At 32.0% G+C, this 72,089-nt stretch overlaps 4 protein-coding genes and 2 long non-coding RNA genes across 11 annotated transcripts in view; 2 read left to right on the top strand and 4 right to left on the bottom strand.

The window, feature by feature from the left end:
* Positions 1-8,809, bottom strand: part of Abl (tyrosine-protein kinase Abl) — a 140,581-nt gene extending 131,772 nt beyond the window's left edge. For all 3 annotated transcript variants that reach the window (XM_075308161.1, XM_075308163.1, XM_075308162.1), the window contains exon 1: positions 7,119-8,809. In XM_075308161.1, coding sequence (XP_075164276.1) covers positions 7,119-7,422 — 304 coding nt within the window. In that variant the 5' untranslated portion in view covers positions 7,423-8,809. The remainder of the gene's footprint in view (positions 1-7,118) is intronic.
* A 1,629-nt stretch (positions 8,810-10,438) lies between these two features.
* Positions 10,439-11,497, bottom strand: LOC142234552 (uncharacterized). Its single transcript, XR_012721646.1, has 3 exons — positions 11,381-11,497; positions 10,952-11,315; positions 10,439-10,887 (listed from the first exon to the last, which is right to left on the bottom strand). It is a non-coding gene; the product is annotated as an uncharacterized LOC142234552 (long non-coding RNA).
* Positions 11,498-12,875: 1,378 nt separating this feature from the next.
* LOC142234411 (uncharacterized) lies at positions 12,876-14,103 on the top strand. Its single transcript, XR_012721620.1, has 3 exons — positions 12,876-12,948; positions 13,014-13,470; positions 13,535-14,103. It is a non-coding gene; the product is annotated as an uncharacterized LOC142234411 (long non-coding RNA).
* A 1,331-nt stretch (positions 14,104-15,434) lies between these two features.
* On the top strand, positions 15,435-20,670 carry ERR (estrogen-related receptor). 2 transcript variants are annotated; one of them, XM_075303878.1, is made up of 3 exons: positions 15,435-15,798; positions 17,921-18,560; positions 19,170-20,670. In XM_075303878.1, the coding sequence occupies exons 2-3, from the start codon at positions 17,973-17,975 to the stop codon at positions 20,199-20,201; spliced, it is 1,620 nt and encodes a 539-aa protein (XP_075159993.1). In that variant the 5' UTR covers positions 15,435-15,798; positions 17,921-17,972; the 3' UTR covers positions 20,202-20,670. The 2 variants fall into 2 exon arrangements, with proteins under 2 accessions (XP_075159993.1, XP_075159994.1); XM_075303879.1 differs by lacking the exon at positions 15,435-15,798 and having other exon boundaries at positions 17,803-18,560.
* Positions 20,671-20,976: 306 nt separating this feature from the next.
* Uxs (UDP-xylose synthase) lies at positions 20,977-23,987 on the bottom strand. Its single transcript, XM_075303880.1, has 2 exons — positions 23,015-23,987; positions 20,977-21,971 (listed from the first exon to the last, which is right to left on the bottom strand). Exons 1-2 carry the CDS (start codon positions 23,807-23,809, stop codon positions 21,429-21,431), a joined length of 1,338 nt encoding a protein of 445 aa, XP_075159995.1. The 5' UTR covers positions 23,810-23,987; the 3' UTR covers positions 20,977-21,428.
* Positions 23,988-29,980: 5,993 nt separating this feature from the next.
* Positions 29,981-69,031, bottom strand: Msr-110. Of its 3 annotated transcripts, none has more exons than XM_075307535.1 (8): positions 68,881-69,031; positions 68,472-68,633; positions 58,974-59,003; positions 53,692-53,889; positions 31,745-32,001; positions 31,019-31,682; positions 30,439-30,946; positions 29,981-30,269 (listed from the first exon to the last, which is right to left on the bottom strand). In XM_075307535.1, coding segments are annotated over exons 2-8 (1,755 nt in total). In that variant the 5' UTR covers positions 68,568-68,633; positions 68,881-69,031; the 3' UTR covers positions 29,981-30,267. The 3 variants fall into 3 exon arrangements, with proteins under 3 accessions (XP_075163650.1, XP_075163649.1, XP_075163651.1); XM_075307534.1 differs by having other exon boundaries at positions 29,981-30,241; XM_075307536.1 differs by lacking the exon at positions 58,974-59,003 and having other exon boundaries at positions 29,981-30,241.
* Between the last annotated feature and the right edge of the window lie 3,058 nt (positions 69,032-72,089).

Here is a 72,089-nt window from a genome sequence, read left to right as displayed (position 1 = left end):
TGTAAAAATGACTCTAATTTTCCTAAACTTCTAATACATATTGGGAAGTTTCCTCAAAATTGCTTCAGATTTAAATGTTTCCCATATTTTTTTACTAAAATTGTGTTCCACCCTAGTGCATTAGCCCACTTAAATTTTGAGTCTATAGATTTTGTAAAAGTCTATCAAATTCTGTCCAAATCGAGTGATATTTAAATGTATGTATTTGGGACAAACCTTTATATATAGCACCCAACACATTTGACGGATGTGATATTGTATCGAAAATTTAGATCTACAAAGTGGTGCAGGGTATAATATAGTCGGCCCCGCCCGACTTTAGACTTTCCTTACTTGTTGTACTTTAGGCTCTAACAAACAACAAACAACAAATTATAAAATTTTTAGATTATAATTTTTTCCACAAACCATATTTAAGAACCAAAAGTAGTTGTGTTGTTGTAACATGCTGTAATGTAGTTTCATCCATTTTGTTCTATGCTTTGGTAGTTCAATTAGTAGCCAGATCAAGGAATTCTACGACAAGGATGGGGTGTGTCCAGAGAGATCTGGTGGTGAGACGGGTAGATTTAGCTGGGCAAGCGAAGAGGTGACGAGTATCATGTGGCCCTTGATTACAGATGGCACACACGTCACACACACAAAAACAGATTCAATCACGAAATTAATTGATCCAATTAATTTTTTAATTGAAATGTCTTCAATCACGAAAACTATAGTATCAATCACAGTTGTAATTGGGCATAGAAAAAATTCTTGATTAAAAGATTAGTTGATTTCATTAGCAAATTTCAATTAATTTTTTAATTGATTCAATTAAAAATTTAATTGATGTTGATTGCAAAACTCAATTAATTTATTAATTAAAAAAGTTAATTATTTTCAATTACTTACTGAATTGACTTAGAGGGTTTTTTGGTCTTAGTCTTCCAAATTTGATTAAAAAGTTTATTGTATCAATTATTTTTTATTTAAAAATTTTAAAATTATCAATCATTGACTTAATCTATCTCTATCAATTAATTTATTAATTGAAAAAATTTTCAACTTCAACTTTTTAATTGGAAATAGTTTGGTGACATTTTTTTCTGTGCAGCTACGCTGCTATCAATCACTGATAAGTAGGAATTGAGGCGGCTGCACTTGCCTGATCTTAGTTGGGCCAAAACTACCCTGGTCTGCCGTGGGAGGTCTCTCTCCTCCGGTGCAATGGGCGGTGGTCGGACTCCGAGAACAGGATTAACCTTGTAGCTTCTCACCGCTTCATCTACAGTATCCTCATGAATCCTGTTCAGACCTGTCTGGTATGCTGCCTGATCTAGACGCTCTGATTTATAACGCTGGATTTCGCGCTCTAGAAGGTGAAGATCAACCCTGGGTGGAGGTTGTCTATCCACAAGATGGTAATGTGGATGACTGCTTCGATAGCAACCCAAGAGGTACTGCTTTGACAACATGTAACTGTGTCGACGCACTGGGATGAACTTGGTCTCCGCATAAAGGTGATCCAGGGGTGTACTGCGGAGTCATCCTGTTACAGTTCTAAGGGCAGCGTTCTGACAGGTCTGTATGTTATTCCACTGCGTGTCGCTCGTTTCAGGTGTCCACACTGGCGCTGCATAGTTTACCACTGATCGGCAAATTGCCTTATATGTAGTCAACAAGATTTCTTTGTCCGGACCCCAAGTGCTGCCGGCAAGCGACTTGAGGACCTTGTTTCTACCGCGGAGCTTATCACAAATTGCAGTGGCATGGGCGGACGACTGTCGAAAGTAACCAAAAGTAGTATATTTTTGCACTGTAATATCCTTACAAGCTCCTAAATATCTGCAAAAATTTTGTTCGCTGTTATGCCTTATTCGTCTCAGCTTCTTCAAGGCTTTATAGATTCGGCAAGTTAAACACAAGTTTTAGGGCTTTATTCTGCGAAACATATCCCCTGAAGAAGATCGGTTCAAATCGAACAACACACCATATTACTTAAGGTACTCCAATAATACAAAGCGGACAATTTCACTGGGAATATTTTTAGAATTATTTATCATAATTCTTACCCTTGGCCCCCCACAAAGCATTAATTTTGGCCTGTTGACGAGCACCATCACTTTTTTTCACTACACAATTATTTGCGATTCCCTCATCTCCCGTTTGTTTAGTTCATGCTTTTGACAAAATCTACATAATTTGCATTTTTATGATTTGTTTTTTTTTTTTTTTTAGTGAATGAGTGGCTCATAGTGTATATGCCTTTTCCAGAGTTTATTCGTTCCGCTATATTTTGCTTCTGGAATTTGTTGAGTAGTATGGTATGACAAGATGGGTGTAAACAAGGGTGGGGATTGGAGAAAAACTCATGTAGTGTATATGGCGACAGCAACGAGTTGCTTGTTCAAATGTCCGTCCGGCAAAATTTCTTTATTGTAAGGAAACGAAAATAAATCGCACAGATTGTTTAGAATTCTGATTTGTGATTTTCATTTGGACGTTTTTTTCCTCTATTCATGGTAGTCGTGTAATTGTTGTGTTAAACGTTTTTAATGCTAATCTTGTTTCTCTATTTTCATTGTCGTTGAGTATTTGAGGGCTTGTGAGAAGAACTCTCATTCGCCCACCAACATCATCAGAGTTGAGGAATTATTTTCTCCCAGTTTTGTGGTCTTTGTCGGGAGTCGAAAGTGAACTGGATTCCATATTTTTATGTTTTTGTTTTTTGTTTTGTTATATGAATGACATTATTGTGGGAAATATGGAAAATGTTTACTGTTGTTCATGCTAAGCGGCTTTTCTTTTGTAAATAAGTAGCGTCATTGTTCCTGCCTTGCCCGGTTATAAGTGAAATTTATGTAAGTATAACTCGGAAAATAATTCTTCAGGCCAATAAAGTCGTTCAAATTATGAGCTACACCAGAGTTTATTTGGCGGAAATGTGTATACAGAGAGATTAGCTTTACAAAAGCTATTGTATTTTATGTAGATTATTAAATATTTTTTACCATAGTTTATCCTGGATAATGATACGATGTTTAACATACAAACGATGATTAGAATTAAAGTTTTGATTTTTTAATTCCAACTATCGATATTTTCCGTTAAACAATCTTCATGGCTAGTTTTTAAACTATCGATTTTATTGACTGAATAGCGCTTTCGGAGTTTTTTTTTTATAACACATAGGTCGCATTTATACCAATTTACGGAATATTAGGCTTGGTCTTCGATTTGGATCTTTTCTTCAATCTGTCAATGTTGCTGAAATAATCTTTGAAAATTCGCAATTTGATTTATAATTTTTAATATCAAAATCTTGTAAGAATCCTATTCGTCATAAGCCTAGCTTAAGAGATAAGTCATAAAAAGAGCTCTTACGACTGGTTTAAATTAATAGGAATCATTTCTCCGAAAAAGATCTACTCCATCTAAATCCGACTATAATGGTCATTAATCGTCGCTCAATAGCTCAATTATTTCATAAGTAGTGAGGCTATATTATGCATTTAAAGGACCTAATCAGACAATGAAGCCAGCGTTTTTTGCCAGCGGCGATGGCAAAAATGGCCTATTCGATACAAATTGAACTATTCGGCACCTGTTAACTGTAACTGTAATCTACTAAAAAAATTATAGAATTGGAACAATTGTGAGATCAGTTGTACAACCAATCTAGCAAGAAAATTTACATTTTATGCATCTCTCATTATAGAAATTTAGTCTTCAAATTTTTTTGGATTTGGGCTGTCATTCGGGATTCCGGGATTTCAAAATATTGAATACCGGGATCACGGGATTTTTTCGGGATCCCGAAATTTTCGGGATTCTATAAATATTCTGAGTAATAAGCATCAAGAAAATTTGTTTATATTCAATTTTATTAATAAAAATTTACGTTTTTTTTTTGTTAACATAAGAGTAAATTAAAAAGCAATATCAAATTGCTACTTAACAAAAAATATGAACACAAAAATAAATTAAAAAATTGCTTTCGTACTGAACAAAAGATTTTAAGGACTCAGCACATCACGTCAGTTACGAACTTAAGGTTGGTATTAAGTTCGAGTTTCTCCGCTAAAATCAAAAATAAATCTGTAAAATCAGAATAAAATATTTTTTTTTGACATTTTGGACATTTTTTTATAACTTGACAAGGGGAAACATTCAAAGCGACAATTTCTTTTATTTTCTTTAAAATGAACTATTGAAGAAAACTAAACATGAAAAAAGAAACCAACAGAAATAATATCGCCAATTTGTTGTATCATAACTGAGATTTAGAAACTAACGGATCTACACAAAAAATTATGTTAATATATATTTAAAATAGTGTCAAAATGTTAGTCGACTATAATCGTTGGTGCGACACGCCGGTTTCATTTCCTGAACGCAATCACCAAGGACCAGGGATCCGGAGCGGTCCATTTTTTTCGCTCCGCTCCGCTCCGAGAAAAAAAAAATCGCTCCGCTCCGCTCCACGCTCCGCTCCGCTCCACGCTCCGCTCCGCTCCTCTTCGAGAAAATTATAGTACAAACATTGTATTATTTGTTCAATTGAGTTTTTTTTTTATTTAGAAAAATCAGGCGGTACATATATGGGAGCTATAGCTAAATCTGAACCGATTTCTATGATTTTTTGCACATATAGTTAGTGCTATAGAAGATTACATTTCGCCAACTTTGAGTAAGATCGGTTGATAAATAAGGGTTTTATGACCTAATTTGACAAAATCGGGCGATACATATATATGGGACCTATATCTAAATCTGAACCGATTTCGATGAAATTTTCAGACTTAAAGGGTGGTAAAGAAGATTATTTTGTGCTAAATTTGACGACGATCGGTTAGTAAAAAAAGTGCAATGTGACCCCATTTGTCGAAATCGGGCAATACATATATATGGGAGCTATATCTAAATTTGATCCGATTTCTTCCAAATTCAATAACGTTCGTCCTTGTGCCCAAAAAAACTCCCTGTACCAAAGTTCATCAAAATCGGTTAATAATTGCGACCGAAATCCTGTGAACAACAAATACATGGACAGACGGACGGATGGACGGACGGACGCCAAGCGCTAGATCGAGGTGGTTCTAGATCGAGGTGATTCTGAGTCGATCGGTATATATTTTATGGGGTCTAAAACCAATATTTCTTGTAGGCACATTTTTTGACAGATCAAACTTATTATACCCTAACCACTATGTGGTTTAGGGTATAATGACTTTAAAACAATGTGTTGAAATATTTTATTAATTTTGAAGATTTTTTCAGAAATATTAAATCCATTTTGACTTCATTAAAACGAAATTTACATTCATGTTAGGATACACATTTTTATGTCGAATCACTTAGCTATAAGGACAAACAGACTTCATTGAAAAGTTTAGACTTTTAGACAAGGAAAAACTTTCTTTCAGAGAAATACGTCTTCTATTCTAAGCAAAATTCGTATTCGTTTTTTAAGCATGTGAAATATTTGGCCTCCCGACAATATTCTTGTCCATCGACATCAGTCCGTGGTATAACTACGAATATTCTTACTCAGATCTAGTGTTACCTAATTTCGCTTTTTTTCCCCTTTATTGTATAATAAATGTATATGCGCACATTTTTCAACCAAAATTGAAACTATCCATAATTTTAATTAAATTTTCGAGAACTAATATCAGAAATAAGAGAATGCTAGGTATAGTACAATAGTAAAGCAAATGTGAATGAAAAAAAGCATGCCCGGTTCCAAAGATTTTGTCTTTACTTTAACAGTTTGGGTATTAATTCCGAGCCAAAGAAGCGGAGAATACAAGTAAGGATACTTTAAAGACGTAATTCTCTTTTAAATTTGGGGGTTATGTACTTGCTTCTAGGAAGCAAATGTTAATTTTTAATTTTTTTTAGATTTTTTTTTCGTCAGTTGTTATCAAAATCCTTTAAAAACGAGTTAACGAGTTATTTTTTTTTTTTCCATATTAAGACTCGACTTCCAGTAGAAATTATGCTATGTTTCAAGTAAAAAGCGTCTTTAAAATAAAGTATTGAAAAACATGTCTTATTTTTTAACGATTTTTTGCTTTGTAGGCAAGATGCAAAAAGGAAACAAATTTAAAGACAATTTTATTAATTTTAAAGAATTTTTCTTAATTATTAAAGTCACGTTGACCTTACCTCAAAAATTGTATCTTTCATGTTATGATACACATTTTTAAGTAAAATCACTTAATTATAAGGACATTACAACTTCATTCAAAAGTTTATTGCCTTTTGGACAAGAAAAAAAAAACTTTATTTTAGAGAAATGCATCTTACATGTTAAGCAAAATTTGCATTCTTATTCTAAGGACATGGAATCTTTGACTTCACGACAATATTTTTTCAGTGTAGAAAACTAAAAAATTAAATATAAATAAGATCGTTTAATTGCATTTATTTGACGTTCATTACAAACATCTTTGTAGTAATACGGGATGAAATTGATCGAAAGTACTGTTGTTACTTTTACAACACATACTAGATATATATTTTGACATTTGCCGTTTTTGAAAACAATTACTAAAAAACACGTTGTGTTTTCCCCAATGTACGTACGTACAAAAATACATATCGTACATTTTAAACGTTTACTCACACTACGCTAAGTACTAGCCAAATTTGAAATTACCTACACAGTGTAATTTCAAAGTTACACATTTCATTCAAGTAATATTTTATTCGGAGCGGAGCGGTTTTTCATTTGGAAACCGCTCCGCTCCGGATTTTAAAAATACCGCTCCCGTTCCGCTCCCGCTCCGGCAAAAAAAGGGCTTGCTTGCTCCGCTCCGCTCCGCTCCGCTCCGCTCCGGATCTCTGCCAAGGACAAGACGTTGCAATGATCACCAGACTTGAATTCTTGTGTTAACTGGTCTTTGTAAGCTAATGAAAAGCTTCTAAAGTGACTGCTGCCGAAATACCGGGTGATTAATAATTTTTTTATGTGAATAATAAATAGCCTTTCCCAACTACCAATATAATATCTCAACTTAAATAAGTGCAAAAGTCAAATCAATGTGACGCTGCTCTACATTTGTTGTCCATCCAATTGGTTACCATTTTATACAGTTCCAATAAGAACCTAAATAAATAATTTTGCTTACCATTATGTTCTGTGAAGATATTCATTCCAATTGGAGCACAACGATTATCTTTGGGATTATGACACGATGATGATGACGCAGATACACCACCTCCTACCGAACGATGCAAACCACCAGCAACAGCTGCTGGAGGTACCGAAGATTTAATGCGCGAACCACGTAATGTGGAGCCAGCACCCAAAGCGTTCACAGGCAAACCATGAGAACCAACGGGACTGCTACTGGATACTCCAATACAGCTGGCGGTACTCCCATGGCCACCACTTGAATGTGAACCACGTTCTTTACCTTGTTGAGCACCCATAGTGGCACGCAGGAGGTGACAAATCCGAACAAGGGTCTGGTCCCTAGATAATACCAAGAATCTCAACGAATGTTTTTACTTCAATCTGCCGTACACAAAAAAATGTGTATAATTCTTCTATCTGTTGGAGTTGTGTATGGGACGTGTGACTCTGCTCCCCATTCAAGGGAAGAAAAATAAACGAAAACACTACAAACACACGCGGTGCGGCAAAACAGGGAGAGAGGATTTCACGAAGGATGAAGTACACATACAAAATCTGAGTCCGCTTGTTGTTAGTTGGACAGCCAGGCAGGCAGGCAGGCTGGCTGCTAGCTAGCTGTCAGTTGTAAAAGTAATTACGATGGTTGTGTACGCGAAGAGAGCAGCACTAAACCGAGAGAGGGCGCGTGAGAGAGAGAACCACACAATGAACAGGCGTTTAGGTGACGAGAGCAATAAAAAACGCAACAACAAATATGCTGGTGGTGGTGGGTGGGTGGTTGCAAGGTAAATGGTAGATTTTTTCCACTGATGTTAGATTTGCAAGAAAATGTTAATTATTTTTCACATATGTATATTCGATAATCCATTTCGAATTACTTTTTTTCTCTACAACTTTGGATACCATTATTGTATATTTGTGTACACATATTCTCACACACAACACAACTTGTTTTAAACTTTATTATCTCTTTTATTTTCTTTCTTAAAGAACACTGTCGTTGCCGACGTCGTCGTGTGGTCGCGTTTTTATGCTTTTCTTGAATTTCCTTTTATGTAGACACCGAATCAAGAATTTAACCACAAAAAGGAAGTTGTAATCTCGATATAGTTAAAAATTTGTTCTTGATTCTGGAGCAGTAGATGTGTTAATTTTCAAAAAAAAATGTATTTTTTTCATTTCGTCAACAATCGATAGAAATTATACTGGAATTTTTCTCCAAGATTAATTAACAAATACACGCCCAGCCAGCAGAACAGCCCCACACATTACAGCGGGGAGCAGCAACTCGTCTTTTATCAACTTGCACCTTTAAATACACACACTTCTCCTAGACCGCACTTTCCGAAGACCAGACTCGAATTTCATATCTTCTACTAATACCACAATTTTTTCTCATTGGAATTTTCATCTTTGGCAAAACATTGTAAAACTTCTTATCCAAATATCCACTAAACTTTTTCAATAATCGTTGATTTTTCACTCCGTACGTTTTTCTATTTTTTCATTAATCGTAATCTCTTCGCAACCAAGTAATTATACTTTTAACAAATTGTCTGGCGACAATTTTTTTCTCCAAAATTTATAATTTATTACATTTTTTCTTCATGCATTTGGATGTTTAATATACATATGAAATTATTTGCTTTGTAAAAGTAATCCGAACTATGTCTGTTGTCTGGAGTGAAATTGTCAACTAATAATTTTGTAGGGGCGTCTACTCTGCTTTTCTGACAATGGACTTTGATTACGAACGGCGACAATTGTAGAATTGTTGATTACGAACGGCGACAATCAATCCTTCTTCGACTCGGGGAACATAATGACAATTCAAACAGCAACTCTAATTTATAATGATAGCTCTGTTCGCGTATCTATTATATTTTATAAATGATCACAAATTTTCACTGGAAGTGGATTATTTACTCCATAACTCAAGCATGTAAAAAAGTTGAAGTAAACTTTAAATCTATTTTTGCCAACTCTAATTTTTTATGATAGCTCTGTTCGCGTACTAGGTCCGTCATTCGGGATTTATAGCGTCCCAAACCCCCGGGATTATCGGTACGGGATTTATCCAGAATCCCGGGATCTTTTTATTGTGAATCCCGGGATTTTTCTGGGAAATAATACAAAATAGTTAAATTTGTGTCTTTTTAGGTTTTTTTTTTAATAAATTGGTGCTTTCATTCAGTATAAACGGCCCTTAGATCAGTGTCGACTGTGGGAGATGTTTTCATCTGCAATAACATAAGATCGCGTACATCTGATGAAACTTTCGATGCCTTGATATTTTTAATATGTCCCTACAAACACAATGAAGAGTATTTTTCACATGTAACACCATATCAATTTGATAGTGAATCCCATCTTCAACATTAATTCAAATGACCTTGCAAATTGCTTGCCTTCAACAAATTTTCTAATAGGTTTAAAGCATTGAAATGAAATTTAGTTTGAAAAGTTGTTGCTAATATGTTGAAAAATTTTTGCTATCATGTTGAATTCTACTATTAAGGGTAATTTCTGTGTTTTGTTGAGAACGCGATTTTCTCAACAATTTTTCAAATTGAATTTTAAGCTAATTCTTGGAAAAAAATTTTGATAGCGTATTGAATATAAGCATTTCTCCAATGCTTGTGTTTATTGGGGTTACTTAAACCAATGAAGTATCCCTGCCAATATTTTTTGAATTTGACGGCAGTTCTGAGAATCCCCACTATGTCGAAAACAGTCGTATACGATATCCAAAAGTCGTCGCAAAAGTGTCGTCACTATTAAGAAGTTGTACCACGCCAAGTTACTGCAAAAAAGTATCCCATGAGTGCAATTATTAGGTGCCTTCTTGGATAAATTTAGAACGACGCCAATTTATTCTCGATGGAGGCAGCGTGTCTGGAAAAATATCTGAAAAACTACCACTTCCCATTAAACACAAACGTTTGAAAAATACTAAAATTCAATAATTTTTCAAACATTTTTTCAAAGGATTAGGGTAATATTCAAGTTGAGAAATTGTTGAGAAAATCGCGTTCTCAACAAAAAACAGACATTACCCTCAACAGTAAAATTCAACACAATAGCAATAATTTCTCAATTGGAATCCTCAAATTGAAATGCATCGCTACTCAATAATTTCTCAAACAGTTTTCAACGTGAGAAAAATAAAAAATTAGCATTGTTGGGAATACTTTCAAACCACAATTTGTATGAAAGTCAATCCTAGTTCTAACTGAAAGTCAATACTAAATTTCTATGGATTTTGTAAATTTTATTATTTTTTTCGTTAACAAATATAATAATCTGAAAAATAACATTAATAATATATAAAAATAATAATATAATACCAATCAAAATGTAATTATCTTATTAAACGTATTAATAAATAAAACTATGAATACAACTTAAAATATCTTAAACATTTTTACATGTATAATTCCATTTCCTCCATAATGTTGGTGTCAAATAACTATTAATTAATATGCTGGCAATTTGAAATAATTACTATCGAGGAACTTGCTGGCTTGTGTGTTAGAATAGATTCCAGCAAGAGGAAATCACAAAATATTAACCTGATGACGGGATGTAAATTGATGTAATGCACATTTTCATCCAGAAGTTCTTGATATAGGAATTGTTGCACTTTGTTTTAATTGGTTGCACTTTGTAAGTTTTCTGAAAACTTTTCTTTGTTGTTTCCTTCATTGGTTTTTCATCGGCCAACATCTTCCAAGAATATACCATCCAATGATTTTAGTTTTCTGCAAAACAATCGAGTTTTGTGATTTCCATTATGTTTTCATTTCACTTTTTATTTTGACTTACCAATTTGTATTTCTTCCAACTGACCACGTACTTCGTGATTTCCTCAAGAACGTTGGTGTAACAAACTTGTTGTTATTAAAATACTGGCAATTTTTAGGAACTTGATGACCAGATAATTGGAATAAATTTCCAGCAATTTCAATTCACAAAATAGTAAATTAAACCGATGATGCGATGTAAATTAAACTATCGATGTGATGCGAATTATCATCCAGTAGTTGTTGATATGGAAAAGCATAAATACCAAGTTTTTTTGGTTGCACTTTGATTTATGGAAACTTTCTCTTCTCGATAAGCCACTACCATTGTTCATCGGCCAGCCTCTTAATGTGTCCAAGAATCAGCATCCAAATATTTTAGTCTTCTGCAAAGAGATTTGAGTTTAGTGACTTCCTTAAAGTTTTCATTTCGTGTTTTAGTTTTACTTACCAATTATTATAAGCAATTTCAATTGATTATTAAAAAATTTCCACATTTTTGTATTTCTTCCACGAACTTTGTTGTCCAAAGTAGTATTGAAAACCATGTGCCCAATAAACACCGGATGAGCGTTTTTCAAATGCAACAACTTTTCAGTTTGAGGGTAAATAAAATGTTCAACATAAATTCAACTCGACTTGAAACAGCTCATCTTCAATACATCTTCAAATTGTTTGAGAATTACTTCCAATTTGGCAAAATGTCGACGAAATCTTTGAAAAGGTGTTGAAGATAATATGAGAAAACTTTGACAAAACACTACCCTAAAATGCAACGAAAAAATCATGTGGTTTTCAATACTTGTTTGTGCAACGAAGTTCGTGGTCAATTGGAAGAAATAAAAAACTTGGAAAATTTTAGACAAAAAACTGAATTTACTCCAAATAGTTTCTAATAAAGGGTGATTCTTTTGAGGTTAGGATTTTCATGCATTAGTATTTGACAGATCACGTGGGATTTCAGACATGGTGTCAAAGAGAAAGATGCTCAGTATGCTTTGACATTTCATCATGAATAGACGAACGATCTGCCACAACGTCGAATTTTCAGTGAATGGGCCCTAGAAAAGTTGGCAGAAAATCCGCTTTTTTATCGACAAATTTTGTTCAGCGATGAGGCTCATTTCTGGTTGAATGGCTACGTAAATAAGCAGAATTGCCGCATTTGGAATGAAGAGCAACCAGAAGCCGTTCAAGAACTGCCCATGCATCCCGAAAAATGCACTGTTTGGTGTGGTTTGTACGCTGGTGGAATCATTGGACCGTATTTTTTCAAAGATGCTGTTGGACGCAACGTTACGGTGAATGGCGATCGCTATCGTTCGATGCTAACAAACTTTTTGTTGCCAAAAATGGAAGAACTGAACTTGGTTGACATGTGGTTTCAACAAGATGGCGCTACATGCCACACAGCTCGCGATTCTATGGCCATTTTGAGGGAAAACTTCGGAGAACAATTCATCTCAAGAAATGGACCGGTAAGTTGGCCACCAAGATCATGCGATTTGACGCCTTTAGACTATTTTTTGTGGGGCTACGTCAAGTCTAAAGTCTACAGAAATAAGCCAGCAACTATTCCAGCTTTGGAAGACAACATTTCCGAAGAAATTCGGGCTATTCCGGCCGAAATGCTCGAAAAAGTTGCCCAAAATTGGACTTTCCGAATGGACCACCTAAGACGCAGCCGCGGTCAACATTTAAATGAAATTATCTTCAAAAAGTAAATGTCATGGACCAATCTAACGTTTCAAATAAAGAACCGATGAGATTTTGCAAATTTTATGCGTTTTTTTAAAAAAAAAGTTATCAAGCTCTTAACAAATCACCCTTTAATAGGTAAGTGAAAATAAAAAAATGAAATGAAACTTTAAGGAAGACACTAAATATATATCTCTTTGCCGAAAACTAAAATTATCGATTCTACGTTCTTGAAAACATTAAAAAGCTAGCTGACCGATGAAGAAAGTTAATTTAATTGGACAATTAACTAGAACTGCTTCAAATAGTTTATAATAATTGGTAAGTCAATATGAAAAATTAAATCAACACTTTAGAGAAGTCACTAAATTTAAATCTCATTGCAGAAAACTAAAATATTTGGATGCTGCATTCTTGGAAACATTAAGAGGTTGGCCAATGACAAAATGATGGTGGCTTATCGAAAAGAAAAAGTTTCCATAAATCAAAGTGCAACGAATTAAACTTGGTATTTATGCTTTCCCATATCAAAAACTACTGGATGATAATTCGCATGACATCGATAGTTTAATTTACATCGCATCATCGGTTTAATTTGTTATTTTGAGAATTGAAATTGATGGAAATTTATTTTAACTCTCTGGTCATCAAGTTCCTTGCAAATTGCCCGAATTTAATGAGTTTTACAACAATTTTATGACACCAACGTTATTGAGGAAATCGAATTTTGTGGTTTTCGATACATTTTGTGCCACGAAGTACTTGGTCAGTTGGAAGAAATACAAAAAATTGAAATATTTTTGACATAAGACTGAAATTAATCCAAAACGCTAACTATAATTGGTAAGTCAACATAAAAAGTGAAATGAAAACATGATGGAAATCACAAAACTCGATTGTTTTGCAGAAAACTAAAATCATTGGGTGTTATATTCTTGGAAGATGTTGACCGGTGAAAAAATGATGAAGGAAACAACAAAGAAAAGATTCCAGAATACTTGCAAAGTGCAACAATTCCCATATCAAGAACTTCTGGATGAAAATGTGCATTACATCAATTTACATCCCGTCATCAGTTTGTTATTTTGTGAATTGCTCCTGCTGGAATCTATTATAACACGCAGGCCAGCAAGTTCCTCGATAGTAAATTTTTCAAACTGCCAGCATATTAATTAATTAATAGTTATGTGACACCAACATTATGGAGGAAATCGAATTACACATGTAAAAATGTTTAAGATATTTAAAGTTGTATTGATAATTTTATTTATTAATACGTTTAATAAGGTAATTATGTTTTGATTGGTATTATATTATTATTTTTATATATTATTGTTATTTTTAATATTATTATATTTTTTACCGAAAATATTAGGTTAGGTTAGGTTAGGTTATGTGGCAGCCCGATGTATCAGGCTCACTTAGACTATTCAGTCCATTGTGATACCACAGTGGTGAACTTCTCTCTTATCACTGAGTGCTGCCCGATTCCATGTTAAGCTCAATGACAAGGGACCTCCTTTTTATAGCCGAGTCCGAACGGCGTTCCACATTCCAGTGAAACCACTTAGAGAAGCTTTGAAACCCTCAGAAATGTCACCAGCATTACTGAGGTGGGATAATCCACCGCTGAAAAACTTTTTGGTGTTCGGTCGTAGCAGGAATCGAACCCACGACCTTGTGTATGCAAGGCGGGCATGCTAACCATTGCACCACGGTGTCTCCCTACCGAAAATATTAAAAAATTATACAAAATCCCTAGAAATTTAGCGTTGACTTTCAGTTAAAACTGGGATTGAATTTCATACAAATTGTGGTTAGAAAATATACGCAACAATGTTAATTTTTAATTTGTCTCACATTGAAAACTGTTTGAGAAATTATTAAGTAGCGATGCATTGCAATTTGGGGATTACAATTGAGAAATTATTGCTGATGTGTTGAATTTTACTGTTGAGGGTAATGTCTGTTTTTTGTTGAGAACGCGATTTTCTCAACAATTTCTCAACTTGAATATTACCCTAATCCTTTGAAAAAATGTTTGAAAAATTATTGCATTTTAGTATTTTTCAAACGTTTGTGTTTATTGGGTGGTTTTTTTCGTTGCATTTCAGGGTAGTGTTTTGTCAAAGTTTTCTCCAATTATCTTCAACACATTTTCAAAGTTTTCGTCAACATTTTGCCAAATTGGTTGTAATTCGCAAACTACTTGAAGATGTATTGAAGATGAGCTTTTTCAAGTCAAGTTGAATTTATGTTGAAAATTATATTTACCCTCAAACTGAAGAGGTGTTGCATTTGAAAAACGCTCATCCTGTATTTATTGGGATGGCTCTTGTAACAATTGTGATGGCAAAATTCTTTCATGTACATTTCATACTTTTTGATACGCTTCCCCCATCACAGTTGGCGATTTTTTGTAGTGTCACTTACGAGTCTGTGGTAGCGATAAGGATGATTTGGAACTTTGAAATGCTGGCAGGCCAATTTGCACTGAATGGAGACACCAATTTATTAATAAATAATGCTAAAACCCACAAATTTAACAAATTGGAATTAGTTTTTCGGGATCCCAAAAAATCCTGAATCCCGAGATTCAGGATTAAATCCTTCAATTTCGGGGCGGGATTTATCCCGGGTGACAGCCCTTTTAGGTAGGGTTGGGGATGAAATCGAATTTTGAAATGCTAGCATGAATATCATAGAATAAAAAGTAACCGTCTATAAGAAGTGTGTGATTTTCCTGCGTTGGTTATTTGGTACCAAGAATCAATACCTCAGAAACTATCAACACTAAGTAGAATGTCAATAAAGAAAAAGGGGAAATGTTACAAAAAGTAATAGTAGAACAAGAAAGAAAATAAATCAACTATTTTTGCAAGTGAAAAAGAAGAATCTTTAAAATATGCATCTCAATTTTATGGATTGCGTTATTTAATTGGTGGGGCCAGAAGTTACAATTAATAAAAAGAACCGTACGGCGTATGAATATTCAATATTGGAACAAAATTAGTACGGGAAAAAACTCAACATTTGCATTTTCACACTGGAGAAAAATAGTTTTTCATTATGTGCACCTGCTCTTATTCAAAGTGGATAAAGGAAAAATAAATATATTTTTTATTTAGTTTTAGCCACTTTATAGGCTTGCTGTTTGTTTCTCTAATTAAGGTAAGATAATTTATAATTTTTTTCGAATCTCTGTCGCATATGGTTATCGGAGTTGTTTACGTTTTAGATGTCCCTTTATTTCCATTGCTTTTATTCTTTGAACTTGTAGAGCTATACTAATGTGTATAATACTGTGTCTAAAGAAGATCACATTGGATCACCAATGCATTCATCAGCCCTTACTGCTTTTGGGTCTACGTATCGGGGTTGATTTAGTTACACTTAAACCTCTCCGAGGGCTGCCGAAGTTCCCTATTGGGAAATGTATATCTCCCAATAAAAAGTTTAATATAACAATATCTCAAGATCAAATTTCTCAAAAGCTGCTAAGGTTTTTACCCCAATGTGTAAAATATCACCTTCTCATATATAATAAACCTCTCTGGGAGATTTCCGAATTTCTGAAATTCTGGTACTGAATTTTTTCAAGTTTACATGATATCAATGCCTCCAGTAAGCTACAACATAAAACTCGATTTATATGACTATGGTTCTATACTGGTAAATTTTTTGCTTTGGGAACCAATCTTGTGTTTGACATGGGTTATTTTCAAAAAATAAGCCTCCATGGAACATTTTTGCCGCGGATGCAAGATGGTATTTTGTAATACTTTAAGAAAACCTAAGACAATTTCCTCAAAATTCAACGAATGAAAAATCCATTCTAGACTCCAAAATAAGGGAGGTATATATGGGACAGTTATAACAGTGCGTTTCTATTCAATTTGGTTAGAGCAGTAAGGGCCTGTTAACCTGTGGCACGCATTCCCATGACATGCATTGGTCTTAATAACATCTCTGTTAAGTTGCGCTGTATGTAAATCTTTTGTGATAACAACTGGAAATTTCTCTACGAGGCCAAGTAGTAATAGTGTCACTAAAGCCTTCCGTGTAGATCCATCGGTCTGTTACGGACACACTTAGATTACCATGTCCAATGTTTGCTGTCCTATTCTAAATGTGTGCTTACTTATTCTAAAATGTGAGCTGCCCTATTCTTAAAAAGATCCTTTTTATAGACGATCGTGAAATACTAAGAAATGTTACCGGGATTACAGAAAAAGAGACCGCCAATGTTATTTTTTAGCAGACATTGGGATAGAAATCATGACCATTTGTATAAAATTCGTTTTTTTCAAAGTTTAAGAAAGGTTCACTTTCATGATTTAATGTCACCTTTTCGATTAATCAATTTTTACAATCTTCACTTTGCCAAGATCGTCTTTTAGACATTTTGAAAGAACCGACATTTCAAATTATCTACTGTTTAAAAGATTGGAAAAAAAATTTTCTACCAGGTATAAGACACTAAAACACTTTCGAAGTTGGCGTAATAAGATCGACATCACATTTTCTTTGGTAGACATGCGGAGTTAAAATTCAACTTTGACCAACATCAAACGTAAAATTTATCTAACATAACTCGATTATTCGATTTAAAAAATTTTAAAAGTGAATTAGTTTATTTTAGTCAGCATGGAATGTAATCAACAGATTATAATTTATTTTAAAAATTCAACGATAGAAATTTGAGATTACAAAGCTTCGACAATGACTGCGGGTTTTATCGTCTTTCTTAGCATAGCATTAGAAATCATTTTTTTAGTTTTTTCCATTGATCGTATTTTAAAGCTGAATGAAATAATTTCCTATTCTTAAAGCCCTACATTTTCTCATCTAATCTTAATTTACAAAAAAATGTTCTCTCTCCGAACACGATTCGATATTGTTACTCTTCGCATTCACAAAACATATTGTTGGGGTTTATTTAATTAAATGCACATACCCCTGTCACACGTTTCCAGTTTTGCACCATCATTTTTTATGACCGGTATTTGTTTGCTTTCTCCCACAAAAAGAGAAGACTTGCCTATATGTATTTCATTGATGATTACAATTACAATGGAAATGACAGCTGTATTGTTGTGAAGAACGGGTCTTGCGTATAGGTGGTAGTGTGATGCATTTAATTGAGAGCACTAGACATTTTATTTCCATTAAAACCTAACAAGAAGCTACAACAATCAAATGCAAAGATATCACCTATTGCATGCATGTGATTGTGTACTTTTTGACATTAAACCGAAGTATATTAAACATCATTTTTCAATTTTGTTTTCAGACTACTGATTATCCAAAGGACAAGTGCTTGGCTTTAACCCACGGTGAAAATAATGGCAGATAGCATGAGTGTCCTGAATATAAAAAAAGAGGTCCAAGAAACAAACTCAAGTGCAAATAGCATTGGCTGTTATAGCCCTTCAACAACTACAACGGCGGGATCAACAGTGCCAACAGCAAGCAGTACAAGTAGCACCAGACGACGGAATAGTGGAGCATCTAGCAGCAATGGTAATGGTGTAAAATCTTCACCTTCCGTTTCACCGGAACGACAAATGTGCAGTTCAACAACTACATTGAGTCTAAATAGTAATGGATCGTATACTGCTACTGATAATGATGGAAATGTATCTAACAATGGTTCTGGATCGGTGGGAAATAGTAGCCAATCGGCTGGTTCATCGGGAAATTCGATACGAGATGAGTTGAGACGTTTGTGTCTAGTCTGTGGTGATGTTGCTTCTGGATTTCATTATGGTGTGGCGAGTTGTGAAGCATGCAAAGCTTTTTTTAAACGTACCATACAGGGTAATATTGAATACACTTGTCCGGCTAACAATGAATGTGAAATCAATAAGAGAAGGCGTAAAGCATGCCAGGCATGTCGATTTCAAAAGTGTCTTCTAATGGGAATGTTGAAGGTAATTATTTCCGTTATTTTGCATTTTTTGTAAAAAAAAAACAAACTGGTTTCAAACATGGCACAAATACCTCTTATTGCAGTATGTCGCTATTGCAAATTATGCTTATCGGATCATATATAGACACAGTCCCATATAGTTCGTCCTCAGATTTGACTTCTTGAGTGTTCTTAAAAATTAGACCATATATGTTAGATATAACCACGTATTAAACTAATTCCGAAGATTTGACTTGTGATCCCCCTGAAATTCCTTATAACTCACTCACACGTAAACTGATCCATATCGGTCTACAGTTAGATATGCACCCCATATATGAACTGATTCACATATTTGTCGTTGTTCTGAAGCCTTAGTTACTATGTCCCTTTTTACCATTTCGTTTGGGAATTTGAGTTGATCTGGCAATATCCGTCGATTTATCCCTCTAGTGAATTCACTTAAGCTTCCGATTAAAAAGAGACATCGTCTTGAAACTTTCTTCTTTTTTGTAGATCGTTGCTAAGCCATAAAAAGAGTCATTGAATTGAACCTCAATTAATTTTGTGTTAGTTCGTTGCTAAGCCATAAAAATGATTTCAAAAAAAATCCTTTCATTTGTCTTTTCAGGAAGGTGTACGATTGGATCGAGTTCGTGGCGGTCGACAAAAATATCGACGAAATCCAGTTTCAAATTCGTATCAGACTATGCAGTTACTATATCAGTCAAGTATCACATCATTGGGTGATGTTAAAATTCTAGATTCTCTCAGTAATAATGAACCCGACATACTTTCCGTGCAATCGTCAACTTCACAAACCAATCAAATGACTAGCGCCAATTCGTCTTCGTCATTACTTGATGAAGAGTCTGGGAATGCTTCAACACCATCGACAACATCATCACTTGTCAATATAAAGAGTGAAAACAGTAATATAATATCAGATACAGCAGAAGCTACACCACCATCAACACCGACCTCATCGACACCCACAAACACCACCGCCAACAGTAGCACTTGCATTTTCCAATTGAGTTCGCTAACCAACAACAATTCGGATGCCCATGACATTTTGTGTGTTTTAAGTGATCTATACGACAAGGAATTGGTTTATGTTATTGGCTGGGCCAAGCAGATACCAGGATTTACCGATTTGCCCTTGAATGATCAAATGAAATTGCTGCAAGTTTCATGGGCCGAGATTTTAACACTACAATTGATATTTCGTTCACTGCCATTTAATGGTAAACTATGTTTTGCCACTGACGTTTGGATGGATGAATTGCTAGCTAAAGAATGTGGTTATACTGAATTCTATTACCATTGTGTCCAGGTGGCTCAACGCTTGGAACGCATATCGCCCCGAAGGGAAGAATACTATTTGCTCAAGGCATTGATCTTAGCCAATTGTGATATACTCCTGGATGATCAGAGTTCATTAAGGGCATTTCGTGACTCCATATTGAATTCCCTTAACGATGTTGTCTATCTTTTGCGTCATAGTTCAGCTGTTTCACATCAACAACAGCTTCTGCTTTTGTTGCCATCTTTACGACAGGCGGATAATATTTTACGACGCTTTTGGCGTAATGTCAACACCGAAGGAACCATAACGCTAAAGAAGCTTTTTATGGAAATGTTAGACACAGTATCACGGTGAGGTTTAAAACAGATTAGATCTTCAGCATCACAACTCTAGCATTTGTTTGTTTAAATTAAATTAGATGTACTAACCAGAGTTTAATGGATATAGATTTTCACATTAAGAAAAAAGACGCATACTTATTAGTTCATTATGGATTAGTTATCATTATAGAACAATGAGTGGATTGATTACCTCGTTCAATCATCTTTTATGATTTGTTTTTGTTGTATTCATAAGATATTTTGTTTGGCTCTAGTTATAAATTCCAAAGATTTTTTTATTAATAATCGAAGTAGAAGAAAAAATATAAGAAATTATTGTCGTCATTTAGTTTTTAGAGAATGGCGGCTCAGCACCATGTCTTAAATGAATCTATAGAATTAAGTGAATTTCCTATACATATATTATGTATAATCCCACTGTAAATACGAGTAATATTATTAAGAAATAAAAATAAAATATGAGATTAAAATTTATAAAAAAAGACGCATAAATATTCAAGTAATAGGAAAGAAAACTGTTGACTTCACTCGTCAAAAGTGGTACAAAGAAGATGACGACTGGCCCATGGCCGGTCTACCTTGAGAAGGGTAGGGCTGCACTATGACGCTCGCTGGACACAAATATACTCATGTCGGCCATATAGACCTTTTTTGCAGACCCCTATAAACATAATTTTGATACAGCTAAAATTTATAAAATTTAAGGGAGGCTATGTTGTTTGTTCGGTTCATAACCGTATTGTCCCTGTCTTCAGAACTTTTTTGTGTATACAAAATTTTTCTTCCCATTTTCAGATTTCATTATACATTTTATTTGGATTACATTTCTTTGCGGCTTTTTTGTTTTTCTTATAAATAGTCTTACACAAAATATATTTCACATTGGCTTAAAACAAGGTAAATTATCTTATTCGTCCTAAGAAATAAAAAAAACATACACAAAAAAACTAAAATCATTTCGTAGTAAATTAATAAAGAGTGAGATGGTGTAAAATCGTATAACTAACTTTTACACAAAGTTTGTTTTGTGGGCGTAAAAAACTACAAAATCTAATTGGAGCACTACTACATATTACGATCTATAACAGCAAATTGCGGTGTACTATACGTTCTTGTTATTTACATCATACATAGACTAGATTCAAAAAATTTTGATTCGTTTATGTTATAGGAGAATTAAGGAAACAGTCTAAGCTAAGTACTCCCCCACCTCTGCAGGGTGGTTGTTATCTATTTAACACTAGCCACTACCGGGATCGAATTGAAATCGTTGGGGACTTCGTTGCAGGTCATGAGAATCGAAATACTTTTTAGAATTGGCAGCATAACGATCTGATCTTTCCAATTCTTTGCGAAAATAGTCGATTGTTTTCAGTAGACCCATTTTAAGGGGGACTTTTGGTTCCCAATTGAGATATTTTTTTGCTCGACTTATCTCTGGTTTTCGTCTCTGGGGATCATCTTCCATGGCATCGGTACGTTCTATTTTACTATTGCCGCCAACCAATTCTTTAATCATAAATGCAAATTCTTCGATGGTATGTTCAACGGGATTGCCTAAATTCACAGGTTGAGTATAATTCGATTCCATAAGAGCCATAAGGCCATCAACTAAATCATCTACATACTGGAAGGAACGTGTTTGTTTACCATTGCCATAGACTGTTATGGTTTCATTGCGTAGAGCTTGAAGTATAAAATTAGAGACAACACGGCCATCGTTCATATGCATGCGAGGACCATACGTATTAAAAATTCTAGCCACTCGAACTTGCACTTTTTCCTGAAATAAAGAAATAATTTCATTAAACAAAAAATAGATTGAGACAGCAAACAGAATTGTTTCTTGTGAAATTGGAATGAAGTGCATTTCTTTATTTGCATTGGGTTGAATTTTGTATCGCACCATCCACCCGCCATAAGATGGAAGATAAATAAGAAATGACGATTTCCGACTAAAAGCCGGTGTTATGTTCGGTTTTCGCATTTAAATTTTCGGCTACTTTATGCACACTTTCTTTCTCATCTATATTGTGTCAACACACAAAAAATTTTTTTTTTTTTGATTCAATCACGAAATTAATTGATCCAATTAATTATTAATTGAAATGTCTTCAATCACAGAAATGATAGTATCAATTAAAAAATTAATTGAAGGTTAATTAAAAAGTTAATTGATCCAATTAAAAAATTAATTGATACTATTATTTTTGTAATTGATTTTTGTTTCAATTAAAAAATTTGTTGAATCAATTACATTTTTAATTGAATATTTTTTAAAACTCAATTAAATTTTTAATTGGAAAAATTTTCGTGAAATTTTTTTGTGTGAAGATTTAACAGAAATATATTCGTTTTTGATTATTTTAGTAAAAGTAATGACAAAAATAAAGTGATTTTTAACTCGAAAACCGAACATAATACCGACTTTAAAAAGTTAAATCTACGAAGGATTAAAAATAATTATTCAAAAAATTTAATTTTTTTTAATTTAAAATTTTTACAAGACAATTTTAACTAATCTACCTATAACATTGCTTCATATAATTTAGATAATGATAAAATGGTAATTTGTTACTGAAACAATGTGATAAGAAACAATCAAACACATTCTTTGTTCGAACTAATTAATTATGCATGGTGTACTAACACATTTATCCCCATTGAAATTGGAGAATTAGCTTATCTTTGTTTGTGCGTTCAAGCATGGTAAATTGATAACATTCAGATTATTAAAATTAATAAAGAAATCGCTGGTTTCTTCAGAAGATTTATATGTTTATGGTTTTTTGAATTTCTCGTCCGTGGCTATGGAAACCAACATACCTGTTTAGCATAGGCATAACTCAATGTCTCCGAAACTCGTTTTCCTTCGTCATAGCATGCTCGAGGACCTATTGGATTCACATGGCCCCAATAGGATTCAGGCTGTGGATGCACCGTTGGATCTCCATATACCTCTGATGTGCTTGCTATTAAGACTTTGGCCATAACACGTTTGGCCAAGCCTAATACATTTATTGTTCCCATAGTGTTAGTCTTAATTGTTTTTACAGGATTTAACATATAGTGCGGTGGGGATGCAGGAGATGCTAAATGGTAGATCTCATCAACCTCAATAAATAAAGGATTAACAATATCGTGGTGAATCAGCTCAAAGTTTTCATGGCCCAGCCAATGAGCAACATTGCGTTTCCGACCTGTAAAGAAATTGTCGACCACAATAACTTCATGACCGGCCAACATTAAATTGTCCACTAAATGTGAGCCCACAAAACCAGCACCTCCTGTTATTAGTATACGCTTGCGGTTCTTATAATTTAGGTATTTAACATTTGGATATTTGCGTGGTGTGTTGGATTGTAGTGCTCTCAAATCATCTTGAAGGCGGGCTAATTCTTCTCTTGTTTTTTCCAACTCCTCTCTCTGCTCATCAAGTAGTTTTTGTTGATGCTGGTAAATAGCTAAAAAATCGTTATCATTTTGCTGTGCCGAAGGGCCACTATCCTGTACAGGGGATATGTGAAATAATTTCACTAGAATTATAAGAAAAATACCAATGCTCCCTGCTGCAATGGCCACTTGTTTCCAACGCTTCTTTGTGATAGTTATAGTCCACATGTTGGAATGACAACTTTTTCATGACATCCTCCGCATCAATGTCAAAACCGTCACTTACTATACTCTGATTATTTAATCGTTTCTTAAGCTCTATTAAATACGTGTCTTTATTATTTATGCTAATAGGCTTTAGCTGGCTGTTTGGAACTAGTTTTCATCATTTGATTTTGAAAACAATGTCAGCTGTTTGGTTTTTATTTGATTTCCTCTTTACACCTTCTTTCGCAAGAGCAACCCAATACTAAAGGCGTTTTAGCATAGACACGACAAGATATTCTGACTGGCAACCCCCAAAATAGAGGAGTTAATATTCAATAAATATTCAAATATGTTTTCAAAGAATAATAGCACATTCACATTAGGCTCTAAATATACTAAAAGTGGATTTGAAATAGATTTTTTTATACCCTTCACCACTACTGTGGTACAGGTTGTAATAAATTTGTGCATTTGTATGTAACGCCAAGAAGAAAAAGTATGAGACTCATCGTTTTGTATACCGATCGTCTTAGAATTAAATTCTGAGTCGATTTAGAGATGTCCGTCCGTCTGTCTGTCTGTCCGTTCGTTTGTATGTATATGTAATTTTATGTGCAAAGTACAGCTCGCAGTTCAGATTTAGATAGATATTTTTTGAATATGGGGGCGCTTCTGAGAATCCCCAATACGTCGAAAACAGTCGTATACGATATCCAAAACTCCTCGGAAAAGCGCCGTCACTATTGAGAAGTTGTACCACGCCAAGTTACTACAAAAAAGTACCGCATGAGTGCAATTATTAGGTGCCCTTCTGAATACATTTATAAGGGCGCCAATAAGAGCCCCTTCAAACAATCAGAGAAAGTGCATTTTAAGATAGTTGTAAAAGAATCATTGTGGTCAAGCAAAACACGATTTTATAGATGTTTATTAATTTTATTAAACATTTATAAATTCTCATAAATATAATATTTATATGACTATCACATCACATTTAACATATTTTTATGCATTAAGAAAATATTGATGTTGAGTTACAAGTTGCAAGTTACATGTTACATGTTGTAGCGTCTATCAGCTAGCGGTTTTATTTACAATGGAGGCAGCGTGTCTGGAAAAATATTTGAAAAACTATCACTTTATTCCATTTGGAAAGTCAAAAATTGTTCACCAATATACCTTTTACAATTTTAAGCGAAATAGCTATGTTTTCAGCACTTCCTTACCGTTTTTATTTAAATAAATTATAAGAAGCTAGTTGTGCTTGGTGTTTCACAAAATATAAAATGGCTCTTGCAACAATAATGATGGCAAAATACTATCACAGTTGGCGATTGTTGCAGTGTCACTTACGAGTCTGTGGTAGCGATGAGGATGAAATGGAACTTTGAAATGCTGGCAGGGAATGTTTCATATTTTAGACCCATTTTTAATGGGAGTTTCCTCCAATTGACTCGACAGTTTCCACAGAGAATATATTTAGTATGCTAATTATATGTGTCTTCTTGATCTAATTGGTTCAGATTTAGATAAGGCCTCCACATATTTGTTCTTCCGGTTTATAAAAAAAATGTGACCTGAGTACCCTCATTTTACACAAAATTCTATGATGATTTCCCCATATGCTAGACTTTCCACAGAACGGTCGAGTTTTAAATAAATCTCCGACTTGCGGAAATATCGACCGACTTGGCCAAATAATATATCACAACCTACAATTGACCACATATCTTGGCGGGATCTAACCAATATCCCACTACTTAGTAGCAAAAATTGTAAATATTAATCAAATTGTCCTATATCTCGAATACATACGTATCACCCGATAAATCATAAATGCTCTTTTGTACAATTGCATTAAAATTGCTCTAGCTTTATATTTCCCATATTTTTTACTAACAATGTGTTTCAATTTTAATTCTAGAGATTTTGTAGAAGTACAAAAAATTGCCTCCATATCGGTTAAGATATAAATATTTGTATATGGGAATATAAACGTTCTCTTAGCTCTGGTCGGCCCCGCCCGACTTCAGACTTTACTTACTTGTTTATAAAGCAAATGACAGTTCAAATCTAGTTAAATTGAATGAGTTATTAACCTAAAATTCAAGTTGGAAAAGTTCATATCTCAACCAGAGATGTCCGAATGACAATATTTTTAGGTTTTCGACATTCGAAAGGTTTGTCACGTGTTTTCTTTTTCACAGCTAAAGGTGGGTATGAAGTTCGAGTTTAGCCGCTAAAATCGCAAATAAATCAGTAAATACAATTTTTTTAAGTAAATTTGTATTTCTACGTTTAATTTTAAATTTATTGTTAATCTATTTGAAATTTTTATTTAATGTTCTTAATGTTTGTTATACTCTTGTCAGATTTACTACCAATGTGGACAAAAGCTATAGAAACTTGTCGAATCACATACTGTAATTATAAGATTGTAAATCTTGTTGTATGTGAAACAATAAGTAAATAAAAAAAAAAAATACAATACAAACTTATACCTCTTTGATGAAAAATTTATTAAAACTTGATGGGTAATACCCCAATGCAACTTTTTAAAAAGTTTATATTTTTTAGAATGGATTATTAGAAAAAAATAATTGTGAAAAATGGCGATTTTAGTTGCTAAACTCGAAATTAATACCACCTTTTACAGATTTACTTTTGATTTTTGCGGCTCTACGATTTTTTCATTTGGGAATTTCCGGTTCGATATAATAAATGAGGTTTACACTCAGTGTTACCGTTGTACCACTTTAGTGGCAAACTTGCTTTTTTTGCTGGTGCCACTAAATGTGATACTTTTTACGAATTTGTGCCACTTTTATGATAATGTGTGCCACTTCTTTAAAAGTTTAAATTTTATGGGAAGTTAACACCATAGAAAGATAGCAAAGAAGAATTAATGATGGATCCAATGAGAGCTCAGTTATGATTGATGATGGATCCAATGAGTTGGAGAGTAGGAGAGAAATACAAAATGCTTAGGCCACGAAACCGGATCACAAATTTTTTTCAGAAAACATCACTGAAATTGATATTAATACAGTTAAAACAAACATTCTAAACTTTTACCAAACTATTTGAGATCAAATTTTATGCAGAAGTGATATTAATGGCAAAAAAATAATAATATAAGATTTTCAAATCCGCATTACTTAAAAGCCAGTGATGATATAAATTATGTTGATATCGTAAATAAAATTCAAATGCCTGATGATTTTATAAGTGAGCTTAACATATTAGAATATAAATCTCAAGATCTCAGCTATAGACAATTATTTGAATGTACACATACGGAAGATTTTTGTTCAAAGTAGGAAATAAAACAAAAATAATTTTAATGAGCATTTGTTTTCTAATTTTTATGAATTTGCAAAATGTATTTTTAATTTACAATTTTGGGTTTGGGATTTTACCTCATGGCAGTGCCTGCACTGAACCCATTTTTTCAAAGCTACTTTGATGAAAAATAAATTAACAAACAGACTCAAAACTTGTCATTCCATTCTGTCAACTCTAAATTTATTTGTCAAGGAACTTGAGAAGTGAATTCTTCATGGTGATCTCATTACAATGTATAGGAAAGAAGGAGCTATAAACAAATATGTAACCCAAATTTTACAACAAATATGTGACTAAAATTTTACTTTTTATGTTATTTTCTGAAATATATGAATTGTTTTCTTTTTTGTTAATATTGTACAATATTTTTTAAGTTTTTTTTGTATAAGTTAATACCAAATGTGCCACTTTTCAAAAAAAAAAAAAAATTGTGCCACTTTCTGAAAATTCCCTGATTTGTGTGAATTTATAATACAAAAGTGGATCGGATTATTATTGAAAAATGTAATCTGATCGATTGATAAAACAAAATATAACATGGAGTGGTATTTCCGTAATAAACTAGCAACCAACATCTAGCCGCTCGCCACTATATGGTAGAATATAAATAATGTATAAAACGTTAAATGTAAAATGAATGTAATCACAAGAATTAATTGCTATGTTCCAAAAAATAAAATGCTGTATTGTAAAATTAGTTTTTTAAATCCAAATTTATTTATAAAATAAATGGTCATGCTTATTCTTTTTCAAATTAATTATTATGTATGCGTGTGTGTGTAAATCGAGCTACGTATGTATATGTAATCTTTTTGTGACACTTTGCGATGTTGCCAATAACATTTCGATGAAATAAACGCAAAAAAGTTCCAAAATGGCTGTTTTTCTTTCATAATATATTGTCAACACTATCATTTTTCAACACGAAACAATGATTGAGGGGAACTTTTTTCGCACCAACAAACAGAGTACCGGTCTTTACATGGCATTTTTATTTCGACATTAGCTCCGTTCGAGAACCCGATAATTTTTGATAATTATCACAAATTTTTACTGGAAGTCGTTCGTTTACACCACAAAGCCAGCAAGAGAGAGCCGGAGAGAGACTACATTTGACAGTTAAGGCCGGTACATACAAAACCAAAACATGCGAAAAACTAGCGAAATTTTTTCCATTTGTGGTACTTTGTTTTTTTTTTTTTCGAGTTGAAAAACTGACGTAACTCGCGTAGTCAGTATTTTCATAACATGGCGCCATTTGCAATGTGAATTAAGAAATAATTTATTTATTAAACCGATTTTTGTGAATTTATAACAAAAAAGTGGATCTGATTATTTAAAAATGTAATCTGATGATTGATAAAACAAAGTATAACATGGAGTTGTATTTCCATAATAAACTAGCAACAATATCTAGCCGCTCCCTACTATATGGTAGAATATAAATAATGTACATATATAACATGAAATTTAAACACAAATGTTAACAATATAAAAGCTTTATTTGGTGAATTATATTTTACAATCGTTTCATTTGTACTGGGCATCGGGATAATAAACACAAAACATAATTTAAACAAAAGGAGGCACAGCAATTGATGTTCCAAAACAAGCATTAGCACTTCAACCAACATGTAGAGTACCGAGGTAGCAATGAATGGAATCACAAGAATTAATTGCTATGTTCCAAAAAATAAAATGCAGCACTGTAAAATTAGTTTTTTAATTCCAAAGACATTTGTAAAATAACTTCGCCTGCTTCTTCTTTTTCAAATTATTTATTTTGTATGCGTGTGTGTGTAAATCGAGCCACTAGTTGCGTATGTATATGCGTATATGTAATCATTTCGTGACAGTCTGCGATGTTGTCAATACATTTCGACGAAATAAACGCAAAAAAGTCCCAAAATGGCTGTTTTTTTCCCTCAAAATATATTGTCAACACTATCATTTTTCAACGCGAAACAATGATTGAGTGGAACTTTTTTCGCACCAACAAACAGAGTACCGGCCTTTATCAGATAGAGTAATTGCAAGTTTTTTCTAGAGATTTTTCCCCAGTCAAATCTTGCAAATCATAGCACACGTTGCCAGTGGATAACAAACAAAGAACCAGTACAATGTATATGTTCCGCAACTATAATTGATTTGGTTTTTTTGCATAAATTTGGAATATGCAAATTGTTGCTGGACGCCATACAAAGGCGTACACTTTCTCCCTCAATCATACAGTTATAGTGTAACTTAAGAGTCTATTGTAGTGATGGGAATAAAATCCAACTTTGAACTGTAGGTAGAGTACTGTTTTGGTCTACAGATACTCCTAGAGCTACAAGAGAAATATTTTATCCCTATTCCCTTTTAGTCCAAAGCCAACTATAAGCTAAATATAAAACAACCGGTTGATAGTTTGTGTAATCTCTTTGATAAGACGGACTTTTCCTCAGTCAAATGCATAACAAGAAGGCAACCCTTCGACTGAGGGGTAGGGTATGGTTTATAGATTAAATTAAGAAAGCAATCTTTCGCATCCCTCCAAATGAGCTTGAAGTTACTCAATACAATTTATTAAATCCGTTTTTGGTTTTCTTATGTACATAAACAATGATTTTATTTTTAAATTTCCTTAACAAAAAGTTATTGTTATGTATTTCAAATAATTCGAATGAAATTTCTTAAAAACTCTAAAAATTAACAACAATTATTACACATTTTTTTTAGAGAAGAACAAAGAATATATAGGGAAATATATATATAATAACAGACATACATAAATTTTATAAAGTGACAGAAAAAATATCATAGTCGAGAACAGATATAAAATATAAATAATAAATTTTACACACGTATGTTTTTTATATTAGATTTATTTATTGGAAGGACCAATTATTATTTTCTTACAATTAACCAAAAAAAAAAAAGAGAAAAATATTTAAAGTATACACTTTGAAGAAAAATATTACAGCTGCCATTGGTTATTGCTATTTCGGTGTATTTGTTGTTGATCTATAACGGATATTTGGAGATTCCTTTTGTGTTGAAATTAGCAGCAAAACATCACAGATGATTTAATACAATCAGATATTTAGACGGAACGTGGGTGGACAACTGTAAGAAGAAATAAAAAGAAAAAATTCTAAAAAATAATTTAAATCGTTTAATAAATCCATTCATGTAATGAATAGGGATTTTTAGTTGAAATAGGGATTGGTGAATTAGGTTTTAGGAATAGAAGAGTCAGGGAAATTGCCAGCACACCCAATTAAAATTATTTCACTTCAATCCCATGTTCTTGATATACTTACAATGTGGCCTTTCGGATTCATCGGCAGCCGAAGAGGAAGACGAAGAGTCATCATTTTGACCAGACATATCATTATGACCGTCCATCATTGGTACAGGTATGCTAACAGGTTGAGCCAGAGAACGGCCCCAACCGGGGTGACCCATGGGCATACGGCGATCAGGCATAGGTGGGATCATTGTATCGCGAGGCTGTTCGGGCAAAGGTTGCAAGATAAGTCGTTGGATTGGCATAGCTTGCATACGGGCTTGACGTTGTTGTTGTTCAGAATCTTGTTCAGATTGCTGGCTGTCTTGTTGTTGAGACTTTTCTTGGTCGCTGGTACTAGTGGCTTCACGGGGTTCTTCTTCATCTTCAGAACTGTTGCTATTATCCTCCTCATCGGAATCGGTGGCCAAACGACGGAATTCTTCATTGATGCGATCTTCAGTCATACGTTGGATATTTGCCAAATCTTCAGCGGTAATACCAGCACGTTCCAAGGCCAAATCTAAAGGCATACGTTGGATCTTGAACAAATCATATGAAATAGAAAAATTTATATTTAGTATTGGTTTAGTGGAAGTCATAATATTACATACTTGGAAGAAAGGCATTTGTGGACGATCTTGTTGCTGCTGATTTTCAGCTTGTTGTTGGGTCTGTTGTTGTTGTTGTGGTAGGGGAGCTTGATGAGGTGGTTGTTGTGATTGGATTTGTTGGGGAACATCATCAGCTACATGGATCAATTCTCTTAAAGGAATCTGATGAACTTGGATGCGTAAGACACGTTGAGGTTCAGGATGGGGAGCTTGCATCACTTGAGGTGGCATAGGAGGACGCATAGGCAACTGTTGGAATGGTGGTGGTGGAGGAGGCATTTGACGCAAGAAACCAGGCAATTGTTCGGGTTGGTGACGTTGCATCATAGGTTCCATACGTTGTGGCATATGAGTCAATGGGAAACGATTTGGAATGGGTCCGAATGGAATTGGCACTCTTTGGAAGGGGAAGAACATGGGACGAATGGATTCTACATCTTCATCGCTATCATCATCATCGTCTTCACTGCGAGAGCTCTTTGAGGAATCTTGTTCCTTGCTTTCATTGCCACTTTCGCAGAAAATTGAAATACGTTCACCGGTAATGCGAGCCTTTTTAGGTTCTGTGGTCAAATTCATGCCGAAGGGCAAAGCAACGGTTTTAGATGGCGAATCAACAAGCTCCTCAGCATGTTTACGTTCGACAACACAGTTCATGCGAGACCTATACCATACATGGAATAGAATTCGTTAGTGTGTAGTAGGCTTTGTGGTGGAGTTACTTACTTCTTGTTATTTTGCAAGAGGGCAGCTGCCAAATCACTCAAGTCCAATTCCAATGGAATTTTACCTGGATATTTTTGCATAACTTCAGCCTCTTCACTATCACTGTTAATCTTGTTCATGTTAAATTCTTCTTCGCTTGGGGAAGCTTTATTGGGTTTGCTCTCAACCTTCTTAACAGTCTCAATTTTATTGAGACTTTGTAAATCGTCATCGTTTACATTTTCACGTCCCAATAAGGCCTCAGCACGGGGAAGTTCCTAAAAAGAATAACAAATATGTATTTATTATAATTCTATTATCATTGTAAATGTTGTATGAAGTCAGTAATTGTAGTTTGGAATGCAGTATGATTGTTATGATTCTACCATTATAGACCGGTTTATCTCAATCGCTACCATCGACTCTTAAGTGACACCATAACAATCGTGGGAAATGTACCAACATTAAAAGTATTTTGCCATCACTATTGTTTGAAGAGCAATTTTGATATTTTGTGAAACACCAAGAATAAATTTTATATGATGTCAATAAGCATAGGTTGAAGTGCAGTATGATTGCTTCATATCATTTGTCCACTGTTATGGGAAATGTACCAAAACGTATTTTGTCATCACTATTGCTAAAAGAGCAATAGAGACACACCATTTTGATATATTGTGAAAAAACAATAGTAAAGAGCTTGTTATAAACATAGTTATTACGCTGTGAAAGGTATATTGGTGAAAAATTGTCAACATTCAAAATTGAATGCAGTCAAATTTTTCCGATATTTTTTCAGAGATGCTGCCTCAATAACTATGTTGACAGGGGATCAACCATAAAGAATTCCAATGATATAAGTGAGATCATTTTTTTTGATATACATCGAGCATCATTCGATGCTTTAGGAAACACACCTTCGTACCCTACAACACCCACACACAAAAAAACCATTTTGAGAGATGGTACCAAAAAAAAAAACGAACCAAAATGCGGAAATATTTGATAAAAATGTTTATTCGTGCATGTTACAACTGCACTATGCCTGCAGATATAATAACATTCGCCATACCAAACCAAGCATCTGCCTTATGCTGTCAAGCTATCTAAAGTTATGCTTAAATAAATTTTCCTAATACTACCTGGTATAACCACGTGAAGTACCGAGCACTCTAGTTAGCTAGCAATTGTGTTATGCAAGCAATACTAAGGCTAGTCAAAGCAGATAAAGCAAAAAAACATTTGTGAAATTTCATAAAACGAATCCCAGCTTATAGTTTTTATAGGGTCATTTCCTTTAAAAAAGCAAAAGTGAATGTACATTTTCCAACCAAGACACTTCATCTTCAGTTACCACTGCAGATGATCATCGACCATTTTTCAAATCATTAGCGTGCATCAAATTTTGGCAAAAAAAACTAAAACCTGTTTTATTTATTTGGACATATTTGTAATCGTTGGTTGAATTATATTTTTGTAATCGCTATAAATATAAGCGTGTTTGCTGCAGCTGGCTGCTGGAAAATACATTCAAATAAACAAAACTAGGGCTAGCAAACAAAAAATTGGAATTTGTTTCGCAAACATCGCAGGCTCTTCCATCAATTTTTTTTTTTAAAGAATAGGAAATAATTTAAAAATAAAAAAAAAGAAAGAGAATCGAATTAAAATTTCACACCCTGCGCCGTAAGATTTATTCACTTCCATGGAAGTTCGTTGTATATAATGCGCTTTACAGACTATCAGTTATTCCGGACGACAGTGCTCGTGTCGAACATATCCCATATATTGTGCACATTATAAGTTAAGTCCGAAGGCATAATCGATACTGCTGCATGTTTATGGGATTGATAACACATTTACCGATTATTTAGTCACCGCCGTCAAGTCGTATCGATCCGACAAACTGTAAGATTCCTTACGACATTCCGTCCGGAATAACTGATAGTCTGTAAAGCGCATAAGAAAAATAGTTTGTTAAATTTAAATGGAAAAAATATATTTGTACAAGAAGTCTTTCAATTTCTAAAAATCTCCTATGAACGAGCTAATATCCTATATCCACTTTTGAACTCCTTTTGTAAGTGCCCAAAAATGTCCAATGAATGTAAAATCCATCTTTCCATCATTTTTTGAATTGCAACTATATCACTCTGAATAACTTTTTGACCAAAATTATGTTCAGTATACACACATTTTCGTTCAAAAAACGTGTAATGGGAAAAATACATTTAATTTGTTGCAAACAAGTGTTTAATTCGCAACATAACTTAAAATGTCCAATATATGTATAGTGGTTTATGTCTTCGCTAAAACAACTTGTAATATTTCTAATGAAAAAATAGGAAATCTAACCTAGTACATGTGTCGAATACTTTTGAATTCATTTTAAGAAAAGTCAAATTTGATCAACGTTGCCAGTATTTTTCGGGCTCTTGTCCCCACAAATTCCCAATTTAATTTAAAATTCCCCACAAAAATCCCCAATACAGATTATGGCAAGTTTTTTGAAAATAGGAATAGGCTCTGCTGTAAAAAATCCGTCATAATTTAAAAATTGGAATTAAAAATCAGAATTAATTATTGGTGTAAAGAGTCAACGAATTTGTATCTTATGCAAATTGTCTTCGAAATGCTCGAGAAATAAAAATGGCAGTTGGATCAACATGTGTTGTTATTAGGTTTTTTTTACCGGGATCCCGTTCCCGGGAATTCGCTATTTTTTCGCTCCCGCTTTCCGGGGATTTAAGTGCGGAAATTCCCGGGAATTCTTTGCAGTATTTTATATAAAATGGAGGGATAAATACTACGAAAACATTATTTTTAGTACCATTGGGTAAATCATTATTCTCATTACTTTAATTTCAAATATAGATGGTGTATTCCTTCTGCGAATATTGACCGAATTGACCGAACATGTGCATATAGCGACTCTGTTTTACGATGGTGACATTGAAATAAGTTTCTTTCATTTCCATACAACTGTCCATTGTGACCATTGTAAAAGATTTTGTGTTTTGTTATTACAAAATATTTCTTATTTTAGCATAATATACATTGTTACACAAAAAAAAAATTTTCTGGTTCAATCACGAAATTAATTGATCCAATTAATTTTTAATTGAAATGTCTTCAATCACAGAAATGATAGTATCAATTAAAAAAACAATTAAGAGTCAATTAAAAAATTAATTGATCCAATTAAAAAATTAATTGATACTATTAATTTGTGTGACTGATTTTTATTTCAATTAAAAAATTTGTTGATTCAATTAAATTTTTAATTGAATATTTTTTAAAACTCAATTAAGATTTTAATTGGAAAAATTTTTTTAAATTTTTTTCTGTGTTGAAATAAGTTTCTTTGATTTCCATGCAATTGCCCATTGTGACCATTGTAAATTTTGTGTTTTGTTATTACAAAATATTTCTTATTTTAGCATAATATACATTGTTACACAAAAAAAGTTTTTTCTGGTTCAATCACGAAATTAATTTTTAATTGAAATGTCTTCAATCACAGAAATGATAGTATCAATTAAAAACTTAATTGATACTATTAATTTTTGTGAATATTTTTTTCAATTAAAAAATTTGCTGAATCAATTAAATTTTTAATTGAATATTTTTTAAAACTCAATTAAAATTTTAATTGGAAAAATTTGTGTGAAATTTTTATCTGTGTAGTTGTCCAGACAGCGCCTTATAAACGATTTCTAATGTGTTTGAATGTCTATATAAATACCACATTGGAGCAAGTTCCCTTTGACCGGGATCCCGGGAAATTCGAAAAAAAATCCCGCTTTCCCGGGAGTGTAAAAAGTCCGGGGAAAACCCCTAGTTGTTGTGAATCAAAACTTAGTTCTGAATAGCCAAGAAATAAAATTGGGTGATCTATCAAAAGGTGTTATTGCCACGATATGAACTCTGTTATATATGTATAGTATATATTTTCCAAATCAGTGATGTACGCAGATGAGGGGCCAACACTTCGACCCAAGTCCTTCCAAAATAATTTCACAATAGTAAAAAATTTCTTAGAAACAAAGTAAATTGTAAAGTAGCTCTTGGAATAGAAAGTTTTTTTTTGTATATTTTGAAGATTCTCTGTACAAAAGTTAAAAAAGTTCATATAGCCCATAAACTAAAAACTGATTTATTGTACTGACCAGATTTCGAAAATTCCCCACAAAAATCCACAAATTTGTGGAAATTCCCCACCAAATCGACAAGTCCACAAATCGAAAATTTTGTTCCCATCCACGAAAAAATGTCCCCGATTTGGGGAAAAATTTCCAATACTGGCAACACTGAAATTGATATCCTCGATAGATGAGATGACATCTCCGAAACAGTTGAAAATGTGTGTGTGTGAGTTTTTTTCTAAATATTCTCCAAACATCATGTTAACATTTTATAATTTCACAATAATATATGATTTCAACTAATAGACAACAATTCTGTTTTCGGTGTTATTTTGTTTTTCGCAATTTTTGAAATGTAAACGTCGTCATCAATAAAGTACAATAAAATGAACGAAATGACCGGTAAGTGGTGATCGACGGTACGCACACACCATAAAGTGAATAACCACTCTTTGTTATTTCGCTCTTAAAGTTTATTGACTTTAACATACTTTGCTTGTTTTCGTAGTTGTTGGTCTTAGTTGTAGTTAACAAACAAAAAATACAATAAAGATGGTTGGTTGCTAAAATAATTGTGTAATAATAAAAACCTAGGTTTATTTAAAAAAAGGTGTATCTTCAACATTATGTAAACCTTTGAATGGGGAATATGTCTTTTTGTTTTGTGTATTAATCTCATATTAAACGATTGGCAATCTAAATGATGTGACTGTTTTATAACTTATTTATCATTTCAGTTTTTGGCTATCGGACATTTTTATGAAGTATAATAAAGTATTTCATCAGTTTAAAAAATGGTTAAGATATGAGTAAAGTGACTGTTAGGTACACAATTCCATGAAAATGCATATTGAGTACTGCAGCCGTTTAAATAACATAACAAAAATTATGGAAAATAAATGAACTAGTGCAACGAGAAGAAAGATATTATAATATTTTTTAATAATGATTTTTTCGAATAACCTCTATCTATTCAGAGTATTATGATTTGGATGGGAAATTATTAGGAATTTTCAACAAGTTTTTAAATTTCTTTTTAAATAAAAAGACTTTGTGTGTTTACATGCTCTCATCGTTAAATATTGACACTATACAATCCCTTTGGAAATTGGCCTCTTTGCATTATTTTTTTTTGCAGTTACACACAAAATTTTTTTTCTGATTCAATCACGAAATTAATATGCTAGTTTATGAACATTATATGCTAGTTTATGAACATTATATGCTTGGACTTAAAAATATTGTGTTGAGTTCCGAACATATAATTTTTACGCCCAAACATATGAAAAACAGTCTTTTTTCGTCCGTGTAATTGTAAATTAATCCATACGGAGTCGATGTTAGATAGATTAAATACCTACCCATAAGTCACTTTAGTTCTTGATCGGTTTATATAAGAGTCTATATATAATTATGCTACGATATGGACCAATTTTTGTATGATTCTTACAGGGTCTATGCTGACATTTGAAATATATTAGTTCTGGATTCTGCATAATATACATGTTGGTTTATGAGTTTTATTATAAAATTTTAATAAAAAAGTAATACAAACAAAATCTTTTTTTTATATTGTTACTAATAATACAAATTTTTGAGTGTAGCAATAAATCATATTTAATTATGATTATGCGCCGTGGATTAAGGTGTTTTTTGTAACGATGTCACCAATTGTTCCATTCCACCGAATCATATGCAAGGCATGAAAAATTAAGTTAATTGACCTTTGTTGCCTGTGGATTTCGAACATAAACCTAGAAACGTATTACGAATGGCAACGAATATGGGTTATGGTCAAGTTAATAGAGAAAATAATTTGATGTTTTTTTTTAATAAATTGGAAAAAATATTAACATAATATATATATTCAAAACTATTTATAGTAATTATTATTATTATTATTTTATTTAAAATCATAATAATTTAACTAAGGTTTTCGACCTATATTTATAGTAATGTTTTGTTTGGTTAATATAAAATCATGGCCAATTTTAAGTTTCCAATATCATTTATTTATTCGATTTCTAAGATTTCACAAAAAATTTATGCAAAATGATTAGTGCACATTAGTTTGTTGACAATCGCAAATTCATTTAATTCTAACCACCATAATAATTTCCTCCTCACTTCCTTAATTAATAAAAACGCCATATAAGCTGAATTTCATTTTTGGGCCATCAAACATACTGAAAGGTAAGCGTAATTTATGAAAATTAGTCATACATTTTGTTTTTTATTCAAAAAAACCAGACTTGTGACCAAAACTTAACTGAAAAAATATCAAAGCCATAAATTTGCTATTTCGTTAAACCAGTTGAAGTCAAGGTTTGTATATTACTTTTTCTGACACATATAATTTTTTATCTCCCTCTCTTTTTCCATCCACTTCACAAAAAAAATGTATATATAAAGTGATGTGTTAAATTGCATGTATAAAAAAATCGAGAGAATAAACATTAGTACTGAGATGTTAATTGAAAGGGAAAATACCAGAGTAAACAAAATAGAAAAATAAAGTATGGAAGTTGTTCTAAATTATTGCTGTTGGTTGGATTTATCTAAACGCTAATATATGGTTTCGTTTATTAGTTTTCAATTTACACTTTGCGAGAGTGGTCAAAAGCAGATGAAAGCCAGCCAAGCTTAAATATAGAAAAATAAATGGTTTTGGTTCAGAAAAAATTAATTACATTATGGACTATCAGTACCTATATTGTATTCCCCAAAATTTAAAATTTTTTTAAAATATGAAGTTTGTCATTTCAAAAAAAAAAACAAAGATTAATAATAGCTTTGGGGGGTTACACTGAAAAAAATATATATTGTATTGATCAAAAAGATATATTGTCGTTAAAATATGAATGTGTCGTATATTGTCGTTAAAATATGAAAGACCCATACAAAGAGTTTGATAAAAACTTTTTGATAAACTTTTTAATAAAGCCGTTCTTATACTTAGGAGATTCGATTTAAATTTGGTACATTTCCATAAAAGAACAAATCTTGAATCCTATTGAAGTCGTACTTAAATTCAATGATACAAGCTAAAATTTATTCAAAAATAGGCGATGGCTTTATTTTGAAAACACTTTTTACTTGAAACATGGTACAATTTTTACTGAATTTGGAAATTGCAATTGACTTTTAATGGACTTTAATACGAAATGATTAAAAAACTGAAAGTATATATATATATATATATATATATATATATATATATATATATATATATATATATATATATATATATATATATATATATATATATATATATATATATATATATATATATATATATATATATATATATATATATATATATATATATATATATATATATATATATATATATATATATATATATATATATATATATATATATATATATATATATATATATATATATATATATATATATATATATATATATATATATATATATATATATATATATATATATATATATATATATATATATATATATATATATATATATATATATATATATATTTTCAATTTTTTTCTCCAGTATCAATTACGCAAAACTCAAATTTGCAAAATAATTGTACACTGAAAAAAAAAGCATGCCAAGTTCCATAGATTTTGTCTTTACTTTAAAATTTTTGTGTTGATTCCGAGCCAAAGAAGCGGAGTAAGGATACTTTTAAGACACAATTCTCTTTTAAATTTGGGTTTTGTGTACTTGCTTCTAGGAAGCAAATTTTAATTTTTCGCTTTTTCCCTTCATATGCTCTCAAAGTCCTTTAAAAACGAGTTAACGACAACTTTATTTTCCAAATTAAGACTCGACTTCCAGTAGAAATTATGCTATGTTTCAAGTAAAAAACGTCTTTAAAATAAAGAGTTGAAAAACATGTCCTATATTTGAACGATTTTTTGCTTTGTAGTCAAGATGCAAAAAGACAACAAATTTAAAGAAAATTTCATTAAATTGAAAGTTTTTTTTTTTTTTGAATTATTAAAGTCCAGTTGACCTTAGCCCAAACATTTTTTCTTTAATCTCATGACAGCCATTTTTAAGTAAAATCACTTAATTATAAGGACAATAGGACTTCATTGAAAAGTTTATCGACTTTTGGACAAGGAAAAAAAACTTTATATTAGAGAAATGGGTTTTCTATGCTAAGCAAAATTTGCACAATCCTCACGACAATATTTTTTTCAGTGTATCTTAAATGCATCCTTCCATTCATTCATTGTATCTAAATCAATATCAGAATCAGATTAAAACATTGGAACCGGGCGAGTTTTTTCAGTGAATAAACCATGTCTGTGTTTAGATGAGTGCATAGTTTGTTAAAAGAAGGAAAGCTTACCTCGCATCTGGAGATCACTATAAAAAGAGACTACACTTTTCCTATGTGTATGATTTTTATAAATATCAAAGAAGCTATAAACAAATCATATATTTCGTAAAAATTATGAATTATTAGCCATCGAAAACCTAAGGTTCCACTAGCTATTACCAAGTTTTTATGTTTTCGTATCATACATTTGATTAAGAAAACAAATTATTTTCTTTTCATGGTAGCCTATCATCGCAACAAGCATTCATGCTTTTATTTATAGTTACGTATGTATTATTCGAGCTTTATGGACAAAGAATATTTAGGGAAATTTTGATGAATTGAGGCATTGAAAAGAAAATGTCAGATACAGTTCTATACATGCCTGACTATAAATTATTTTCATTAGAAATTTTGATTTTATTCGATCTTTCTATTGGATAAATTATTTTCTTCATTATAAGTTTCCAACAAAGGTATTACGATTCATATGTGATACGAGTACCATAATTTGTTTCATATCTTACAGAATTATTAAAAACAAACTTTGTATAAAGAATATATTTGTACCAAAGATTAAACTACGTCCTCTTCGAATTTTATAATTACACATCAAAATGTATGCCATTTGAAAATTAAGAACTCGTAATTGTCATTTTAATTGTTATTTAACTAATTAAAAATAATTGTGGTTTTATACGGGGATTTTTAATTAATGTTTATTTACTTGCAAACCACCGGTACAAAACTTTGGAAAAAAAATGAATCCACAAACTTCTATTAGATTACGTGTTGAAAACAAAACAGATTTAGAAAAACTGGTTTCACATACTTTAAGTCGCCATCAATAATTGGGTACAATAATTCTTGAGATATATCAGTTGAGGAAAAAAGCATACAAAACTTGTGTTTTCTATACCAGTGTGCCAACAGGGCAGCTAACACGCAAATATTCTACAATATTCTATCGTGCAAAATTCCCCATTCTATGGCGTCAAAGTATGAGAGAACAAAAATGAAAACAATGAAGAGCACACAAAAAAATTAACGTAGGAATAAAAATAAAAAACACATAAAACCCCCCGAAAAAATATAATAATGATTAAAAACGCTAAAACAAACACTATTCATGAGATAGGAGATTTGAAAGCTTAAAGTGCTTCCATGTGTGTGAAAGATCGAGACAAAACAAAAGCAAAAAAAAACATGGTTTATTACATAATTTTTCCAAATGCCCAAACTACTTTTCGAAATAGACTCACACATTTGCACAAATACTCACGCAAACTTCAACAATGAAAAACCGAAAAGTTTCGACAAGAAAACCATACCAAAAAAAAAAATATTTCATTTTAAAAACAAACACTTCTACAATAACAACAACAACAGCTATAATAAACAATGTTTGTGGCTGTGTGTACTTAACGTTTGTTCATCGTCTAAGCAAACGAAACGAAAGACTTAAGACACAAACAAGACTATTTGAACAATGCAGAGATAAAAAACCGACAATGGTGGAATTGATTGTTACCACAATTTTTTGTTTGTTTTCATCATTTTTATTTTGTTGGTTGTTATTATTATAGCCATAAACTATTCATACCAGGAGTAAAATGATAAAGTAGTACCCATATTAATGAAACTGCATGACTATTTGAAGATGAAAAAGTTAAATTCAATACTTTTGTAAATCGGGAATATGAAATTGTCTAGCAAGAAGAAAACGTGGAACCTGAAATAATACGTATCTTAATTTTATGGATTTATCATGAGAAATTTCTGCGGTATTCTATACCCTCTCAGCAATGCAGGGGAGTGTTTTTAAGCAAATTTAAGTGATTTCACCCAATGGGAAAAGCCATTCTTTGCTATAAAAAGGACGGCCATTGTCATCGATTCGAACCTAGAATCCGGCAGCACACATTGATAAGGGTTGAATAGTCTAAGCGACCCTAAAAAATAACTGGCTGACACTACACCTAAACCCTAACCTACAAAATATTATTTCTCGAGCTGTCTGTTTCGTTATTTGATACAAAAATTTAAAAAAAAATGGAAATCGAACCACACATCAACAATTAGCACATACTCCATTATTCCCCTTTTCATTTTTATGAATATAAATGTTTGCCATAAAGTAAAATAATTCCGATTTTATTCATCATCATCTGTACAGTTTAGTGTTACAGTATTTCTGAAAAGACTGAAAAAAAAACAAAGACAAACGAATGATTTAAGACAAAAACAAAGTCGCTTGTTTTCTCAGTCTTCTCAAAAACGTTGCCAACAAATAGTCGACTACAACTTCAATAGTGTATATTCCTCAACACTTCGTAAAGTAACCGGCTTGTACATTACACATGATGACGATGTCTGCAAAACCAAAAATGCAATAAAAAATGTAAACGGTGCCATGCACCAACTACTCGAACTCGAATGATAGATAAAACAAAAACAAAGACAAAAAAGTATATCTGCAGATTGCAAAGGCAAACGATCACCTTAAATGGTGATGAGTTGGTATATAGCTTGAATATTCAAGCCCACTATGTGCAATTCAAGTCTTATGCAGTTGTTCTGTTTTTATTTCTTTCGCGATTCAACTTTGGCATTTGTCAGGATATTCATAAAATGCTTTCACTTTAACATCGCTAACAACGACGTCATCACCATAGTCATCTGCTTCGTAAGTAAAGATTGAAATATGAATCGACTGTTATTGTTGTATATGCAATTTCATATTTCAATTGATTTTTCTTTACCACAGCAAGTAATGGAATTAAAAAGAAACACTAATCTTAATGGTTTCCATTTTAAATTTTTTTTTGCATACATTTAATTTTTAATCATTTCATGTTTAGAGCTTGTTGTCGAAGTAGTTGCTCTAATCCATTGAAATTGTAATAGTCATAGATAGATGTCATTATCAATAGAAATAGGTGATTATGTTTATGGTAAGGCGTTGCACAGTACACTTCAATAAATATAGAAAACCGAAGTTGTCCCATTTAGATGAGATGATTTGGGAAATTAAAGATATGATTAACATCTATAGGTGTGTACTATGTTCGGTTTTCGAGTTGAAAATCACTTTATTTTCGCGATTACTTTTCCTGAAATAATCAAAATTATAAATGAAAACAGACATATTCCTGTAAAGTCTTGCCGAAATATATAGGAACAAGAAATTGCACGTCAATTGAGTTAATTTATCTGCTTCATATTGAACTGTTTTAATAAAGTAACCGCGAAAATTTCAACGCGAAAAGCGAACATAGTACTTACCTTATCCTTTGGCTGTATTTCTGCAACGAAGACGATTCACATATTCGTGAAGATGAAAAAAATATTTTCCCGTGTAGTAGAACTTTATGTTACAATAATCAATTTTCCATTAAACAATGAAACAGTTCGTTCTATTAAGAACATGTTAATTGTCATTATGCGAATGTTTAGTAAGATTTCTTCGATTTCCAGAAAATGTTTGCAAGATTGTGCTTTTAAGACACATTTTTCACAAATCAAAATTCTCAAAAGCCTTTTTCGTACACAGAAAAAATATAACCAAAATACACAATCAATTAAAAAATTAACTGATACAATTAACATTTTAATAAAAAAAATAATATAATAGAATTAAGAAAATTAATTAAATTTGTTTAAATAAAATATTTATAATCCCAAATAATATTTTAATTAAATAAAAAAATCCTATTATAATATAATTAAACATTTTGTTAGGAAATAATTATACTATCCAGCAGTTAATTAGATTTTGTCTCAAATTTAAGGAAAGAAAGTATAAAATCTTATAAAATTACAAGAAAAATATTTAAATTCCAAGATTTTTTTTCTGTGTATCCAATGTGAACCACAGTCATATCCATCGTTGGCGTTTTTGTAATTGTGTTTATTGTTCATATCAATTGTTGCATGTTTTATGGAAATTTGCTTCATTGATTTCATTATTGTTACTTGAATCTCAAATGCAAAATGTATGGCAGTTACCTTCAGATACATTTATTTTTAGTATTTTGTATAAGTACACAATACAAACAGACGGATATTCAGACCGGTATGCAATCATGCATATATATGCACATGTGTACTTACAATGTATGTCTATATGACTGTGCAGATACATACGAATGTATCCATCCATCTATCTTTCTCTATTTGTATTTTGCTTTAATTTATGAGTTTGCATTTGTACAGATGGCCAGCTAGCTAGTTTATGCTATGGAATAATGGTACTATTTAAGGTACCCTTTGTCATGAACCATATCGTCCAAAGTGTTGTATTTCATAACTACCGACTTATGGAAATGATTGGATTTTTTTGTTATTGGTTTATGAAATTATGTGGGAGATTGATTTCAAAACTGAATGTTGACATCTTCTGTTTTCGAAGCAATTGAGCAAATTGATTTCTTAAAAAAAAACAATCAAAAAAACAAAAAAAAAAGCGTCAACTGTATCTATTCGTGATTATTATTTTTGTTGAGTGGAAGACCAGTTTGAATAAATACTTTCTATCAAATTGTAGGCTATTAAACAAACAATCAAACTTGAAGTACTCATAAAAAAGGGAACACGTTTACGTCCCTCCGTTAAAGTCGTATGTCTTTGAACTAAGAAAAACTTTCCTTAAAGTGAACAAAAATATTTTTTGATTTATCTTTAACTTATATTTTGAATCTATAAATTTAACCCTTAAATATACAAGATCACCGATATAAAAAATATATATAATATGCAAAATGATAAAAAAAAACAATAGCATTTTTTCCAAAACAATGTTATGTGTTTTTTTTTATGAAATACAAATAAACAATTTGATTTTATTAGAAAATAATATTATTTAATTTCCAAATTGTAGTTTTTTTAATCTACACACAGAAAACAAATTTGTTGTGTCAACTAATTTTTTTGCCAACCATATTATTTGGTTCCATCTACTATCAGAATTTAACCTACGTTATTTGTTATTGCAACGACTTGAAATTGGTTGTTGTTTATAAGTTGGACTTGCTCACAATGACAGATTTAGGCAGTTTGGCTTAAACTCTAACATTTTCAAGGGCATTACCTATGGTACAGAAGGTGCCATTTAAAGGATTGACCTTCGAGCCTTCACTGAAAAAAATATTGTCGTGGGGTCAAAGATTTCATGTCTTTAAAATACGAATGTAAATTTTGCTTAGCGTAGAAGACGCATTTCTCTAATATAAAGTTTTTTCCTTGTCCAAAAGTCGACAAACTTTTCAATGAAGTCGTATTATCCTTATAATTAAGTGATTTCACTTAAAAATGGGTATCATAACATGAAAGAAAAAATGTTAGGGCTACGGTCAACTTGAAAAATTCTTTAAATTTAATGAAATTGTCTTTAAATTTGTTGTCTTTTTGCATCTTGACTACAAAGCAAAAAATCGTTCAAATATAGGACATGTTTTCCAACACTTTATTTTAAAGACATTTTTTACTTGAAACATAGCATAATTTCTACTGGAAGTCGAGTCTTAATTTGGAAAATAAAGTTGTTGTTAACTCGTTTTAAAGGACTTTGATAGCATATGAAGAAAAAAAGCTGAAAAAGCGAAAAAATTAAAATTTGCTTCCTAGAAGTAAATACACAAAACCCAAATTTAAAAGAGAATTGTGTCTTAAAAGTATCCTTGTATTCTCCGCTTTTTTGGCTCGGAATCAATACCAAAATTTTTAAAGTAAAGACAAAATCTTTGGAACCGGGCATACTTTTTTTCAGTGTATTTGGAATATTTGGTCATACGTGCTTTCTGTGTGCTCATGGCTTTCCATAATTGCCAAACTTAACAAACTATTCGGAATTTTCTCTTGCCTTGAATAAATTTTATAGAAATGTCGATTTCCAAATATATGTTGCAGCAACATGTCCCATTAATAACTACCAAATTTGTTACCACAACCAATTTATTTATGGTACACGCAGAGAAGGTTAGGTTAGATGGCAGTCTGATGTATCAGGCTCACTTAGACTATTCAGTTCATTGTGATACCACATTGGTGAACTTCTCTCTTATCACTGAGTGCTGCCCGATTCCATGTTAAGCTCAATGACAAGGGACCTCCTTTTTATAGCCGAGTCCGAACGGCGTTCCACATTGCAGTGAAACTACTAGAGAAGCTTTGAAACCCTCAGAAATGTCACCAGCATTACTGAGGTGGGATAATCCACCGCTGAAAAACTTTTTGGTGTTCGGTCGAAGTAGGAATCGAACCCACGACCTTGTGTATGCAAGGCGGGCATGCTAACCATTGCACCACGGTGGCTCCCACACGCAGAGAAGGAATATGAGCACCCCAACCATGTTTCAAGAGTATACTGTTATTTTTTCACGGGAAACATTTAATATGTTTGTCGAGACCATCTTATTTTCTCGGAATTTCGGAAACCATGTTTTGTTTGTCGAGAAAAGAATATTTTTGCGACAAAAATGTTACATAGTCGCCGTGAAAAAGTAACATGGTGCTCTTGAAACATGTTTGAGGTGATCATATTCCTTCTGTGGGTGTACAAACTTTGGAGACGCTTTGAGAAAAAAAAATCTGTTAACACAACAATGCGGAACAGAATGATTTTTTTTTTAATGAATAGCTTTATAACAAACAATATTTGGTCGTGAGTACTAGCATTTGACTGTATTGACATTTTATTTGTTATAACAACCATTAAATAAAAGAAATAACTGACATATGATCCACACAACTAAAACTGATGCGTCTCAACTATCTTTTTATTGTGGTGATCGAATTTCAAGCAACCCTTTCTCTGGCGGTGTGGTCAAAGTTTGATTTTCAATTTTGTCTGTAGATTACTCAGAAGTACTACAAAATTTCCGGAAAAACATATTAAAAAAAAAAAATAGCGTTATGATGTTCTCAATGCAACAAACTTGATTTCATGGTGAAAGTTTTAAGTCGCAAGATTGTATATTAAGATTGTGCGCATTTAAGGGTTAAGATATAAAAGCTTCAATTATAGTCTAGACAAATTTTATATTTATGTTTTTAAGTTTTTTAATTTGATGTATCTGTTATAATTTTGATTTTTAAACTTGCATTTGTTTGTACGTTAATAGCTTCATTAATATATTAGAAACAAAGATTGAAAACTTGATAAATGATCTGTATCGTAATTTTTATGTTATTGTCTCCTAGAGTTAAAGCTAGATAGGTTCCTTACAAATGTTTTTATTTTAAAGACCCTGCAACATAACAGATAAATTAATCAATTTATATTTTTCCTTAAAACGTAAATATTTACTTTGAGATGTTACATCCTAGATAGAATTTAAAAATGTAAATTTATGAAAGTATCTTTACTTTGTTGTATGCGGTTTATAAAAAACCATTAAATCAAGGATTCAAGAATCTCATATCAAATCCTAACTTGTATTTGAAAGTTTTTATATCTTCGAAACCAGCTATTCATCAATCGTAGTTAATATAAAGATGAGTTCTTTAGATCAAAACTGTTTTACTTTATATTTTACATCACATTTTGTGTCTTAAAATTCATTTCACTAATTTTAAGAAAGTCTACAAAAGTTTCCATCTTTTCTTAAACAAAAAATCATTGTATAATTTATCATTATTTACCGATGAACTCTACCATTATTTCAATTACGCAAATCGTATAGAAACTTTATGGTCAATTGAACAAAGGTTCATTTACATCAGTTTTCATGGACACAACTTTCGTAAAATACGGCAAATTGGCTTGACTACAGGTTTTTTTTTAAATATTGTTTACATAGCGAAACAAAGAAATATCGGCGATAGATCTCACTGTCACAATAATTGAGGTTTTCTAGTATAGTTATACTCGTTGTTGCAGGTTTTTCCATATTACAAAAGCAGAAACTAATAAAGCATGAAATTAATTTTGTTTAATACCCGGTCATTTATGAATTGCAAAAATAGAAAAATAACATGAAAAAGTGAAACAACCCATCTATATGAAAACAATAGGCCAATATTAGATGGTTATTGTAATTATATATAAGTACGTAAGCTTGTAACTACAACTGAGTACAGTGGAACATTTTCTTATTCTTAGGTCAAAAATGAAACTTTTTCTAAAGTCTGAACGAACCATAAAAAATGCCGTTCAAAGAGATAATTTTTTTGCTTACTTTGATGAAATGAATTATAAATGTGAAAAAAAAAATAAAATAAAACTGATGTAGAATATTTTACGAAATTTGCACAAAATGGTTCAGATTTTCAGAATATTTTATTTAAAATTTGTTCATACTTTTGTAACTAAGTAAATTTTATATAAATTGTACACTGAAAAAAAGCATACCCGGTTCCAAAGATTTTGTCTTTACTTGAACAATTTTGGTATTTATTCCGAGCCAAAGAAACGGAGAATACAAGTAAGGATACTTTTAAGACACAATTCTCTTTTAAATTTGGGGTTTGTGTACTTGCTTCTAGGAAGCAAATTTTAATTTTTCGTTTTTCAGCACTTTTTCTTCATATGTTATCAAAGACCTTTAAAAACGAATTAACGCCAACTTTATTTTCCAAATTCAGACTTGACTTCTGGGAAAAATTATGCTATGTTTCAAGTAAAAAACGTCTTTAAAATAAATTGCTGAGAAACATGTCCTATTTTTGAACGATTTTTTGCTTTGTAGTCAAGATGCAAAAAGACAACAAATATGGAGACAATTTCATTCATTTTAAAGAAATTTTCTGAACTATTAAAGTCAAGTTGACATTACCCAAAAAATTTCTTTCATGTTATGATACCCATTTTTAAGTTAAATCACTTAATTATAAGGACAATACGACTTCATTGAAAAGTTTATCGACTTTTGGACAAGGAGAAAAACTTTCTTTTAGATAAATACGTCTTCTATTCTATTCATATTTTAAGGACATGAAATCTTTGGCATCACGACAATATTTTGTTCAGTGTAGCTGTCCTCAATTTCCTCTAGCACTAAAGATATTTCAAAAAATTTTAACTCCATTTTTTTTTCTTTCAAAATATGAAATTTTCTTAAACAACATCAAAAAATCATTATTTTTATACCCTCCACCATAGGATTATTAACTTTGTCATTCCGTTTGTAACACATCGAAATATTGCTCTAAGACCCCTTAAAGTATATATATTCCGGGTCGTGGTGAAATTCTGAGTCGATCTGAGCATGTCCGTCCATCCGTCTGTTGAAATCACGCTAACTTTCGAACGAAACAAGCTATCGACTTGAAACTTGGCACAAGTAGTTGTTATTGATGTAGGTCGGATGGTATTGCAAATGGGCCATATAGGTCCACTTTTACGTATAACCCCCATATAAACGGACCCCCAAATTTGGCTTGCGATGCCTCTAAGAGAACCAAATTTCATCCGATCCGGCTGAAATTTGGTACATGGTGTTAGTATATGGTCTCTAACAACCACGCAAAAATTGGTTCACATGTTTGGGGAACGTTTGTCGACAGCCAAGTCTGGATCGGGGGAAATCGAAAACCGGAAGCCGCTGAGACGACAAAGAGAGTTGCCGGTAGTTTCAAGCGAAACCCTTACCTCTCTCTCCGAGATGCCGCAAATAAGCTGGATGTATCGTCTACAACCGTGCATCGAGCCAAAAAACGAGCCGGACTATCGACTCACAAGAAGATAGTGACTCCAAATCGCGATGATAATCAAAATACGACGGCCAAAGCGCGATCCCGGAGGCTGTACACGACGAAGTTTGACTGCGTGGTAATGGACGACGACTACAAGCAGCTTCCGGGACAGGAGTTTTATACGGCAAAAGGAACATCACATCGGTCCATAATTATATATAGCCCCGATATAAACCGATGCCCCGATTTGGCTTGCGGAGCCTCTAAGAGAAGTAAATTTCATCCGATCCGGCTGAAATTTGGTACATGGTGTTAGTATATGGTATCCAACAACCATGAAGGAATTGGTTCCTATCAGTTCATAATTATATATAGGCCCCATATAAACCGATCCCCAGGTTTGACCTCCGGTGCCTTTTGGAGAAGCAAAATTCATCCGATCTGGTTGAAATTTGGTACTTGGTGGTGGTATATGATATTTAACAACAATGTGAGTAGAAGTTTCTACGCAATCCATGGTGGAGGGTACATAATATTCGGCCTGGCCGAACTTACGGCCGTATATACTTGTTTTAATAAAGTTTCTTCACTTTGACAAAAAATATTAACTAATTTGTCGCATGTTACAATTAGTAAAATATTTTAGTTCTTTCATGGTGAGTTCACTTTTTTAGGTGTGTGCATTGAAAATTGAAGATTTCTCATGCTTAATATTATTTAAACAACAGGTAACAGGGCTGTCCAATTTTTAACATATTGTAGATTGATGTGCCTTACCAGCAGCTTTTGTTACAGTGCAACGATAATGATGACGATTATCGCTAACTTAGTAATGAGAATGGGGAACATTCAATAAATGGATATTTTTCGCATGTCCAATAACAAAATTGGAAAACAATTTTTGTCATTATTTTGTAATTTCTTCTTATCGATATAATTTTAGATGCGAGCTCTTGGCTCTGGCATGTAAAAGCCTAGCCTTATTCTCGCTTGCATTGGCGAAAATGACCATTCATTATTTGCATGCGGAAAATCTATTGTTTTTTCCCGGGAAATAATTTCGCGATTTTCTATTGTTGTTGGTGAGCACAAATTAAAAGCAAAAAAAAAAAAAATACATAATGAACCTTGATGATTATACCCATAAATGGTAGAAAACAACAGAAGCGAAAATAATAAGTTAAAGCATTCATCAGTACCATAGTACGGTCCATACCAGCACGAGCGGATGGACAATGTTTTATGGTTGATTGTTTAATAGATGTCTCTGCAACTCATTAATTGTGAAACTAATCGCTATTTAAGTATTCTTTGTTTTTTTTTTTTTTTTTTTTTTTTTTTTTGCAGAGGGTGGGTATAATTAGTTTGTTTTTTTTTGTGCTATACCATACAAATTATTGTTGGGTAAAATAATTTATACATTTTTTTATATATTGTCCAATACATATAATACCCCATTCACATTAGGCTCGAAATCTACTAAAAGTAGATTTGAAATCCATTTTTTATAAAGCAAATGACAGTTGAAATCTAGTTAAAGTGGATTTTAGAAGTGTAATGTGAATGAGGTATAATAGTATTTTTTATGTCGATTTTTAAACATATATTTATTTATCTATTAATTTGTTAGAAAATAATTTCAATTTGTTCTTCGAATGCCAAATGAGGTATTTTTTATATCAATGGATAATTAAGAAATGGCTTAATACGAGATATTTTGGTCCATAGATTAAATTTTGTGAATGTATTGCGTAATTTAAGACATTAAAAATGCAAATATTTTGACACTACACCCTCAAAAAAAATCGCCTCTCTAACATATGTTCCAAACATATTTTGCAGGAAGCACATATATTATTGGATACTGCCGAAACATTAATATGTTTGTTTTATGTGAACATATAATATGTTAGGAAGCATTTTGAGCCCAAAAATATTATATGCTTGGCAGAATTTTCTCCAAAGAAGATTGTGCTCATTCCCTAACATAATTTTCACTTCCACGAAATTTTTTAGTTCTTGGCACCTTTTTCTGTAATACAAATAATGTTGAAGAAATTATTCAATTTTATAATTTTTTTAAATTTTACCTTTCGCCTGGACGGAGAATCGAACCGAGGACCATACAGTTTGTAAGCCAACACACTACCACTGAGCTACGTAGCTGTTGTAGTCACCAGTAGACAATTATCGTTATAAGTTACATTTATATAGCATAGTTTGCAGCGCCCACGAGCCCATGCAAACATAACATTATTTAACAGAAACATACATGTGTTGGCAACGTGGAGCAGTGGTTAGCATGTCTGCCGTACATGCAAAGGGTCGTGGGTTCAATCCCTGCTCCGACCAAACACCATTTTTTTTTTAATTTACACATTTATATTTATACTATATTAAATTTTTATAATGAAACTTCGAAATGTGGGTTACAGTCAGAAACAGTGCTTGATATAAACGAAATGGACTGAGCTTTTGGCTAAGATATTATTTTTTTATTGCAGAAATAACAATTTTGTAATAAAAAACTGGTTTTGGTATAAAAGTTTGAAATTTTGGAAGGAATTCAAAAACTCTAACAAAGGAAGAACGTGGGGTCGAGTATAAACATACATAAATAATTTTAGAATATACACAAATTAAATAATAATTAGGCTTAAATTAAATAACATTTAGACTTAAGCATATACAATTTTTGGCCTTATCATAAAGCAGTTTCCGAAACAACATATAAGCGGTTTCACAGAAATTGCTCTCTTTTGATTCTCTCGCTGTGTTAATTTGATATCTTTCGTCGACCCTCCCGGTTTTTATCTCTATTTCGTTCTCTATACTCTCTCTCTCTGTCGCTCTCTGAATAAAATATCACAACATATATATGTTTACTCGAAATTTGTAAATTTATATATGTTTACATTCACACATATAATTTTTATGAAACATGCATGCCCCAAACATAATATATTCTAACATATTAACATATGTGTTCCAAACATTTAGTGTTAGTTTGAGAATATTACATGTTTGCACTTAAATATATTGTGTTTAAAAATTGTGCCCGAAACACATTTTGTTTATATCGAAACATATGAAAAACATATTTTTCTAACAGTGTAGAAGATTTTAAAGAACAATTCTATTTTTTTTCATTCCTGTTAATCTTGTAGAGTATGTATTGCAATCAATTACGATTATAGATTGCATAGACTAACTATGACAAACGAATAAATCGTAACATATCGTAGTTAGGACATCGAAAATAGCATGTGAATATGTTTTCCAGATGATATTTTCAAGAATAAAAATAAAAGTTGAGCTAACAAAATATAATTTGTTTAACTAAATACAAAGAATTATTTACTTAATGCATTCATAAAAAAGTTAACCCACCGGGTTAATTTTAGAAAATTATAACTAAAATATATTGCAAACGCCGATATCATAAAATTAAATAAAGTTCAATTCAAATTTATTAGACATTATCAATTTTTTCTCTAGTTAAAGAGAACTTCATTGTTATAATAAATCTGGATGTTCAAAACTGAAAATTTATTTGACATTATTCATGTTTTTCACATTTTACAGAAAATTTCATAGTTTGGAAGAAAATTGGAGTTAAAAAATTGCAATTGGAGTTAAAAATAGCACTATGAGAAGTGCAAAATGGCCAATTTTGTGGTAAAATTTACAAATTTAAAGGAATTTTGAACCATGAACTAAATATAATTTAAAATAATTTCCATGAACTAAAATAGAGTTAAAATGACTTTCTTGCCCGGGATAGTTCACTTCTTTTAGTATATCCATGATGGCATCTTGTAAGAGATTCAGCTATCCTCTCTTTAAACTTCGTAATTTCCACACGAAAAAAATATTATCTTACCTTATTTACTTGTTGTAAAGTTTCCAACATCAATTCCTTTTCCAAAACGGAGTCAAGTGCCTGCACTTGGTCACATGATGCTTTGGCTTGCAAATATGACGATGCCAAAATAAAAGCGCCCAAAATGAACGATGAGACGATAATGGTGAAAGCAGTGATTTTAGCTATCTTCACCGAATTCGATTGACGTTTATAGGCCTGAAATTACAAAAAAAAACAGGAGTTAAAATCAATACATAGTTTAAATGTGTCTATAGTGGTTGACTAATAAATGTTTGCATAATGTGAAATCAGTATATGCTATTGTATGTATCTAAGAACTGCAAACTACAAATTGGTTATTATACAATAATCTAGCCACTTTGAAGAAATACAAACTATACTGAAAGAAGAGCTTTCTTTTCTAAGGAACGAGATTTTAGACATCAAAGTAGATTTTCTTGAAAACCAAGAAAAAATATTAGAGACAATCGTATATCATAAAGGTTTGGAGCAACTAAAAGAATTTAATTCATAAGAAAGGGAAAATTCGTTTGTGTAAAATTTCATTCTGGACGAATGTAATTTTTCCTAGCGTGTAGGCTTATCCTGAAATGAAAATCTTCATATGAAAAATTCGTTTTAAAAACATAGGCACGATTATAAATTGCAATTCTTTCGTCTTTCATATTTTTTTGATTGTTAACTCATATTGTTTTAAAAAATTCCCAACTTCTGAATTTCTCCAACGCAGCTTTGCACTGAAGTCATAAACATTTCTACGTATATTGCCTCATGACATTTTAATATTCCTATTTATTGTTGTTCGAGTGCAATATGCAAATTTGCTTTTAGTTTTAAAATCAGATAACAATTGTACTCGTAAATTTATTTTTAAGTACAATGTATTATATACCGTAAAAATTGTTATTATTTGGGATTTAAGTGAGAATATCTTATCTTTAAGTGCAGATACACAAATGAATTGTCCATTGTAATGGGTGGGGTTGACGTTCAAAGAGAGATGTAAACAGATTCAAAATAAGAATGGTATAATACAACAAACAAATAAATTTGTAGGAAATTTTATATTTGTCGCAATTTGTAGGTTAACTGCAAACTTTGTCATTCATTTTATGATACACCAAAATATTATTATTAGACGGTATGTTTAAATTAAATTAGCTAATTGAGCCTGCTTGTTGTTACAACTACTCGTTTTCTCATTAGTATTTGCGTTTAGATGTAAGGTAGCTCGAATAATAATTATAAATAAAGACCTTTACGATAACAAAGTTTGAAGATTTAGGTTTAGAGACACCAAAAAACATATTACTGTTTTGGATTTCATTATATATCGTAGAAGATATTTTCATATCATTTTAATTATATAATCCCAAAATATACTAATTGCTACTACATTATACCAGGATATATAAAAATGGTAATTCAATTTGCATTTCTTTATTTTTTAGAATCATTTTCTAAGTAAACGAAAACTCTTGTTCTCATATATCTCTTTCTTCATAGTCAAAAATGTGCCCAATATTTTAGATAAAAAATGTATTTATTATTTTGTGAAAGATCACGTATTTATTCATTTGATATTCTCTAGAATAGTTGGAATTTTTGTTTCATCGCATTTTTCACATTGTTCCGAATTGCATATAATCTACGTTTTTTAATCATTTTGTATTCTTTCTATCAATAACATCTTTCAAAACTATCGCACAAAGTACAAAACCCATTTATAATATTTGTTTTTGTCTTATTTAGATAATTGAGTTTTGTTGACAATATTTCATCGAAAAAAATAACACACAATATTAATTATTATGATGACTAAGTTAAAATATTTTTGTTTCGTGCAAACGCATTAATATTTCAAGTTTGTTGTGTTTTTGTTTTTTTTTTTTTTTTTGACAAAGAATTCTCTGGAACAACACGAATTCCCAATTTTATTTATTTTTTCATTAGCATTGGCAAATGTTAAACAATCCATGAATTGCATTTTTCAAAAGCCAACTTTCCCCTTCTACCGAAATGAGTGTAATCACACTCCTCTCTATGGAAATATTAACCATCTGAAATGTTTGCATTGCCATCTGGTTTTGTAATGGTTTCCAATTCAAGTTCAAAATCCGATACGATACTCCATCAGTAATTTCAATTTGTTTGATCGTCCACCCGTTATCTTTTTTTTTGAATTTGGGGAAAAGGGGAGGGAAAATGTTGATGTATGGCATCTTAATGGCTACGGAATTGTTCCTTGAAAGTAAATTGTTTTATGGGTCTTAATTGAATTTCCATATTAATGATAATTTATATAAATTTTCAAAATAAATTGTGTAGAAATGAAAAATGGCTAGATAATTGTTCATGCAGATTGCATGAATTTACAAAATTGATCTCTGTACTCCGGATAAATACGTAACCTAGCCGCCTGATGCAAGAGCGTGTACATACTCATATAAGGCCACTGTTGAGTAGTTTTATCCCGATTGGACTGAACTTTTCTTTTACCGCGTTTGGAAGGGACGCACGAAGTGTTCTTCATAAAGGGTGATACGGTCAAAATTTGGTCAATATAAACTTGACGTATTTCTTTCAATTTTGCATTTAAAAAACCTGAACATCCCTCATTTTGAAGGTGTGTGTGTGTGTAGAATGTTGCTCCTATTTTGATTTTGGAATTCACTCTTCAGTTGTCAAAATGCCGTCCAAGCAAGAAGAGCAGCGTATCAAAATTTTGCTTGCGCATCGCGAAAATCCGAGCTACTCGCACGCAAAGCTGGCAAAATCGCTAAAAGTTGCCAAATCAACTGTTACAAATGTAATTAAAGTGTTTGTCGACAGCCAGGAAGTCTGGATCGGGGGAAATCGAAAACCGGAAGCCGCTGAGACGACAAAGAAAGTTGCCGGTAGTTTCCACCGAAACCCTAACCTCTCTCTCCGAGATGCGCAAATAAACACGGTGTATCGTCTACAACCGTGCATCGAGCCAAAAAACGAGCCGGACTATCGACTTACAAGAAGGTAGTGACTCCAAATCGCGATGATAAACAAAATACGACGGCCAAAGCGCGATCCCGGAGGCTGTACACGACGATGCTGACGAAGTTTGACTGCGTGGTAATGGACGACGAAACCTACGTCAAAGCCGACTACAAGCAGCTTCCGGGGCAGGAGTTTTATACGGTAAAAGGATGGGGAAATGTAGCAGATATTTTCAAGCACATAAACCTGTCAAAGTTCGCAAAGAAATATCTGGTTTGGCAAGCCATCTGTACCTGTGGCTTGAAAAGCATCATTTTCATAGCTTCCGGGACTTTCAACCAAGAAATTTACGTGAAAGAGTGTTTGAATAAACGTCTGCTGTCTTTCCTGAAGAAACACGGTTGTTCCGTACAGTTTGGCCGGATTTGGCATCTTGCCATTACAGTAAAAAGGCCATGGAGTGGTACGCCGCCAACAACGTGCAGAAGACCAAAAAAACTGCTAAGGACGAGCAGCAGTTCAAGGCAAACTGGCTTTCTGCGGCGAAGAAGGTGGACAAGGTGGCTGTACAAAATCTGATGGCAGGTGTCAAGCGTGAATTCGGATTTGGAAAAGCGAAAGCCTAACTGAATATTTTTCCTGAATTTTATACTAATTGAACTTGAAAACGAAATTTAATTTGATTTCTTAAATAAACGATTTCACCGATTTACACGCGTTTTCCCTTGACCAAATTTTGACCGTATCACCCTTTATGATGAGTAGCACGCCATGGTAAATATTTTCTTGGCATGTGGTATGATCGGCAAAAATGCGAGCCACCCCCACATCCTGTGATTTCCTGTCATAATGATTGCAAATGATTTTGATAGGAAAATATCCTAGACATTTTTAAAATATGGATGTACTTGTTAATAACCAGCTGAGCATCACAAATGGTTGGTGTCGAACGATATTATTGAAATTAAAATACATATTAAATTTTGAAGAATAAAAAAAGAAAAATATAAGCTAAATACTTGGCAAGACAGATAAGCTTCTAAAAGAAAGAGCAATTTTTTGCTGGGTGTAAACAAGCGTTCATCTACCGACAGTCACTTTGGTTTTGTTAACACTTTAAAGTTGTACAACTGCTTGATATCATAAAATGCTTCGACAAAATTTGCGCAATTTCTACTGGTTGTACGACAAAATGTTAGCACTTCTTTGTTATTTTTAGTTTAAATAAAATCAATAATAAATCTTGAGTAATTGGGTGTTAAGGTTATTTCTCCACAATACAAGTATAATTTCCAAGCTTAAATCTAACAAGGCCTGCTTTGGATTTTACAAAAATGTTACTCCACTCCTTGTTAAGGTAACGAAAAATAACATTTTAAATATTAGTGTTAACTCAACTACGTAAATATTATTTTAGTATTTCTAATTATTATTTATATAGCAAACACACTTGTGAATTATAAACAAGTTGGTCAATATCAACAATGTTCCAAAAAGTGTGAAAAATATATTGCACTTCATCAAGATCATGTATTCCAATAAATAAATTAATGGGCTATCTATCTTTAGTGTACCTATTACAATAAACTTGGAAAGTAAGTAAATAAATGAATAACTATATTGCGACATTTCGAAATAAAAACACTTGAAGTTTGCCAAAGCATCTTCCTTTGTGTAGGAGAAAAGTGAATGTCTATCTATCTTTCATTTGTTAATCACTTTTCTCATTATTGTTTTGTTTTTTGCACTGAATCTATTTCTAGTGCTCAAAAAGTATTGTACAGCTTCATTAGTAAGTAAAATTATATTTTTTTCTTGCCTATTGTTAAGAGATGCGAGATGAATTTCATGGCAATAATTGCCTTCTTCAACAATAAATCATGTCTTATTCATACCTACGCTCCTACAGTTTTTTTTATCATATCTAACTAAATATAGTTTTGTATTTTGAATATGTAATGAACAAACAAAAAAATAGTTAGAGAAATGCAAGAAGAAACAAGAAAATGACAATTTAATTATATTTTATGCTGGTGCTTGGAAAACAAAAGAAATAAAAAGGTGCAATTGCGAAAGTTTCTTGTGAGTTGAGTGCCTTTGAATGTGTGTCGGTATATAAAAATCCTATGTGTGTGAGTGTATATATGAATATGTGCTTTATTCAGATGAGTGCAAAACACAAGGTAACACAAAATCAAGAAGATAGAGAGGAGAGTAGATACGAGTACCACAAATGAGTTCGGTTCAATTAAGTTGAGGTGAGTTAATAGTGCGCTCTACGAAAACGAAAGACTTAAGCAACAAACCTGTTGAGGATTAAAATGAAAAAATCCCAGCTGCAATTGTTTGGTGATTTTTTTGAGGGCATTTCAAATGTTCAGTTGAATTTTGACATGAGTGAAGGGAGATTTGGTTATGGATCCGAATTGCCATCACAATGCGAACGTTTTGGTTGGTTGTTGGTTGGTAGGTTGATTGGTGTAGGATAGGAGATTTTGGTTTGGTGGGCAAATGGGTTTGTGATGTGTGTGGTTATAACAAAATATTTGCCATCACACATATTCATACACACACACACATTTATAAACATTTTTATTGGAAAAACATAAAAAGAAAATAATTTAAAAACTGCTTTAATAAATGAATTACATTAAACTTAGGATAATTAATATTCAAAATTTGCTAGGCACATTAATGTCTTAATATCGTTATAATATATAATAATAGTTTAAATTTATTACTTTGCAAGATGTGTACATAGAAAGAAGAGTTGTTTCTGAGATACGACATTTTAGAAAAAGATTTTTTTTGTTTTTGTTTAAAACTTTTCTTTAAAAGCAAATAAAAAAGATTAGAGATTTGTTGGCTCTTAAAGAAAATACTTTATTAAAAATGGGAATTTCATTTTTCAATATTTTCGTTCCATAGGAAAGAATTTTTTCTTTAGGTGTACACACAATATTTAATGTATGTATATCATTTATATAAGATCACTATACCACCTCTAGATTTAGATAAATAGGAATACAGAAGATATAGCATAACATTAGTAGTACATTAAAAGTTGGTTCGTTGTTTAAGGACATTGTGGTTGAAATATTTACGAAGAATTTTTATGAGTCTCACACAATTTCACTTATGAGCTTAACTATGGAATAGGAAATTATGTCATTTCGTGAACATTTTTATTGAAAATATAACCAGCATTTCTGAGCGGTTTAACTATCGTTTATTGATGCTTCGAAATTTCGCGTCCTCACAATTCACAATAAGTGTAAGGATAAGAATATGGATATTAATTTCTTAAAATATGTTGTAGCTTAATATATAACCCATAGATTTGTTGCCTCTGTTAATTTAACAAAAATGTTGGTAGGAGTTTTCTTTGCAATAAGAATATTCGATTTATTTAGAACGGTAAACACTAGAAGTGTAGGTTAGGTTAGGTTGGGTGGCAGCCCGATGCATCAGGCTCACTTAGACTATTCAGTCCATTGTGATACCACAGTGGTGAACTTCTCTCTTATCACTGAGTGCTGCCCGATTCCATGTTAAGCTCAATGACAAGGGACCTCCTTTTTATAGCCGAGACCGAACGGCGTTCCACATTGCAGTGAAACCACTTAGAGAAGCTTTGAAACACTCATAAATGTCACCAGCATCAATGGGATGGGATAATCCGCTGCTGAAAAACTTTTTGGTGTTCTGTCGAAGCAGGAATCGAAACTTGTGTATGCAAGGCGGGCATGCTAACCATTGCACCACGGTGACTCCCTAGAATTGTAATAGGTATTTTTAGTTAATGTGGTATCACACTGGAGTGAATAGTCTAAGTGAGCCTTTAATAAAGCAGGCTGTCATATAAACTTTACCTAAGATTTTCCATTATTTCAAATAAATCTTATGAAAATGTTGTGTAGTTCGTATTTTTTAATTATATACCAATATCTGTTGCTTCATACACATAAAGCATGACTTCATTTCAATACGAGTAGCTACTCACTTAAACTTAAACAATCACACATATATATATATGTATGCACTGAACAAAATATTGTCGTGAGGCCAAAGATTTCATTAACTTAAAGTACGAATCCGAATTTTGCTTAGCGTATAAGACGCTTTTCTCTGATATACAGGTTTTTTCTTGTCCAAAAGTAGATAAACATTTCAATGAAGTCGTTTTGTCCTTATAGTTAGGTGATTCAACTTAAAAATGGGTATCTTTATATGAAGGAAAATGTTGTATGACTAAGGTCAAAATGGCTTTTTAATTCTATAATTTTTATAATTTTTATTGGATTCTAACGCTTGTCGGAAACGTTAGACCTCAAATATTTTCAAAAATTCACATTTTTTTTTCCGATTAGATTTAACATTTTTTTCGACAAAATTTAAATGATTTGTACCATTTTATGAATTCTTACTCTGTTTGTAACCTCTTTGAAACAAAAAAAGTTAAAACTACCCATTAAAAGTATGAAAAAACCTAGTTATAAAAAATTGAATTAAAAGAACTTCCTGGGTAGTTAAAATAAATAACACCATTGGGAGTGCATATTCTGGAAGTGCTTTTAAAGTTGTGCCGTTGGAAGAACTTCCAATTTTTTTTGCTGGGTAGCCTATGAAGAAAAGAACTGTAAAACGAATGAATTAAAATTTGTTCCATAAAACCAAGAACGCAAAACACAAATTTGAAGGAGTCTTAAATGCTTACTTCAATTCTCGGCGTTTTTGGCTCGGAATCAATACCAAAACCATTAGTGTAAAGTGTAAAATCTTTCGAACAGGACATGCTTTTTTTCAGCGTGTATTAATTAAAATGTAATGATCATATATGGTGTGTAAAGAATAACTTGAACTGGTTTCTCCATATTGAATAGATACTTAATGCAATGAAAAGCTAAACGTAAACGTTTAAGCAAAATTCTGCAATTCATATATAAAAATTAATGCTATTTGCTCTTGGATTCACAAGAAATTAGATGCAAACAATATTTAGGCAACTACAAGAAATGGGCTCATGAAATGAAAACACTAAATAAAAATACAAAGCTTCCAAGATTTACAGTTGGGGTAACTTTTAATATTTAAAATGATTTCTAAATCAAATGCAAAAAAAAAGATTAACATAAATCAAGCTACATGCAATTCATTTTGAAAATAAAACTGAAACAATGGCAAAAACAATTAATTTTTATAACAGATGTAAGGGGTACCTTTGGATTAATACAATATATCGGGAACGTACATTAGGCTGGTTGAGAGATAGAATCTCCTCCCCCCCTAAATGATTTGACCAATCAAAATCAATATAACAATTAATACGAGAAATATTTATAGCATTTACTCTGGGTTCCCCCAAAACCGAATTCTTCGTATCTCCCTGCTAACCCCTGTAAAACATGTACTAAAATTTAGTTGATGAGTTATAAATATAAAAGTTGCTATTTGCTGGCCATATTTTTAATTGCATTCCAAATGAAGTGAAACGTGACATTCCCATAGATAATTAGTATGGAAACGGATGTGTTTTCGATAACAAATACATTTGTTTAAATTTTGTTTTAATGGTTAAAGCAAGAAAGGATTATTTGTATTTTCTGTTATATTTTCGATTCTAGATATTGGAATGGCTCATTAAGCCCCTTACTGGAACTAATTGTTATTGGTATTTTTTTGCTAGGTAATTACGGAGTACATTACCATTTATATATATCAAGCCAATCAACACGCTTCACATCTTTAAAAGAAATTCCATCCATTAACATCCGATATTCCATAATATGTCAATTTATGACTACGTTTCTTTGTAAATCTAAAAGCCGACATATCATAATTAGTTGTTAGCCAGTATCAAATCACATACATGTTTTGAATTTGAAATTTTTCCTTTTTTTTTGTACACTGGAAAAATTAAGACATGCCCAAAACATGTACTCTGGATTGTTTAGTGTGCAATCAGTAATCGTTAGGGTCATGTTGTCAATTTTAAATGTATTCGAACGCTATGCTTGGCGTTCCGCCACCAAAATATGAAGAGTAGAATAAGACTGCGTGACCTAGGCTACTTCGGATTCAGAACAATTTATCACCGTTATAACCCCATGTTCTCGTTTACGAATACGTAACAATATTAGTTGAGTCAACTAAGTTGACATTAATTCATTAACTTTTCCGACTTTTGTCACAACTAGAACAGCGGAGATATTTTACATTCTCTGCATGGACAATGAAACACCACAGGAATCAGCCATTCACAAATAACATTTTCTATTTGATTTGACAGAAATTGAAGTTAAGGATAAACTGATCAACTTAACTAAATGTACATATTTAATATATAAAAGTTGTAAAAGGTACCAAATGTGTGACGGGGGTATCACGGTGCTTATTTTTCTTAAAGAAAAGTACAAAAATGGCAATAGGTTAGATAAAAAATGTTAGCAATCTTATATCATATCTTTTCCCCAGTGTATGAGCGTTCTTGGTTCTCTGCGAATGGAAATGATGACATAACATAGTTCTAACAAAAGAAAGATCTTCTAAGCTATTTTATATGCAGGGGCATGAATGCTACTAACATCTCTATAGCCAAACAAGTAATAGTACGTCATAGGCCTTTTTATGGAAATCACAACGCAACCAAAATAAAACCCATTTGCCTCGATGGACGTTATATGTATATACGGCTACTTGGTCACATGAATTCTCTCGGGTCTTTGAATGGAATAAAGGCATAAAAATAAATTTTGAATGCAAAGTCCATTACAAGCTGAGTTCGTCTTTTTTTTATTTTTTGATAAATAATGAGAGATAATAAACATAGCAATGATCCGCACGTTGTTTGCATATCGGTCCCATGCAATTTACCTAAATTTACATTTCAGATTGCACAGTGTGGATATGAGTGTGTTTGTATGTGTATGTGTGACTAGTTTTGAATGCATACGTAAGACAGGCTATGTCTGTCTATAATAATATTATTTATTATCTACCCGGCAGGTGATTGTTTTATTATCATTTATTCCCAAGTAAAACAAAAAAAAAACATTATAATCTTATTTTATGGGATTTTTTGTTTAAATTTGCTATTACAACTTGAAACTGCTCACACAGAAGACGGTAAACTATGGCGCAGTTATTAGAAAGATGACATTGCTAAATCCATTTGTGTTTGGCGGTTGATCCGCGCTTAAGTCTGTATAGGGAGAGAGGGACGGAGATCATATCATAGCCAAAATCATTTTGTGTTTTATTCACGTTCATAATACTCCCCGAAATTTCTCATTAAATATCATTGAAATGCAAATCATGTTCAAACCCCCCCAAACGAAGCCGACTAGTCCTGAGCATTGCTATGATCATGACACTTTTTCTGGTTTTCATTTTGCTATTATACTTGATGAAGTACTTTTGGATCCATGGAAGTTTTTTTTTATGTATTGCAATTTTGTAGCATTTATTAAAATGTACTTTTGTATATTGTCTCGTAGTTATAGTCTTGTATATGAGTTTTCAATTGTTTTTTAATATTTTTATCAATTGTATTAAAGAAAATGTCACGTTTATGGTTTTGATCAGTTGCTTCATTTCGCATGAGTTTGTTTTTTTTTCTTCTTCGAATGGCTGTATTCCATCCGGGATTTTTCTGAGGTTTTGCTATGCTACAGTGCTTTCTATGAAATTAAATGAGAAAACACGAAGCCACGCAATTGTAAGATAAACCGACTTTAATACACCCTCTACTTAATAACCAAAGCAATTGGGGTGGGTTCTGAAATTATTCGTTATTCCGAATGTCTGGAAAATCTGATAAAATATGCAGCAAAAATGAGCACCTTGACTCAAAAGTAAAATCTGGACTAATACAGACCATTTGTAATGTATTGATTTGAGGAACTGCATTGCGATTATTAACTAAGACGGCTCAAACTTATACAATTATAAAAATTAAGGTGTAAAACCTGACGAATGGTTCATTATGCTCGAATCGAATTGAGTGGTGACATCTTTCAATGTACAAAACCTTCTGTAAGAGGGTTCGGGACATCACTATAAAAACATGGTCCTATGTCATTGAGCTAAACATAGAATCAGACAACACTCATGAATATAAGATACCCTTAGTATAGAGCTTATATGAAGGCTATACGAGTATATGACATTGAAAATGTAATGCAATTTATATGATTTCTTTCAAAGGCAGCTATATTCAATAAGATATCTCTTTTTTTTAATTCAACACTTTTCTAATGGACTGCTGATTTTAATTGGTTTATATTAAAATTGGAGCAAAGTATTTTTTTCTTGTCTAAAATAAAGTTTTCTCTAATCTATAGTAACGCAAATAAAGTACAACATTAAAAAAGCAAATCAATGAAAGCAAATTAAATGGAAAATTTTAAATTTGAAAAAAAAATATTCCATAGTTTTGTTTCTTATTAAGTCACAATAACTAAGGAATTGGTCATGACCAAAGATTCTTTGTTAACCACAAAATCACCATAAACGTGACTGGTTTCTTTGCATCACATCCGTTTCTTGAAAGGTTTTGTTCTTATAGTTGCTTCATCTGATGAGAGGTAAAAAATGGTAATTTCCCAACATCAAATGACCATGGCATTTTTACTGAAAATGAAACTGGCACGCAGTTTTTTTTTTCTTTTTCAGAAAACTTGTAAGACACATGGAAAAGAGTCAATGTTTAAGAAGAAAATTAAACAATGGTGTAAAACTAAGAGTTTACTTAACTGACGGACGGACAGACTAGCTGGCAATCACAGATTGTAGTCAACACAAAGAAGAGCTTATGTTAAGCAACAAAGCGTATGAAAAAAGTGTTTATAACTTTAACATCAATGACCCAGATTCAAGGTTTATCATACCAGCGGAAAGTACAACCTTCTCGCAAAAGGTAATAAGAATAAGTTTAGCTACAAATTATTAATGCTCATATTAAAAGAGAATAGGGTTATTTGCATGTTACACTTAATATAATATATTCCATAACAGCATAGTGTTAAGGTGGCTTTATATACAATGACCCAGTTATAAAAGATAGGACCACTATGATTATCCCTCGGACCACGTAATATATGAAAAGAGCTCCCTTCAGAATTAATACATACTCCAACATGTTGCGTTGGTACGATAAAAAGATTGATTGGCAGTTTCCAGGGTACACTTATAAGGTAGAATCAAAATAACAATTTTCCCTCGTTTGTATGTGTGCTTGGTCGTAATTCCTTCTGTTAAATTCAGTTGCTTTTATTCGTTGGTTTGCTTGTATGTGTACAGAACACAGGGTGCTGGGAAGGGAAGAATTCTGAACTCCGAGAATTCAATAAAAGAATAAATCAGCTGGCTTATACTTTATAGCATAAGCCCTGAAAGACCTCTGGAGAGAAGGCTTAGCCCCTCTTGAAAAATGTTAGCCCCTCTATTAAAAATTATAGCGGTTTCTAATCTTCTAATTAGGACTTAACCGGTTAGCAATATTTGTGTATGCGAATGCTGTTTTAGTAACACAATTAACAATTAACATAATCTATCAGACAAATACTTGAATATGATGCTAACTATGTGTATCCTCATAGTATAGCCTATGGCTATTACATTTAATTATATGTTAAAGTCTATGGGTCCAGGGTCGAAATCAGTGTTGCCAACTCCCCAAGGCCAAAAAGCACCAAAAATATATTATAAATTCAACACAAAATCGAAAATTAAATGTTTACTAAAAAAAAAACAACTTGTATTATAGGACTTTTGTGTATTGAATTTGTAATTTTATAAAGCTATAAACCGCTATTCAAGTATACACCTTGATCAGTTTTAATGCTTTCATCCAATTCATTTTGATCAGTAATGTCGTTCAACTTTCAAAATATTAATATATGGAAGGAGTCTATTGCTTATTTCAGTTGTGCGTGCTTTTGTACATTTAATACAAACGTTTTTGATGATATCTTTATCAACTTCAAAAATTCGGCACTGGTCGCTAGACTATTCTACAGAATACCCTAAATAACAATATTAATTAAAAAATAATCAATACCACCTTCATAACAATCAAATTCTATATTTAGCAATAAAGTTGAGTTTCTTAAGCTCTTGAAAGTCTAATCCAAATTTTTGTATCAATTAAACTTAATACTGTTCAAAATGAAAAAAACACCAAAAGCACTAAATGAAAATGCCAGAAACCAGCAAGTTGGTGTTTTTTTTTTGAAAATGCACCAAAAAGGCAATTTGGTGCTTTTTAGAAATCAAAAATCACTAAATTTGCTGCTGAAATAGTAGCCCGATATGTCAGGCTCACTTAGTCCATTGTGATACCAAAGGTGATGAAATGCTCTCGTATCAATGAGTGCTGCCTGATTCTATTTTAAACTCATTGCCAAGTAACCGATAATATTGTATTACTTTTGAATATTTTATATGTGCTTCCAAAATTCATGAAAACTAAACAAACTTTTATGAAGAAAACCATTTGTAATACTTTGCGAATTTCAATGTTAGGGTTATACATGTTTGTATTTGCCTAGAAAAATTTTATTTTATGCTTTCGTTTAGTTCTGTTATTATTTTGCATTTCTTAATATTATATTTCATGTATTTTTCATTAAAATCACATAATATCACATTTCACCTTGTGCAATTTCATGTGCTAATTTAGTGCGATTTCAAATTCAAGGACAAATAAACAAACTCTTACTCTTTATGGGTACTCAAGGTACTCGAAAGTTTATTTTGAAAATATTTGTAAAAAGCCAAAACATGACAATATTCTATATAATTAACCGCAAATAAAGAACAATCAACTGTTTTGTCGACAAGATAACTGGTGTGCGGAGCAGTAGTTGTGATATTTTTATCGTGGAAAAGGAAAAAATCTTTGTGTGAAGGTTTTGCTTAAGCTCTATAGTGTCTTGATTTGATTGAAAATAAAAATACATATATATATGTTATTGATTTTGTTAAATCATACCGTTTGCAAATACAATATATGCGAATTCTTAGCCAAATTAATTTATATTGAAATTATGCTAAATTATTGCTTGCGATTAAGGCGAATACATTAAATAGCGTTAGCAAATAAAATTGATAAACATTTTAAAATTAGTAGTCATTATTTCTGCATATTATATAATATTCTGGAAATCCTATTTTGATATTCTTCATCTCAAATATTTTAGAGTTAATGTTTTTGCTATAAATGTTAAAATTCTTAGAAAAAAAAATAATAAAGTAAAAATGTATAAGAAACGAATGAAAGTTTCACATTAAGCCAAATACATAATGATTATATAGAAATTTTTAAGTCCGTGGTATGCTAAAACGAAATAGCATCATCAAATCTATTGAATAACAGTTCCACAATTATTAAAAAAAAAGTTGTTTCTAGAGTTTTTTTTTTATAAAAATACATATTTAAACAAATACGTATACAATAACATTAATCAAATGTTCCGCAACGAAATATGTATTCTGGTTAAATTTAAAAAAATAAGTCATGAAAATACAAAACACGAAAATAAATGCATAGAAAAATTTATTATTTAAATTAATGGACAAAATTATTATTTCGAGTTGGTTGATTGAAATTTGTGTCTTTTTATTAAAGACAGACCTATTGAACCAACTTCATTCTTCAGTATTTTTACAGGCACAAAAGTATTTTCTGCGCAATATCAAACTTATTTTTGAGTGCAGTTTTCGTTTTAGCATAATATGGATTTCATTTAAATAACAAGGATGATAGTTTATTTAATAAGAAAACACGATCAAGACTTTCTTACCGGTGGTGGCTCACTAGCGGTGCTATACACCTCACTAGCGGCGTAGTCGGCCTTCATTTGGACGGTTGTCATGGAAGCGGTATCCTTCTCGGTCATTTATATATCCGTCTTTGCTTTTCTATACTCGCAACACTGTTCAACTCAAATTGTTTTCTTTCTTAACTACAAAAAATAAAACAAATTCACAATATCACAGTTTGTTTCTTCAACAAAAATATATTATTTATTTTTTCTAATTGGTAATTTTTTTATTTTTTTTTACGATTTAATCGATTTTCTAGACAATTTATGAAGAAGAAACAGAAAAAGTAAAAGGATTTTGTTTGTTTTGTCTTGTTTTATTTAATTGTTTTTTTTTTCTTCTTTTATTTTTCCAAGAGAAGTTGTAAACTAGTTTTTGATGGATTACAATTTAATTTTTTTAAACAAAAAAACTTGGTCTGGATTTCTTAGTTGGTTTTAGATCCGCAAAACACGTCTTAATACAACGACTGCCACTCTACGTCTGCAATTGGCCGGGCATTGAGTTTCAGATTTTCTACAGATTTGTTAAGCTAAAATGTTGTTGTTTTGCCTTTTCGTTATTGTTGTTGTCGACCAACAATAATGCCAGCCACAAGCCAACCAGTCAGTCAACCAGCAGCAGCAACTTCAAAATCAAACCCAACCAACACCATTACGAAAACACCTCAACGAAACGAGTAAAATACGATAGCAAAAAATAAAATTAAACAAAGTCCGTCCGTAATTTGTGGCACCTCTCTCTCTCTTGTCCCGTAAATCATTCGAACACCAGCGTCAGTCAGTCAGTCAGTTTGCCAGACCATCATAAAAGCATTTCTGAACAAAAACAAGTAGACGAAAATTGTTAATAAAGTAAATTGTATCTTAAAATAAAAACAAACATCTAGAATTCAAGAGTCAGAGAGGGAGAGCGAGAATCTACGTATAAATAAACATATGATATTCATAATAATGATGTTTCTCTCTCGATGATCATGAGCTATGAAAATAAAACAAGACGAGTACCATTAAGCGAATGAGTATTTTCTCATGTAAGTTAATTATTCGCACACACATACACCCGCTATATACAATATGTGTATGTAGGTATGTCTACACCATTACAGGTAGTTAAGAAAATGAAAGCTCACATCAAAGGAAATAAAATCGTAACATGAAAGCTTTCTCATTGCTTCTATATGAAGTCAATGAGTTTTGCCATTTGAAGGCACATGATCATCGTTACTAGTATTAAACGTAATGTTGTTGTTGTTGTTGTTGTTTTCATTATAAATAGTAACTAACGGCCAACGAAACAAATAGTAAAGGGTGAAAATGACATTTGATGCTATGCTATTTAATGAAACCTTAACTTTGCCTGCTCAGATTTTTCGTCATGATAAACATCCATTGAATGGAAAATTGAATTTAATACCCAGTGAGACTATGATCGGTATTTCCGAAGACGACATAGCAGGCAAATGATAATAATGGATTACAGCAATAATTGAAGTGTTTGGGAAAATAAGTAAGTATTCGCTTTGTTTTCTGTAAAATTTGGGAAATAAAAAACAAATGAAATTATATTTTGCATGACTATCGATTAAATGATAGAGAAAAAAATTATTGCAATAGAAATGGAGAAAATTACAATTAAATTAAAAGTGTGTTCATAAACTATAAAATGTTTGGGACATTTTCCTAAAATGTATTTTCGTTTAAATATTGTATATATAGGGACCCGGATTTGGTCAAAACTGGCATGCAATCTTGTTGAAGTTTGTTAAACTTTGCGGTACACAAACGCTTTTCGATAGCGCCAAGCAATTTACCTTTAAAACAAAGAATGGAATCACCGGTCGCAATTTTTTATTTAATTTACCAAATTTTGAAGACGCCTTGTAAAGATTCTATTCATTCATTCTTATTCAAAGGCACCCCATGCGAAGAAGAGACATGCTCTTAATTTTTTAAACGTTTCCAATTCCATTCGTTTTGTTTTGTTATTGTTGGTTTTGTTCTTTAAGCATTGTTGTTGTTTTTTGATTTCAGCTTAAAACCATACATTGACAAAACTACAAGTGTAGCTTAACCAACAGAGGAAAAGAATGTTTGTCAAATTTATTTGGGCAAAGCCCTATAGACTGCAAGATGGTTGGATGGACGCATGTTTCGGAGTTACCACATTCCTCATCAGCATCCTCTACTTGCAGCAAAACTATCAACCAATTATCAGAATAAATTCAGGCAGTTCGTTAAACCCAACAATGAACCATACTTGAACCTTCCGAAAAAAGGTTTTGCATGATAGCCGGCTTATGCCGAAATAAACTCGAAGCAAACATATCTCTTTTCCTATGCCACTGTCAAATCATCGATTTGAGTGCAGTTGGCTGGGTTTAGTTTGAGCGTGCAATAAAATATTTATGGAAATTGTCTATATAATTATTTTTTACTCTTAAAAGATTTTTTGCAACTGAAGATTTATTTATTTAACAAATTTGCAAGTGCATGTTTATATACAATATCTTATTCACAGAGAAGATTCTAAAAGTTTTTTTTATAGATATATGATTAATAATATTTTTAAGCTCACTAAACCCTTAACTGAATTTGCATCAAAATTCCCACCATAACACGAAAAAATCGTAACGATTTTACCATTCTGTGAATAATTTATTCATGAACTTAAATGCGATGATTTGTTCTTGTTGTGGAAGCTTAAATGAGGCTAATTTTCAATACTCGACAACTCCGTTGAAATATTTCAAATGCACAGCTGCACTTGGAACGGCTGTTATAATGGGCTGTTGTGAATGAATAACATTTTGTTATTTTTTGTTTTTGTTTATTAGTGGAGTGGTTCAGACCTTTTTATAAAAAAAACACAATCTTAAGTGCCTCTAGCATAAGGTCAACGGCGTCATTAAGACAATAAAAAATAAATATCCAAACAAACCGCAATTTATGTAACATGTTGCGGTGTTTTCAAGACATCCAAGCAACTGATCACGACATTTTGAAGATTCGTCTTTCTCAATTTGAAAAATTGCTGGAATGACCCTAACATCTTTAAGGTTTGGGAAAACATTGAAATGAGACAAAAGCTTAAGTGTGAAGGAATATATTTACAATAAAATTTTGTAATCATGGAAATGCATTTTTGCTTAATAAAATTAATCCTTTCAACGATGTTTAATATCGTTAACTATAAAATATGGCTATATGGAGATTATTTTAAAATTTTAAACCACTCAAAAAAAGTTTACTTGGATGCAAAGATTTTGATTTTTTGGTATTGATTCCGAGTCAAAATGCGATTTCTTCCAATAAAGACATTTTTAGCGCCCTATTTGGTTTTGAATCTAGGATCAATAGAATTAAAATTAGGATGCATATCTCATTAATCGAATTTTCATTCTCTTTTCCCTGTATATTATACAATTATTCACACTGAAAAAAATATTGACCTAATATGGAAGATTATGCAACTTAAATTTTAGGACCCGAAATTTACGCAATGCTAGGGACAAAATTCTTTAAAATAATGACATTTTAATTAAAAGAAAGTTTATTATCCTCAAAAATTGTTTTCATTAAATTTAGGACATAAAT

This window comes from Haematobia irritans, chromosome 4, assembly GCF_050003625.1.
Source record: "Haematobia irritans isolate KBUSLIRL chromosome 4, ASM5000362v1, whole genome shotgun sequence".
NCBI lineage: Eukaryota > Metazoa > Arthropoda > Insecta > Diptera > Muscidae > Haematobia > Haematobia irritans.
The sequence above is the reverse complement of the archived record's forward strand: the minus strand, read 5'-3'. Positions and strand labels throughout refer to the sequence as shown.

What these genes read in the sequence shown, in the direction of transcription:
- ERR (XM_075303878.1), top strand. Translation starts at nt 17,973, where the DNA reads ATGGCAGATAGCATGAGTGTCCTGAATATAAAAAAAGAGGTCCAAGAA. An exon ending in TTCTAATGGGAATGTTGAAG is followed by an intron (nt 18,561 to 19,169) that starts GTAATTATTTCC and finishes TTGTCTTTTCAG; the next exon opens with GAAGGTGTACGATTGGATCG.
- Uxs (XM_075303880.1), bottom strand. Translation starts at nt 23,809, where the DNA reads ATGTGGACTATAACTATCACAAAGAAGCGTTGGAAACAAGTGGCCATT. An exon ending in GTTATGCCTATGCTAAACAG is followed by an intron (nt 21,972 to 23,014) that starts GTATGTTGGTTT and finishes TCTTTATTTCAG; the next exon opens with GAAAAAGTGCAAGTTCGAGT.
- Msr-110 (XM_075307534.1), bottom strand. Translation starts at nt 68,567, where the DNA reads ATGACCGAGAAGGATACCGCTTCCATGACAACCGTCCAAATGAAGGCC. An exon ending in TTCATTTTAATCCTCAACAG is followed by an intron (nt 53,890 to 58,973) that starts GTTTGTTGCTTA and finishes TTGTAATTTCAG; the next exon opens with GCCTATAAACGTCAATCGAA. An exon ending in CTCTTGCAAAATAACAAGAA is followed by an intron (nt 31,683 to 31,744) that starts GTAAGTAACTCC and finishes TGTATGGTATAG; the next exon opens with GTCTCGCATGAACTGTGTTG.